Source organism: Choloepus didactylus, chromosome 14 (genome assembly GCF_015220235.1).
Source record: "Choloepus didactylus isolate mChoDid1 chromosome 14, mChoDid1.pri, whole genome shotgun sequence".
In the NCBI taxonomy this organism is placed as follows: domain Eukaryota; kingdom Metazoa; phylum Chordata; class Mammalia; order Pilosa; family Megalonychidae; genus Choloepus; species Choloepus didactylus.
The window spans coordinates 64,148,305-64,220,393 of record NC_051320.1 but is presented as its reverse complement, the minus strand read 5'-3'; the positions used below and the strand labels follow the sequence as shown (position 1 = coordinate 64,220,393).

General features: G+C 35.1%; 1 protein-coding gene across 1 annotated transcript; it reads left to right on the top strand.

Annotated features, from left to right (window-relative positions):
* Window positions 1-14,138: 14,138 nt before the first annotated feature.
* EIF3E (eukaryotic translation initiation factor 3 subunit E) lies at window positions 14,139-71,676 on the top strand. Its single transcript, XM_037802846.1, has 13 exons — window positions 14,139-14,287; window positions 19,531-19,645; window positions 21,486-21,603; window positions 24,070-24,112; window positions 25,160-25,264; window positions 31,191-31,316; window positions 32,029-32,153; window positions 54,503-54,629; window positions 55,487-55,588; window positions 56,902-57,011; window positions 69,910-70,012; window positions 70,316-70,450; window positions 71,555-71,676. The coding sequence occupies exons 1-13, from the start codon at window positions 14,198-14,200 to the stop codon at window positions 71,591-71,593; spliced, it is 1,338 nt and encodes a 445-aa protein (XP_037658774.1). The 5' UTR covers window positions 14,139-14,197; the 3' UTR covers window positions 71,594-71,676.
* Window positions 71,677-72,089: the final 413 nt, after the last annotated feature.

Genomic DNA, 72,089 nt, shown 5'->3' with positions numbered 1-72,089 from the left:
ATAGCTAGGAGCTAGCTTGTTACCTCTCTCCCCACATAGTTTTTCACTGTTCAGTAGTCTAGACCAAGCCTATTTACATGGCAGCTGGATCCCATGACAGCCAAAGTTGCTTCTTAAGTGCTAGGCATGAAAGTTAAACAAGTCACGCAGATTCAGGGGAAGAAAGATAGACTCCACTTCTTGATGGAGGAACTTCAAAGTCACATTGTAGAACAGCATGTGGGGTGCGAGGGATCGTTGTGGCCATCTTTGGAAACAATCTACCATATTCTGCCCGATTATTATTTTATTAAGCACCAATTTACAATGAAACAGGAATGCAGAACATTTCTCCATTAAATTGGCATGTATTAAAAAAGTGTTGTCAAGGATGTGTAGCAACAAGAACTCTCATACACTGCTGGTGGGAGTGTAAACTTGAATGTCCACTGCAGAAAACAATTTTGTATTAACCACCAAAGTTGATGGGTATATACCCAGAAGAAATGGGTGCACAGGTGGCCCAGGATATATGTGCAGGAAGGTTCATAGAAACATCATTCTTAGTTCATTACTACCCCGAAACAGAAAGCAACTCTAAAGTTCATCATCTCTAGAATATATATTAAGAAAATGTGGATTATTATAAAGCAATGAAAATGAGCAAACTACTACAGTTTGCAACATGGATGAATCCTTCAAACATAATCTTGAACATAAAATGCCAGTCACAAAAGCACACATACAGTGTGATTTCATTTAAATAAAGTTTCAAGACAAGCAAAACCAAACTATGTTGTTTAGGGATGCATACTTAATTAATATACATATAAAGAGAAGCAGAGAAATGTTTACCATAAAAGTCAGGAAGGAGGAAGACGTTTATGACTGTTTTAGTTTTAGCTGACAAAATGCAATATACCGTAAATGGGTTGGCTTTTAACAATGGGGATTTATTAACTTACAAGTTTACAATTCTGAAGATGTGGAAACGACCAGCTCAAGGCATCAACAGAAATCTAAAGACAGGCTGCCGCATCCTCAGCTCCTCTGCCACATGGGAAGGCACATGGCACATCTGCTGGAAACTCCCTTCTCTCCCTGGTTTCATTGCTTCCAGCTTCTGGTTCAGTGGCTTGCTCTCTGAGCTTATGCCTGTTTCTCTCTTTTAGCTTCTGTCTTTCTCAGCTTCTTTGGGGCCTTTTTCTGTGAGCTTCTCTGTCTTTTTTTTATATTCTTATAAAGGACTCCAGTAAGAGGATTAAGACCCACCCTGAAAGAGGTCTCAACTTAAGATCCTACTCATCGACCAAAAGGGGGAACATAAATGAAACAAAATAAAGATTCAGTGGCTGAGAGATTTGAAATAGAGTCGAGAGGTCATTCTGGAGGTTATTCTTATGCGTTACATAGAGATCCCTTTTTAGTTTTCAGTGTATTGGAATAGCTAGAAGAAAATACCTGAGACTGTTGAACTGCAACCCAGTAGCCTTGATTTTTGAAGATGATTGTATAACTATGTAGCTTACATGGCGTGACTGTGAGATTGTGAAAACCTTGTGGCTCACGCTCCCTTTATCCAGTGTGTGGATAAATGAGTGGAAAAATGGGAACAAAAATTAATTGAAGAATGGGGGGTGGGATGGGAGGATGGGATGTTTTGGGTGTTCTTCTTTACTTGTATTTTTATTCTTGTTTTTTTATTTTTTTAATTTTTATCTTATTATTTTGGAGTAATGAAAATGTTCAAAAATTGATTTCGGTGATGAATGCACAACTATATGATGGTATTGTGAATAATTGTTTGTATACTGTGGATGATTGTAGGGTATGTGAATATATCTCAATAAAACTGAATTAAAACAAAAAAGATCCTACTCATCAAAGATCCTATATACAATGGGCCACACCCACAAGAATGGATTAGCCTTAAGAACATGATTTTTTTTAGGGGTATATACAGCTCCAAACCATCACAATGACCATCTTTTTCTTGACCCAGATGGTAGCTTATCTGGGTATTAGTTTATAATTATTTGTTAAACACTACATATATGTTTTATGAACTTTTCGAAATGTGATATATCACAACAAAAATTGTTTTTTTTAAGTGTACATAAATAATGTCACGATATTCTCGAGGGCACTCAGTGCATTTGTCATTCTGGCTCCTGCCCACATCACTCCTTTGCTAAGGTCACTCACTACCAACCTGCATGCTGCCTATACAGTGGGAGACCTTTTAGCCTTTCTCTTATGCAACTGCGCAGCTTTGGCTACAGTTGACAACTCCCACCATTTTGAGAAATACTCTCTTCCCTTGCTTTCTAGAACACTACATTATCCTGGTTGTTTAAATCTCTAATATTTCAAATTTGAAAAGATAATTTTATTGAAACAGCTAACCCTAAACAAATAAAAACTAGCCATTATTTTAAAAGATAGCTTCAGGGAATTTTTAACAGAAATGTTTACCTTAGCTACAATTCATCCCTATAAAAATAGTCCTTAACTTTTCCTTTTACAATTCATCTTAAACTTTACTTTCCAATCAAAAAATTTTTCAGCAGTTTGCTTTCAGTCTACAAGCTGTCTGGGCAGTCAAAATGCCTGTTAGTTATCTATATCTCTGCAGTAATAAATAGGTTCCATTTTGGGCATGTTGGGGATACCAGTAATTGTATAACACCTGGGCCAAAATATCCGGAAGGCAGCCAAAAATATGAGTCTAGAGTTCAGGGTAAGGGTTAGTAAGGTCTGGGAGAAATAAACCCAAAAGGCATTCAATTTTTAGAATCATTTGTTAATTTTTTCATTTATTCAAAAAATATTTACTAAGAGTCTATTGTGTAATGTACAACATGCTAAGATACAGTAGTCAACAAAATGGATTCTGTCCTATTTCCATGGAACCTACCTCTAGCAAGGAAGGCAGTTGTAAGAAAGAAAATTACACATGGTTATTCAATTAGATGTGTGATAAGTACTTTGAAGAAGTAAAGAGTGTATTGTAGTAGGAGGGCATCATTGGTGAGCCATCCTAATCTAGGGCATCGGAAAGATTTCTCAGACCTTTCATCTGAGATTTGAAGCTAACGTATGCAGTTGACCAGGCAAATGGGGAGAAGAACCAGAAAGAGCGTCTGGGCGGAAGGAAGAGCATGATTGGATGATAGGAAGTAGCTGGCTGAATTTGAGGAACTTAAAGCCAGTGCCCAAAAGGAAGCACAGGAACTTATAGGCCAATTTAAAGAGTTTTGGAGATCATGCTAAAAGAAATGAAAAGCCATTGACAGGTTTTAAGCAGAGGATAAGATAATCAGGTTTTCATTTTCAAAAGACAATTTTTTTTCTGTCATATGTAAAACAGATTAGAGATGAGACCATCCAGAATGAACACAGGGATATAGTTAGAAGTCTGCTTTAAATGGCTTCAGGTGAGAGATGACATGGCTTCTGCTGGTGCAGTGACAGTGAATAAAGAAAGAAAAGAATGGATCTGAGACAGGCTTGGAACAAGACCTGCAGAGTTTAAAAAACAGAATGAGCTAGCATGACTCCCATTTTCTGGCATGATAAACAGGGTGCCACTGATTGATGGAGAAAGGGAACACTAATGGAGGGCCTGATCTTGATTTTGGATTACTGTAGGGCATTCAAATGCAGATGTTAGAGCAGTTGAAAAAAAAGACCTGGAGTTCAGATGAAGTGCCTGAGCCAGAAGGATAACTTTGAGACTCATCAACATTGATATTTTTTCTTTTAGTATACTGTGGGAATGATTGAAAGAGAACACAGCTGATATACCAAGAGCAGGTAAAATAGCTTAGAAAGGACTGGTAGAAGCAAAAAGCAAGGAAGATGTTAATATCTATGTGCAAGGCACTGTGCTGATGCTGAGGGTTCAAGGGTGAAAAAGATGTGATCCCTAGTTTACTGTCAAGTGGAGGAGATAGACACTTTAGCAGATCATATATATCTTACCTGGTAAATGACAAGAGAAAGATAAGTACAAGATGCTATGGGATCCCAGAGGAGTACAGTTAAATATGGAAAGATGAATAAGAATTTGCCAGAAGAAGAAAGGTGGGAAAGGCATTCCAGGCAGAAGCAATATCATATGTGTGTGTGCCCACAGGCAGTCCAGTGCTGTTAACACACTGAGTTTGAAGGCAGAGTGACGGAGGTCAAACCAAAGAGGGAAAAAGGCCCAAGTCATGGAGAGCCTTTCATGGTCTGCAAAAAGTTTAAGGTTTATTCATAGGAAAAGGGGAGTGACATGATCATATTTGCGTGTTGGAGGGATTACTTAAACCACATGTGGAAGGTAGAAAGAAACAAGCTGCTGAATAGGGAGTGATAAAAGGGATAAAAAGGAAACCACACATTTGATAAATACTTAGGACTGTTCTTTAAAGCAAAGGTTCTGTCTTGAAGGAAGCATCTGCAGCCCAAATTTTGTTCCCGCTTTAAAGGCAGTTGATGAGGATTCGGGAGAGATGGCAACAGCCCAGTTTTTCATTCTCTCCAAATCCCTCCAAACAACAACAGAGCAACGAGATGGCAAGGCCAAAAACCCCTGAACAACATTTACAACAAAACTAGGGGACCCCAAAATACAAGCCGATAGGGGTAAACCCCAACAGCCACCAATTCTCAGGGTCTGTGCGGAAGGAAGAAGGAAGCCAGTGGACTGCGGCAACGAGCAAGGCGAGGCCCAGCGATCGCCGCCGGCAGGTGAGGGCAGGTGCCCAGGGCCGGCGAGCCCCACCCGCCGCCGCTCGCAGCGCACGGCCCTGGCTCCGGTCTCGGCGACTCTCAGGCCCCCGGGCGAGACTGCAGGGACCGGCCGGAGCAGTCGAAACCCCTGTGACAACAAAACCTGTGACCCGCGACGCTCGGGTCTGGGGCAGGGCTCACGCTGAGGAGAAGTTGCTGCAAGTGGAATGAAATCGCAGCAGCACCGGGGCAACTGGGACAAAGGAAAGAAAAATTGCGGGATGGTGGGTTGGGGGTGGAACTCAGGGGACAAAGCCAGGGAATCCCAAAAAGCAAGCCGCTGAGGTTTGACCACTACACAAAAACAACAGAAGAGGGAGCTTTGTTGAAGTCAGAACCCTTTCCTGTGCCCTGCCTCACTGTAAAAGTTCAGGAAAGATAATTTCCCATAGAAATGAGTAACAGAAAAGTATCAGGAAAAATCCCTTACAATGTTATTAAAAGAAAAAAGAGAATACAGAGCAGACTAGCATCCCTACAACAATGAAAGCAGGCCAAGAAAATGCACCCACAGAACAACTCCAAATTGTATCTGTATTTCAAAAAAGGCATTAAGAAAATTATTCAAGATGTGAAAGAATATCATAAATCAGAACAAGAAAAACTCAGCAATGAGGTGACAGCCTCAGAAAAGAATTAGAAATAAAAGAAAAAGTCATTTCAGAAATGAAGATGACACCAAAAGTCTTATAAAAGCAAATAAACACAACAGATAAGGCCTTAAGAGAAATAGAAGGTGAAGAAGAGGAAAATTTTTAAAGAAACGATTTTTTTAATCAAAAGGAAATGAAGAAAGAGAGTGACACTAGTATACAGACCTTTTCCAACAGCTATGCCTGAGTTCTGCTTTGCACCTGGTTAGTTGCAACTTCTTCTTAGGCATGTTTATATCTTTGTGGCCTCACTCGGTTCTTGTCACATGTCAGGTACAGAACATTTTCATTAAATAAATGGTGCTTAACTCCTTGTGACATATTTGACTGATTGATACAACTTCCTCACCCCCTATCTCCAAACCTAGAAGAAGCTTTCAAAGATAAGAATACCACTAATCCTGCTCCCTTTCTCCTCTGGCATTGAGTTAATTTTCTGTTGCCACTTGGAAGAATAAAAAGGGTGAGATCATGCTTCCAGAGATCATATACCAGGATTCAAGGCCTTTTTTCCACATTCTTTTCTTTTTCAGTAGTTCTACTTCCCCTTCTGTTCACTGTATTCTGGTATGTCAATAACCCTTTTCTATCATGTGAGAAATTGTTAGGACACAAACTTATATTCACTTGACCTAAATCACACCTATAAATTCATTCAAAGACTCAATCAACAAGTAGTTATTGAGCAACAAATAGTTATTGGACAGTAATGAACAAGACCACAGATAAGGTTCCTAAATGGAATTACCGTGAAATAAGAAAAAAGATATAAACTAATGATGAAATAAGATAATTATAGACTGTCATAAGTTTTGGAAAGGAAACAAACAAGGTGATAAGAGAAAGAGAAATTGGGGAAAGAAAGCTATTCTAAATTAGAGCACCAGGGAAGACTTCTCTAACCATATATACAGTCTCATGTTATCAGGTGAGTTTGACACAATATTAAAACATTCACGTGCCTCCCCATGAATCCCATTTGCTGTTTCTCTTTGGGGTAACCTACAGGCCTTCTTTCCCTTTTCTTCATTTCCTCCCAAAAGTAAGGGATGTAGACATAAACATCACTCATTCCTGACCTTGTGGAACTCATAGTTTGGTGGAAGAGACAGACATGTAGACAGATAAGTAAATACGTGACAAGAGCTGTACCACAAGAATGAACAGGGTTACTGTGCTTGCCAGTTAACTTTTTTGCCCTGGGCTTATGTTTAAGAGTTTCTTTCAGGCTCTGAAGTCCCTGGAGAACCTAGGTCTTTTCCTGTTTTGGTTCGAGGCTGAAAATTCTGCCTGGCTTCCTACATCATCTCAATATTTACTTTTTATTTTTTGGCTAGATCAGAAATAATTTGCCTTGCATGCAATACTAGCTTAATTCCCTCATAGCCAGTTGATCCCAGCCTTGGCTTGAGATACATAACTTAAAGTACCCTGGAAACCTTATTTAAAAATTATTTTCTTAAAAGGCCCATATTTTTCACACCAAAAGTTTTTCAAACAAAAGTTAAATAAGATCTTTGGCCAGATAATTTAAACTGGCTGTTATCACATAAGGGAATGGGTTCAATAATCATTGTTAGAAACCTGTACTGCATTCTAGTATCACCGTATCTCTGTCAGTAAGTACTATAACCAACTAACTTGGTCTGGCAATCAGGCAGTCAGTGTTTGTTTGCACTGCAGGAATTTTTAAAGATAGATAACACTGACAATTTTTAAAGATAGATAACACTTTTTCTGTAAAAGACACCCAGAATTAGAAGCATTTGAACCATATATAGGTATTTTAATTATGTTCTGAAGTGGTTAGTGGTTTATATTAGCTTGGCAGCTGTTGCAGATTCATCACAATTCTTTCAGATTCCTCTGAGGTACTCCCAACCATGGGAATTGCTCTTTTCCCTCTGAAGAATGGGGTAGCCACATTCCAGACCCTAGCATAAGGGACAGAGGAGAAAGAGCAGAGATGGCTCCCTGTGCCCAGTATCTTTCACTTCATATAGTACAAGGTCTCAGAACTGGAGTAGAATCAGCTGTCAATTTGAGCTTTATATGAGGTGGTAAGTGAAGAAAAAAGGGGATTAAAGTCCTCTAAAGGCGCCTTCCCTCTGTGTGATTCTTTAATGAGGATGACAGCAAGGACGGAGGCTTCTGGAAATTCTCACAGAGGGATTAGGTACACAGGGAACTCCAATGAGGTGTCTCCAGAACAAGGAAATGAGGTCAGGGAAAAGTCATCTTCTGAAATATACACTCCAATAAACAATAAATGTTTTGCAAAAAGACTTTAGAAAACACTTAGATGTAAGATGTGTCTGTGTTTTCAATCTCATTAAACCACTCTGGTAATTCCTCATGCACATCCCTATCAGTGCACATACTACACTGCAGTATAATTGCTAGTTTATGTATCTGTCCCTTCTGCTTATCCATGAGCCCCTTTACATAGGGACAGAGTCTTAGTCATTTTTGTGCCCTCAGAATCTAGAACTGTGTCTGGTACAGAGTACGGTCTGAATACATGTTTAGTGAAAAGGTAAACTGGAACTATAACTATAGAAACAGATATATTAAAATGCAATAGGCATCTGCATGAATATAAAAAAGAGTAATTAGATTACAAAAGAACATGTGCTATTTAGAGATAACTAAGAGTGATATTAAATCAGCAGACATGAGCATTCCAATCACTAAAAATGTGTCCACTACAGTGGTGATAGGTATCCATTAGAGTGTTCCAAAATATGGATGAGTTTCTTTCAAGATCATGTACATCTGGATCCAGGCTCTATGCACATGCATTCATTTCTAGAGCATTTAATGAGTACTTGTTATGTGCCAGGTACTGAAACAGGAATTGGGACTACAGAAACAGATATTCATGGTCTTTGTATTAAAGATTGTACAGTCTAGTAGGAGGAAATGACATGTTAAAATAAAAAAAAGAAGCAGACTAATTAGGCTCTGAGATAGAAATTTGTTGCCAGCACATAGGGGCAGAAGGATGGAGAGATTACTTCAGATATGCTTTGTTAATGGAAAACACAGCAGAGGTCAGATGAGGCTTCATCTGAATCTTAAAAACTGAAGTGGTAGTCAATGGCAGGATGGGGGTAGGGGGTGCATTTTGGACTGTAAGGGCTGCTGGAGAGCAAGTGAGGAAACAGTAAACATGGTGGCTTATTTGAGCAGAGCTTAGTGTGGAAGGGACATAGGGTTCTAGAGAGATAAGATTCCAAAGACCCTTACATAGTGTGTTAAGAAGTTTTGACTTTACTCTATTTGAAATAGGAAGTATGAAGGATAGATCTGCATTCAGTAAAATCACCCAAACAGCAGAACTGAGGACAGGTTAGAAAGGTGCAGAACCAGGGTTAGGGAGACCCTTTGGAAGACTATTTTAGTGGTTTGGGTGAGAGCTGATTAGAGCTTGAATAGAAAGCCAGAGAAGGACATGGAAAAGGGAGATGTTAAGAGTCAACAGGAAACAGGTTAAGAATCACTGGCCTGCAGGATAGAATTCACATTCCTCAGCATAGTCCACAGAGCCCTTGGCAATTCAACCCTGACTCTCAATGAAGACATATGTTCTGCCACTCACCATCCCATATGCTACTCTCTAAGCAAAAAGACCTCAAAGTCTCCTGGCACACTATGCTTTTTCTCAAGGCTAAGGCTTTATTCATGTTCTTCCCTCTGCATAGAAAACTCTTTCCCTTTTTCTCAGCCAGCTATCGAGCTGCTCCAATGTTACGTTTTCCATGAAGCTCTAACTTTCTCTAGTAGAGTTACTTCCTTCTTTGATTCCCAGGAGCATCTTGTGCATAGACCCTACCACATTGTGCTATGATCATTTTACATTTTACATCATTGCAACTCCTACTAAACTGTAAGCCTTGTTTAGGGCTGGGATTGGTTTCATTTCTGTGTTTCCCCAGAGCTTTACATGATGACCAGCAAAGAGAAAGCCTTCAATATGTATTTGATAAATGTATGAGAATCAGAGTCTATCCCTGATACTAAGATATGCCAGGTGAGGCCTTGCCTGTCCTTCCTCTATGATTCTCTTTAAAACTAAAATACTGGGATGAGACTAAAGCAAGAAAATCAGATTTTCCATAGTTGGGGCTAAATCTCTCTTATGAAGAAACAAGATATTTTCACAAACCAGCAAGGAAAATTCCAGGGGAAAAGGCAGGCAAATCAACAGAGTTTCCAATCTGTCACCACTTTAATCCATCTTGTAAATCAATTCCAGTTTAATTTTAAAAGACAAAACACTACTTTCTTCATGTCTTTTTCAATATAAGGACTTAATATGTGGCTCCCATTGCCTATCTGAGCAAATTCAAATTTCCCAGTCTGGTTTTGAAGAACTACAACCTGGTTGCATTTCACTTATCCACTCCACTGTCCACACTACTGTCCAAATTATCTTCCTGAAACACAGATATGATGATTCACTCTCATGCTTAAAAACACTCGAAGTCTCCACAGGACCTAAGACAAATTTTAAATTCCTCACATAAGCTTTCTACTATTTGTCCTTGGTCTTTCTTTTCCAACCATCCTCTCCTTTAGTCTCCAACTTCGGCTACTTCCCAAGTTGTACTTCTCAAATATATCTTATAATTTATTGTTTTGGGTCTCTTTAGTGTTTACTTTGTTCCAGAACCACCTGAAATGCTCTCCTTCATATCTATTGTAAAAATTGGCAGTGTCAATACAAATGACATCCAACACACCAAGCTTTCTCCATCTGCTCTATCCCCACTGAGAATCAATCTCTGGGGCCAGTCTGATTGGGACCTAATGCTTTTCACGTATTCAAAACAGATTCTCTTAACCCTCTGTTGCTCCATTACAGTTATTTACATAAATATTGAATCCTGTCCATCAGCATACTTAATGTGTTTTAAAATACTTCCCTAGGCCCCACATCTACTGCCCATTTCTCTGCTTCCCTTTCAAGCAAAATTCCTTGAAAGATCTCAGTACATTTCGTCTCCTCCAATCTTTTAATTCCACACCAAGCAGACTTTCACCTACCACTCACTGAAAGAGCTCGTCAAAGATATCAATAACCTGCATATTTGCCAAAGCCAATGGGCAACTCTCAGTCATTATCTTACTTGAACTAAAAGAATATTTGACATAGTTGATCACTCCTTCCTCCTTGAAACATGTTTCTCCTCTGGCTCCCAGGATACCACTTTCTCTTGCCCTTTCCCCTCTCCTCCACCTACTGGCCAGTCTTTTTTGAACTTTGCTTGATCTGACTTGTTCAACCTCTATAAGTCGAACTGTCTAAGATTCAGCCCTCCTCATCTCTTCTCCAAGTTTACTCTTACCCTGATCTCCTCCAGTCCCATGGTTTTAAATTGCATCATAGGTTGACATTTACATCAGATTCATATATCCCACTGCCTACTCAACATTGCCACTTGGATGTCTAACAGGTATCCCACACATAAAATGTCCAAAACTAAACCCTTGATATCCTTGCTTCTGTCATACCCTTCCTCATCTCAGTAAATGGTCTCTCAATTCTTCCAGACCTTAGAAACATCATTGCCCCATCTATTTCCCATATAATCCATCTGCAGGTTTTGTTGGCTCTACACTCAAAATATATTCAGAATTGTAATACTGTTCTCACCTCTTTCACTGCTACCCACTGCTACTACTCTGGTCTAAATCAGCATCACTTCTTGCCTGAATTATTTCAATAGTCTTTTAAGCAGTCTCTTTGCTTATACACTTTTCCCCCAACCCCCATCCCAAACACATATAATCTTCAAAGTAGTCTTTTAAAAGCATAACTCGGATTATGTGGTTTCTTTGCTCAAAACCTTCCAATAGCTTCTTACCTCTATGAGAATACAACTTAAGTATTCACCATGACCTACAGAGCATTATGTCATCTGGCCCAGTGCTGCCTCTCTGAATTCATCTTCCACCACCATTTCCTCTTGCTCTATTGGCTCCAGCATTTCCAGGATCCACTTCAAACCTCCAGCCTGAGGAATAACATAAATATTCCTCAAGGATACCAAGCTGTCGTTTGCCTTGGTACCTTCATACCTAATGTTCCCTTGCCTGGAATGTACCTCCTCTAGATAGCCATGGGGCTCTCACTGCCTTCAGATCTCTTTTCAAATTTTACCTTTTCAGAGAGGCTTCCCCTGAACACTTATGTAAATTAGTAAACTTTTCCCCATCAATCTCTAACCTGTACTTTACGTCATTATTTTTCTTCATAGCATGTATCACCCCTGACAAAGTATATATTTGTTTACATTTATCTGTCTCCTTCTACTTGAGTATAGCTTTTTTTAGAGAAGGGAGTTTGTTTTATTATTGTTTTATTATTTAGAGAAGGGGGCTTATTAGACCAGTGTTTACCACGTAAGTGTTCAATTTATATTGAATGAATAATTGTCACCTATTAAATTGCTCCTTGTGGCCAGGGACTAGCTCTTATTAATTTTATATCCCCATTAACTAGCTCAGTATTTTCTATATGGTAAAATTTCAAAATATTTGTCAAATAGAATGTCACCTTATTTCTCTCTGCTTCCCAAAGATGGTCTCTTCCTTTTTGGCATGGTTCTATACTGCCACCTCCTTCCTCTGCTTCTGTTCCCTCTTGCTGGGAGGCTGGGTTCTTGCTATTTCTCTTTCTGAAAACTTCCTCTATTCCTGTCCATGTTCTATTACAACTATAGTTCTACAGGAAATTTCAAATTATAACTGTCATTTCTCTACTGTCACGAGGTCACACAGACAATGACCCACAATTTAGCGGCTAATACTATTGTGTATTCTCTGCTTCATGGGAATTCAGTCTTGTTTTCCAAACAATACTGTAAATGACATCATGACAGGGATCATATTATATTGCCAATCCACTGAAACCACACTGTACAAAGTTACATGCATGATTAATAACTATACCAACTGCCCCAGAATAGTATCTCCATTTGCTTACATCTCCACCTGGACGTCTGATAGGGATCTTATTCTGTCTGAAACAGAACTCCTGATTTTACAATTCATACCTGTTTCTTTGCCATTCCACTCCCCAACCCCCATCATATAACCACAAGTAGGTACCCAGTTGCTTAGGCCCAAAGTCTACAAGTATTTTTTTTTAATTAAACTTTTTGATTTTGAGATACTTGATTGACATGCAGTTGTAAGAAATAATACAGAGAGATCCTGTATACCCTTTGCCCAGTTCTCCCCAGTGGTAACATTTTGCAAAATTACAATATGATATAACAATTAGGATACTGACATTGATTTGGTCAAGATACAGAGTGTTTCTATCACAAGGATCCCTCCTTTTATAGCCACACCCACTTCCGTCCTGTTCCCACTCCCTCCTTAACCCCTGGCAACCACTAATCTGTTCTCCAATCAAGAATGTTTTATAAATGGAGTTATACAGTACAAAACTTTGTGGGGAGGGGATTGGCTTTAAAAAAAAATTATTTTTACAAATGAACACTTCCCCTTCTCCCAATACCCCCTTCCCTCTATTCTGCTCTCTATCCCTGAGAATTTGCTATTTCTAGTTATCTCTTATAAGTGAAATCATACAATTTCTGTCCTTATGTGTTATGCTTATTTCACTAAGTATAATGTTTTCAAGGTTCTTGTGGCAGCATGTCTCCTAACTTTTTTTTTCTCATGGCAGAATAATATTCCATTGTGTATATGTACCACATTTTGTTTATTCATTTGTTGATGGACACTTGGGTTGTTTCCAGTGTGGCTACTGTTGATAATGCTGCTATAATCATCGGTGTACAAGTGTCTGTTTGTGACCCTGTTTTCACTGTCTTTGGTTATATACCTGGAGGCGGGATTGCGGCATAAAATTGTGATTCTACATTTAACTTTTTGAGGAACCATGACATCACTTTCTACAATGGCTGTACCATTTTATATGCCCACTAACAAATGCACATAATTAGAGTTCCAATTTCTCCATATCCTCTCCAACACTTATTTTCCTTTTTTTTTTTTTATAATAATAGCTGGGATTGGCTTTTTTTCACTGAGCATAATTCTCTGGAGATTCATCCAGATTGTCATGTGTATAGTTTGCTCCTTTTTATTGCTGAGTAGAATTTCTGGGAGTCATTTTGATGTCTACTTCTTTTAGCCTCCACATCCAATCCAGGAGCAAGGTCTGTCAGTTTTAGCTCCACAAGCATATCTTAAGTCTTGTCTCTTACACGTACCTGCATTAATAAACTTGTCCAAACTGTCATCAACATTATTTCGCTTGTTTTCTGTCTATAAACCTACCCTCACCTTTATTTAACAAACGCTTACAAAAGGATTCTACATGCCAATATTAGCTCAGATATTCCTCCTTATGCATAACTTCTGGAGGGCAGAGTTCTCATTATCTTGTTCTTTACTGCATCCCAGAGCAATACATCACCTCTGCAATCAGTTCTGGGTTTTCAATATTTATAAACAGAAAGGATTACAGGCCACTAATTGGTAAATCTTAGGCCAATAAGAAGAAGATACCGACAAACCAGCAAACAGGAAAAACGACGCCCGCCGCTGGTGCCCCTTCCCGGAGTCAGCCAAAGGAAGCAAGGACCTATGCGCACGCGCTACCCTTCTCTGCGCGCGCCAGGCTTAACCACGCCCCCTTTCCGCCGAGAGTTTAATAACCGTACATGCGCAGTGCAGAATCTGTCCGCTTGTCGGCGTTTTCAATAAAGTTCTGGTGAACACAGACTCTTCTTTTCCTTGACAAGATGGCGGAGTACGACTTGACTACACGCATCGCTCACTTTTTGGATCGGCATCTGGTCTTTCCGCTGCTTGAGTTTCTTTCCGTAAAGGAGGTGAGGGGGGCTTTGGGCGGGAGGAAGGCTTGGGAGCGGTGGGGTGCCGCACAAGACCGAAAAGCGGTGGCTGTCGCCTTAGGCCTGACACACGTGTGAAGAGGCCGCGAGTTTGGCCCCTGGCGGGACAGTGAGGATCCACGGGTAGCTTAGCCTTATCCCAGTTGATTAGCACGGTCAAATTCGGCGGTGGGTAAGAGTGAGGGGTCAGTGTGAAATTCAGGGGGAGGAAGAGGTCTTTGCATCGCTTCCCGATCAGTTCCTCTCGGATGTTGACGCTTTGATAGCTAAACTATAACGTTAGAACTTTGCTCCAGGTTGGTGTCTGAAAGCAAATTAGAATGTTAGAGCTTTTATTTTCTTTCTGGAACCGTGGGAGGGGTGGTCTCGGTTTTGTGCTTTTGCTTGCCCGATCGTGTGGAATATTTTTCTTGACCTTAAATGAAGTGTCTAGCACTTTTCTTTCAGTGAAGTTGTGGGTTTTTTGCGTGGAGTTTTCCCTGGTCTTTCGATAAGTAGCCATTTCCTAGAAGCGTAACATATTTCGTCGGATGGGGGAAGAGCACCACCACCCCAATAACAAAAACTTTTACTAATAGTTTGTTTTCTCCTGTGTAGATGTATGGACTTCCTCAAGTGATCTGAATTGGTAGTTAACTTCCACTTAGCCATTCAAGGTATCATGAATAAATATGGAGTTCTGGTACCCCATGTTAAGACATCACAACCCTAAAAGTCTTGATTTAGTTATAACTTGAGTTTATTGGGAAGATGGTTGCATTTTAATAATTATAATGAAATAATAAGCTGTCATGAGGGGATTAGAAATTTGGCCGAAAAATAAATGAATTCTATTTTGGAAGCAGATTATGACATAAGTCTACTTAAGGGATTGAATTTGGGGGTTGTCCCAACAGCTATAAAACAGAAAATTTCTATAAATAAGCATTAAATTGTTTTAATAACTTTTCAAAGTTTCTGGGTAGTTGTGCTATAATCCTCAAATTCATATAAACCTTGTATAAACACATGTAGCCAACTCAAAAGTTGGGGATGTTAGAGAAGAGCAAAGTTAATTTCAATAATCATCCAAGAATGGCTTGCCATATAAAGCTTTGTCTTTAAAGATATATTTTTATGTTAGTTTTTCTTTACGTAGGATGTATTTAACTCCTATATTTTAGAGTTCCAATAAAAAAGACTAGTCTGCCTTTTACTTTCCTGGATAAGTGAGGATAATTCACTGAAGATCAAGGAAGAAAGAAATGCCCTATTTTGAAATTCTTTACCAGCTACTTGTAAAAATGCCCTTAAACCAGCTGAACTTCATATTTTTGAAATGTGCTCTTTACTCTTGTTTCAAGGTAGACAGAAGAAAAGGAGGCATATGTAAATGTAGATTAGTCTTTATAATAGGGAAAACCAAAACAGTGAACAGCAGCTGAAAATCAATGGGAAGTAACCTGCCTGCCTGAAGAGAATGTTGGTGAGATGACTGTAGTAGTACATCAATAAGAAGATAGATGCTGGAGTATTTATCTAGTGATTGATTGCTAAGTAGTGGGCCACCATGGAATTTTGAGAAATCAAACATAAAACCCAGACCTGTCACCACTAAGAATAATGCAAGGAGATGTCTATCATATTACCAGGCAGAAAGTAGCAAATGTATCAGAGAGGTTCTGGCAGAGTGCCATGAACATTGAGGCAATATCTTCACTGGGCAAAAAGGACTTTGAGAAGGAGAGACTTTGCATCTTAAAGCCTAGATACTTAGGACATAGTGACCCTGATCTTGATATATTGAGGGTATTGCAATGAGAAGAAAACAAATTTGATATATTTATAGTGTATTGGAGAATATAAGCTGCATGAAAGTAAAGACTTGTTTTGTTCTCTGCTGTGGTGAAAGTGTCTAGCACATAGCCTTTTTTTTTAATTAGAGAAGTTGTAGGTTTATAGAATAGTCATGCATAAAATGCATAAAATACAGAGTTCCCACATACCTATTATTACCACCTTGCATTAGTGTGGTATATTTGTTACAATTCATGAAAGAACATTTTTATAATTGTGCTATTAACTATAGTCCATCATTTACAATAGGGTTCACTGTGATGTACAGTCCTGTTTGTTTTTTAATTTTTAATCTAGTAACATATACAACCTAAAATTTCCTGTTTAAACAACATTCACATATATAATTTAGTGCTGTTAATTACTGGTGCAGACTTTTAATGACTATTTAATAAATAAGTGAATGAATACATATTGGTGTCTTACTGTAGTTGGTTCTCTTGTGAAGTGGAGGCCAAGCACAGTGTGGGTGCTAGATTCAGACCTCAGCATTCTGACTGCCACTTAATACCTCTGTACACTTAAAGGCAAGTTCCTTCCCTCAAAGCCTATTTCTAATGCATAAAATTTAATTTTTAGAAATATTTCATGGCCTAAAGCATATAAAGCTCTTCTGAGATAAGTATTCCCAAATGTTTGCTGTTAGGAGTCTAGACAATGCTGTATGAGAGAGGAGTGGGGCAGCTGATTGGGGTTTTGAGGAATGAGGTAAAGACTGGAAATAGTGGCTGAGGAAACTGACCAGAGACAAGTACAAGGATTGGTAAGTGTGGAGGGCCCAACTGAGATTGGAAACCATACATTTATAGAGACAATGCTGGTAGTCCTTAGAACCTTGATTAGGGGGAGCAGTCCTATAGAAATGCTTTTAGACTTGTAGAGAAACGTTATCTAGATGTTAATGAAAAGGATCAGCAGTGAAAAGCAGAAATGTGATTGAGTAACATAATTTGCTAAATTTGAAACATTTTCTTGTTGAAAATCAGTTACAGTGCTTAAGAGAAAAATCTTTGAAATGCTAAAAAAGATATCCAAACTAAAGTAGAAAGTGACACCGAATAGGGTGATAGAAAAATTGTAAAGGGTAGAGGGCATCTTGAGGGTGATAGAGCATTTTAGTGGTGCTGATGGAAGAGGTAATGAATTTAAATTGGAAGTCTTGGAGAAGAGGTACTGGATGCAAGTTGTTATAATTTGGGGGGGGGGGTAAAGGAATTTTAGGGTTTGAATTTTTAAAGAATGTAGGTATAGATGCTAGATTTCTTGAGGAGAGCAGCAGAAGAGATGGCAAAAGAAGATTCTTAATCTGTTAAAAAGTACAAACCATATTCAAGAAGTTTGACCAGAGTTTGTCAAACTAAAACCTGTGGGCCCTGCCCTTGGATGCCATGACAGCAAATAGTTTTTAACAGATGAATATTTGCCATCAATTTGATGATAGAGAGCACTAACTTTGCACCCTGCTGAAGTGAACTGTTAGACCCCCAAAAAAGAATTCTTTTCTCCTCATTAGCAGATTGGTATTATAAAAAATTGAATTCCGTTAATTGCTTTATTTTGCATTTCAAAAATAATATTATTGTGGAAATTCTTCTTTCTTGTGCTGTAAGTACCTACATATACCTCATTTTCACTTCTAAAATATTTACAGAATAAGTGGGCTGACCCCTGTGATAGACGAGGCAGCATTGAGAGATGCCAGTGTAGATTTAAGAGACCATGTCAAAGCTGCAGTGGAGAGAGACCAGACAGTTGCAAATTAAAAGCTATTAATAGGATGGTGAGGAAGGGTGACATGCTAGGAAAAGGATGTTCTCACCTAAGATTTTCGTTTTTATAGGGCAAACAAAAAGGAAGTTTCTGTATTTATAGGTAAACTTGTTTTATATCAAGTATAGCATACATATAGAAAAGTACACAAATGACTTTTCAAAATGAACACACTCAAAATGTGACCACCACACAGATAAATTAGTAAAACATTACTAACAGCCTAAACGCTTTCCTTCTGATCCTCTCGGTCATTACTCAGACCTCCCAAAGGTAAGCTCTAGGTCTCACTGTAGAGTTTTACTCACTTTGATTTTCTATAATGGAGATAAGCATGCTTCATCATATGCTATTTTGTATGACTTCTTTCACTCAGCATTGTGTAAGTGATCCAAATTGTGAGGATAGCAGTCCTTGGTTTTCAGTGCTGAATGTTATTCCATTGTATGAAAATACCAGTTTTTTATGCATTCTAACGATACACTTGACTATTACAAATAGTGTTGCTGTGAACACTTTTGGAAATGTCCTTTGATGATGTGTACTCATTTCTGTTAGGTATCTAGGAACAGAATTGCTGGCTCAAAAAGCATGTTTAGCTTTAGGAGATAAAAACAGTTTTTCTAAGTGACTGTACTGCCAGCAGAGGATGAGTGTTCCAGTTATTCTAAATCCATACCAACACTTGGTATAGTCAGGTTTTTTTTTTTTTTTCAGTTGTGTGGTTTTAATTTGTATTTCCTTGATAATTAATGAGGATATTTTCATATGTTTTTTTGTTTTTTAAATTAAAACTCGCCTTTAAATTTGGATTGTGTGTTTTTCCTTTTATTTGGAGCAATTCTTTATTTTGAAAGGTTCAGTTTTGATCTATGACTGTGCCGTTTGATCACCTTCATCTTTTTTTCTCATAGTTAGTGACATATTTTGGCATCTCCCTGGATTTTTCTTTCCTTGGCAAAGTCAATTTCAGTACAGAACTCTTTTCTTCTGCCTGTACTGTGATTCAAATTATGTTTCTTAAACTTTTTGCAAAGCAAAAACCTGGTATGACATAAGTGACTTACAAAATTGTTTCTAGTTTTGTATCAGGAGTGAAGATGAGGGGAAGCATTATGAGGGATTGTAACTATTTAATGAAAGGAAATTTGTGGGAGTAAAGAAGAGACAACTGGAGGAGAGATGGGCAGGCATCACATGGATATGAGAGATACTAAGATGGTAAACAATTTAAGAGTTGATTCCTAGTTTCTTGGATTGGAAAGGAAATAGCTGTATGTGCTGTGCAATGAAAACGGTGTTTTTGTTTTTTTTCCTTCCTTATTTGTTTGTTTATGTGTAGCCTTGTTCTAGAAAGCATAGAAGACGGTTTATAGGGACACAAAATAATATAAATAATATAATACAATTTAGATAATATAAAATAAGGATATAAATTAGAAGTAGGTGGGAATCGTTTTCGCTTTATAATGTGCAATTGCTTTCATTTTAAAATTTGTAAGTAAGTAATATATTATTCTTGTCATATTCTTATTTCAGGTGAACTTATCTTAGAATTAATAAGTTTATTTGGGAAACTTCAATATATTCATTAGAAAGTAATTTTTTTGTTGCAGATATATAATGAAAAAGAATTACTACAAGGGAAACTGGATCTTCTTAGTGATACCAACATGGTAGACTTTGCTATGGATGTATACAAAAACCTTTATTCTGATGATATTCCTCATGGTAAGTTTTGTCATTAGAATTGAAGATTATCTTATAAACTGAGGATGTGTATTAAAGTTTTATGATTTATTATAAAAGCTTTAGCCAGAGTGTTAATTATTACTTGAATGATTTAAAAGTTTTTTGGATGAAAGGAAATATGACAGCTATAGGTCTTGTAAAGTATATTTTCTCCCCATAAAAGACCTGAAGCTACTTTAAAACATTGTAATCAAATACCTTCAATTCTTATGATCATAGTTTGTATTCTCAATGTTGTGCGTACAATTTAGATAGTTTTTTTAGGATTATCTGAGAATGTTGCAAATTCTTGGTTGCTGACTTACTCATTTAGCAATTTGTTTGCCTTAGAAATTTTCTTCTTTATCTTGAAGCATCTAGTATAGCCATAGTTCTCAAAATGTGGTTCCCGGGACAAGCATCATCAGCTCACCTGGCAGAGCTTGTTAGAAATTCAACTTGGGCCACACCTCAGATCTATTTAATCAGAAACTATTTGGTGAGGCCCAGCACTCAGTTGTAGAACTACTGTGGTATATTTCCAAACTTTTGTTTTCTGTGGTAGTATATGGTCTTTAAAAAAATAATAATAATAAGTGGTCTCATAAGCTTGAGAAATACTATAGCACTTCTTATATGCACATAGCCTTTAAAAGGTTCTAAGAACTCCGGCAGTAGAGAAATTTTTACTTTTTTTAATGGACATTTCTCCAAGAGGATCATAGACCCCCTACTGTGTTTTCTTGTATATGCTTTATAATACATATAATTATACAGAAATAATTATGTTACCATAATGATCTTTGCTTACAATACAGTTCCCTGCAATAACAGTTGCTCTTCTTGAATGTATTTTTAAATCTTTAAATTTAGTTCATGATGAGAAAAGTAGATGCAAAAATAAACCATTATTAAAGTCATGAATATAAAGAAGTTCTTGGATGATCACTACAAATGTAAAAAAAAAATAATAGAGGGGTATATGGGAAAAAAACATAGCTGTTACAAACTGGACTAAAGGTAATGGTAATATTTTAATATTCTTTCATCAACAGTAACAAATATGCTACACCAATACTATGGGTCAACAATAGGGGGTGATGAGTGGGGGAGGATTTGGGTTTTATTATTTTATTATTTCTGTTCTGGAATAAAGAAAATGTTCTAAAATTGATCTTGGGGATGTATGTACAACTATGTGATGATACTGTGAGCCAGTGATTGTATACTTCGGATGCTTCGTGTGGTGTATGAATATATCTCAATAAAATTGGGGGGAAAAAAAAGTAAACTTAGTTTCTTGGTGAAACCTTAATCTAAAACATGTTAGCCGGGCCAGATTATGTGCAGGTTTTCTCTGAGTCTTCATGATATAGTAAAAAGAGATTGTAGAATTGGGTTTGAGAGATTCGTAGGGAAAAGAAGAGGTTACACACTGGGTTTAAATTCCACACAACCTAGCTGAATACCAGTTGTAATAATATGTACACCCCCTTGGCCCTCATTTCTCATCTTTTAACACTGAAATAATATTCATCTTCAAGATTTAAACCTGAAGTGTAGAATTAAATGATAATTTCCTACCCTCTTTCATCCCCCAACCTCCAGACTGTATATTTCCCATTTTTCCTTAAGAGTAGGAAAAGGATTTCCTCTTTGCAATTCTAGAAGGAAGAAATTGTGGATCTGGGGAAGTCACAGGTTCCTGGTACGAATATGTTGGGGTAAATAAATACATGTACAATCTAAATAAACTTAAAATTTCCAGAGATGTCGTCTTGGTGAACAGTATAATTTAACTTTCCTCAACATTATAGTACTGCTTTGCATTTTTATTTAGCTTTGAGAGAAAAAAGAACCACGGTTGTTGCACAGCTGAAACAGCTTCAGGCAGAAACAGAACCAATTGTGAAGATGTTTGAAGATCCAGAAACTACAAGGCAAATGCAGTCAACCAGGTAACCTCTCCTTGACTTGAATTCTAAAAATCCTCTTTCCTGGATTAATACAAATGTTAATTCAAACTTTAGTATTCTGTAGTAAAAGTTCATAGCTTAAATTATAGGTTTATCAGTTTCTCTGTTTTCATCTATGCTTATTGTGTAGTGGCCAGTATTCCTCAATACAAATGTTAATACTGAAATTTTTTTTTAACTTCTTCACCGGCTACTCACACCTGATTAACTTGATTGTGCTAGGGCAGTTGCCTGCCAGGGAACATTTGGCAGTCTCTGGAGATATTTTTAGTTGTCACAACTGGAGGGATACTGATGGCATCTAGTAAAGAGGCCAGGCATGCTGCCAAAACATTCTGCAGTGCACAGGACAACCCCTTCACCCTCCCAAAAAAGAACTGTCTGAACCAGTAGTGGTGAGGTTGAGAAACCCTGTGCTATGACAATAACGAGAGCTCTGTTGCTCACTCTAAGGGAAACCTCAGCTCACTTTATCACTTTGCTACATTCTTTCATATCCTTCCATCCTTGATACCCAGCCCAGGAAAGATAATGGGGAATTGTTAAGGTTGTTTTATTCGTAACTTCCCTTTAGGTAGAAATAGATTTGTTGTTTGGTTTCCAAAGAAAGCATGTTGCCTTAATCTGACTTAATACATATTTTCTAATCCAAACCCTTTGGGTTATTAGAAATGCTTAAAAATAAAATCTACTAAAATTGAATATTGCCATTATAATAAATCTTTTGCTACCGATACATTCTCTTCAGGAATTTCTGAAGATTTTGTCATGTAGTAGTTTTAGTTTCTATGATATGTACTTTTTAGAGATACCAGCTTTAAACTTTCATTTATGAATTGGGAAAGTGATACCAAATATTTTTAGAAAAGCAGCAAATACTGCATGATTACTATACCATACTGTCCTGTACTATACTAAACTACTCATATATATGTATATATATGCACACACACACATATGCATGTAAATGTACACATGTAAACACGTGTGTATGTGTTTGTGCCTGTATATATTGTACTGTACTACTTGTATACCCTTTTACCTCCCATGTAAGTGTCCACAAAGGACAGCTGAAGTAATCTAGGTGTTTGAGAACAACAGAGAGTTTAGAATGCTGTGGTCTAGATATTTACAGACTAACAAGTAATAGAATTAGAATAGGAATAAGATGAGTATAGATATGCTTGCCGAATATTAGAAAGGGAGGACTTGTGGCTTGATAGGCACTACATTGGGGATAAAGAAAAAGATGGAATTGTGGGTTATAAATTCGTGATTTAATTAAACTGATAAACTGTCTACAAAGTAATACCTCTGCCCACTTATTTGCCCATTTTTAAATTTTATTAAACATATGGTATTATACTTCTTATGCTTTCACAGATATGCCTAATCATCAGGACAGTGATTATATACCTAAGAGGTGTAAGGAAGTAACTAAAAGTGATTCACCATGATCCATAGCAAGTGTCAAGTTTCTTTGACATCTCTTTATGATTTAAATTTCATGCACATTTAGATTTAGTATTATAATATTCTCATGTTAATTTTAGTAATAATATTTCTCCTTATCCTTAAATCTTCAATAATTATGCTCCAGAAAGACATGCCATAGCATATTCCTTCTTGTGAGAAGCTTAAGAAAATGTTTTCATTTTTGAAAATGCCCAGAAGGTGGGCAGCTCTCCCCATCTATCACTTGTCACTTGGTATCTCTGTCATCACTTTGTCGTCTTCACCAGCCTATCCCCATCTAAAGATATGAAAAGCTAATTTAAGAAAGGTTAAATTGGGTTATTTGGCATTTTTGTATATATGATGATATATAGGGCATAGAGCATAGATATCATGTAAGCTAGTCGTGATTTATTAATCTTGTAAATTTGCCAAATCGCTCTCGTTGTGAAAAGTATTAACAGATTGGGGAGGAAGACAAGATTTGTATATATGATTAATTCCTGCTTATTTCTATCCTACATATATTTCGGTCTATAGTAAAAGTATAATCTGTCAGAAACAAAACCTCAGAGAGCAGATACTATTCCCAGTGGGTTACCACCTAAGTAGGCTACTGACCTCACCATAAAAATTGTCAGAAGCTTCTAACAGTTACTATTCTAGCTTTACTTCCCCCAAACTTCTCAAGTCCTTACTTTAGATGATATAGTGAAATAAAGCATATGATTTCCAATTAGGGTTAGGGAAATCTGGAAGTGTATTCTAAAGTTTGCATTTCCCCTTGTGTTCCTATTTTTTATGTTTAAATGCTCTGTTTATTTTATTCTGAAGGTCTTTATTTCTTTCTAATGTTTAAATATTAAGATATTTAAAGTGGCTTTAGGTGGGGAATAACTTAGAAGTTGGTGAGACTTATTAAAAGAAGTAAGCTTGTTTTGTTTTCTGTGCCTATAAAATATAATAATTTTTGTTTGTTTTTTTATTGTTAAGGGATGGTCGGATGCTGTTTGACTACCTGGCAGACAAGCATGGTGTAAGTGTTTTTTAAACTGTTCTAAAAGTTTTCATGTCATAAGGCTAATTTAGGACTAGTTCTCTGTAAGTAGGTTTATGGCTTGATAAAGTTATTACTACGTATAAAATATGGGGTATGTTCTTGAACCTTTAAAATTTTAAAATTCTTGCTGTTTCTGATTGGACAATATATATTTATACTCACCTTTAGATTACATAAATTCTCAAAGCTTTTTTTTATTTTTCTAGAAAAATCATATAATACCATTTTATATTGGTGCCACAGCAAGGTAGGTTTTGCAGTAAAGACAATAAATTTTACTTAGAAATGCTTTGAGCAATAGAATTAATACTCTGGCTACCTTGTAGAATACAGTGGCTCTTGGCATTATCAAGACCTTTTTAAATTCCCAGATTCATAATGATGGAAATGTAGTTACATGCTCTTTCCTAGCCATCTCCCAATCTCATTTCCCTTGTGTTAATTTACTTTGTGAGACTTTTCATTAAATTGCTTTTCTTTCAAGTTTTCTCTCATTTAATTACTGAAACAAGAGACTTGCTGACCACTGTGAATATTGCCCTTGCTTGTTTCCATATAGAAGGTTTGATAGATGTATTGATGTTCTAGTTCTGAGCCATTCTCTTAGTTTTCTTCACTTTGTTTGCTGTCATTGTTGGTGTTATTTTGGGACCAGTTTTCAGAGAGAACAGAGGTTGACTGTACATGTCATTTGTACAGAACCACCAAATCTTACAGGGATACATATGCTTGGTATTTGGTTAAGTTTAGTCACCAGCTAAGGGACTCACACAGCAGATCTTCAGCTGCAATTCAAATTTTATCACAGTAAATTAGCCGTCATTACAATTCATAACTCTTTTGAAGTTGAAACTGTAAATGCTAAATTCCTAATGGATGTTTTAAGGGTCAAGTGGTTAATTGGTCATGGTATTTATTTGGGTGGCAACTTTTGGGAGACAAAAAGAATTGACTTCTGGGGGTGATTTAAAGGATTAATTGGTTTTCATTTTAAAACTCAAACGTCTTAATTTTTCTCTTTAGTTTAGGCAGGAATATTTAGACACACTCTACAGGTATGCAAAATTCCAATATGAATGTGGGAATTACTCAGGAGCAGCAGAGTATCTTTACTTTTTTAGAGTGTTGGTAAGTACTTTTTTCTTTTTCCCTTTTGTAGGCTTCACTTGGTTCCCTTGGTCTATAGGATTGGGGTCTGTCCATTAAGTTTTCAACGTCTTTGGCAAAAGGAGGAAAAGATACCTCCTTAGCAAAAAAAGACAAATAGAAACCAGTCACTTTATATCAAGTCCTCAAAATTTGGAAGGAAATTTAACTCATCCTTGAAATTCAAAAGCAGGAGCCACTGATAGTGTTTTATGTATAACTGTATGATTTTAGTGTTAACAGAATTCTGTCAGGTAATAGATGTTAGTGTTATATAGCACAGTGAATGACACATTGAAGGTGCTCGATAAATATTTATTGAATAAATCCATTCCTAATTTTATTCAAGATTCTCTGATATATAAGAGATATATTAAGAGATTTTTATGCTTTTATATTAAAGTTTTCCCATTTACTTCTGCCCTCAGCTATTAGAATATGAAAGTCAGTGGTTTTTTTTTCATTTTGTAGGGGGTAGATTAATTTAAATAGTACTGTTATAGCAAAGGAAATAATTCCTAACTGTAAAGTAACCTGTATATCGCCTTCGTTTGTCTGTTTGTCAAATTTCTAGATTCTATGCTTTTGTTAAGGAAGAAGAGTTGTATGAATTCAGACAAAATATCAGGCCTTCAAATTGAAAGATTATTTTCTTTTTCTTTCTTTTTAGGTAATTATATTAGCAAGTGCCTTCTAAATTTATCAGAATGCCCTTGTTTTAACTAGACTCTCTTTGAGAAATTATAATTTGTTACTCACTTTGGATTAGTAAGCAAATATTTAAGTCTGATTTCTCTAGCTAATCATAGAAGTTCAGAAGAAAAGACTTCTTAAGACAGGGATTCTATATCTTATAACCTTGGAAGAGTTAGTTTCTTTGGCCTTTATTTTCTGGTGCTTATTTCTTCACTTTTAGCCCCACATGGCACAAAGAAAAGACTTATTTTATGGCTGCTGTCTTGATTGTTTTCTAGGAAATTACATTTTCCTTTTTGGGAGAAGGGAAGAGATTGGTTTATTGATTTAGATAATTTTTACCCCTAAAAAATTTCTCAGGCAACTTAATTTTTTAAACTATTTACCTTTCTTCTTTTGAAGAAATAAAAATTTTCAGTAAATTTCCAAATTTGATTTGAAAACATTTATTATTCTCTTGCTCCCATTTGTAAATGAGTTCTTAACTTACGGACTAGCTGTGGTTACCTTGCAAGTGCATTGAAGGTAATCAGTGATGCTAAACTTGTAGTGGCTTATCAGAAAATTCCATCAGTCTTACTTTGAATATTGTGAAGGATTTAGGGGAGCAAAAGTTGATTACTTTGGAAATGTAAACAGCTTAAACCAGGATTGTAAAATCAGAAGCCTGATATGATTACAGGTACATGAAAAGAGTTGGTTATTCATATCATTTGTTAATGCTGGGAGTGAATTTTGAGAATGAAGATTTAGTGTCATGTTAGAGTTTCAGCACAGTAAATTTATTGTTGCTGGTCAGTGAGTGAATGTGCCATTTTGCTAAGACTGGAAACTTAAGGTAACTGCTGGAAAGTCCAGATATTGAAACTCTTCTAGCATATCCAACCTTGAAAGCAAGTTGGTATGAAGAGCCAACTGTAATGACATGGAGCTGAGCCAGAGTAGTGTGCATGAACCTTTTGGGGATTAAAAAGCTTGCTGCACTGCTACAAAAAGCTTTTATCCTGACACGTATAACACATTCAACACATTCTAGTTTTAATAGCATCATTATGTTTATGTGGCTTGCTTTTATAATTAGTCTGAGAATTTCTGTGATAATTATATGTAAAGGCTTTAGGAGTTTTTAAGTTTACTTTTTTTTTTTTTTAAATAGGAAAATCAAAGTTAGTTCCTGGTTTTAAAACTGTCTGGGTTAGTTTTAACTTTCTGTTGCCCCTAACATAGTCTTGTGCTGAAACTCAAACCATAGTGTTATGACATTTTGGTTAAGTGATTTGAATATCATCTGAACGCAAAATTAATGTACAGTCAGTATATACTGATTGGGTAGTGCTTATAAGTTATGTGCATTTTTAATTCATTTTTATGTTTTTGTACCATTGTGTGCCACAAACATTTGAGGTAGGTGTTTTTTTTGCTTCCTATTAGCATATTGGCAGAGTTTAAGAAAGCTAAGTTTAAAAGAATATTTTACTTCTCTTTCTCTTGATTCACATAGGCACTACTGCAGAATCTAAATATTTACTTGAAATTTTGTTAATAGCAACGACAAAAATCCTGTTTTGGATTTGGGATGGAAACACGTCAATCTTTGACTTAGTACTTCTTTTCTTTTCCTTTTTTTTTTTTTTTTGCAGTAGGCTTTTTCATTTCTAAGTTCTTTTCTGGTGGTTGATTATTTTAAATCTATGGTTAGAGAAACATAAGCTATGAAAGAACTATTGTAACTATGATCCGAGATTAGAATTTGACTCTCCAAGTGACCTATTGTAGGTCAGTGTTGTATAAATTAAAGCTGTGTGACCCTAGAATCGACCTTTATTTTAAAAAGACTTGTGACTTTTAGAATACATTGAGAATTGTTTAGGTGCGCCCTGTTTGATTGTGAAACTTCTTCCTTTGATTTATGCTCTAAGAAATGAATTAATTTTTTTTGTACTTTCCAGTCTTGATAATCTTTTATTTCTTACTTAAACCTTACTGCACAGACCAGATCTTCCAGTATAATGTTGAATAGAAGTGGTGAGAGAAGATACCTTGTTCTTTTTTTGTTTGTTTTTGTTTTTCTTTGTTTTGTTTTGTTTTTATGCAATTTTATTGAGATATAATCACATAACATAACAATCCTTCAAAGTGTATAATCAAGTTGTTCATAGTTGTGCATTGATCACTGCAATCAATCTTTGAACATTTTCATTACTCCCAAAAAATGAAATAAAAATTAGAATAAAAAAGAATATCCAAAACATTCCATTCCCCTCCTCCCCCCATTGTTCATTTACTTCTTTTCCACACTCATTCATTTTTTTAAACTTTATCAAAAAATTAAAAAAAAAACAAATCATAAAAAAAACATTTCAAACAAGACCAAAACAAAGGAATAAGAAAAAACAACCTAAAATGACTACATTGCTTCCAACATGTTCCTACCCTACCTCAATAAAGTAGACAGACTATAACCCAACAAAGGAATACGGAAAACAAATAACTTAAAATAACTACAAGAAATGAATTAATTTAAAATTAAATGATAGAGCAGGTTCGTTGGGAATTTTAAAACATTTTTGAGAGACGTTAACAATGCTTGTTATTTTGATAAAATCTGCCCTCCGAGATACAACTCCTCACCTGTCCAGCAGCTGTTTGAAATAAAAGGAATGTTAAGATGTTAGGACTGTTGCTGATCACATTTTTCTAACTTTTTTACATTTAAGATTTAAAATGTCTCTACTGTGAAGTACATACTGTTGGTGTTAAAGGTAGTTTTCCTTGGGGCTTAAGCTAGCTTGAATAAAGATAACTTTTGGAGGGTTTAGGATCTTGACTGAAGTTTTAGGTCTAATGTACTCTGTTTGATGAAAGAGTGTAAAAGAAGTCTATTTCATATCAATTCTCAGATTCATAGTTTTCTACATTTTTATGTCTGAAATTGGAGTGTGTCTTAAAATTGTTGGCATCTTTGTAACAGTAACCTACTCTATTACATACTTGTAATTGGGTTCCTTCCCTTTCTTGTTTCACTTTTCCACCTCCCTACCAACGCCTCCTAGCGTCACCTCCCAAATAAACTACTTAATATTTTATATAAGATGGTGGCATCTTATGTTAATTGATTGTGATGTTTCTGTCTTTAAAAAGATAATAGGGTATCTAAAAATTGATGGCATCTTAGATTCAATAAAATATGTTTTTACTCAGATTTCCTCTCTTTGTAAAGATCAAACATTTTATCCTTTACAACAATAATTTTATGGATTTTTATAAATCAACTTTTAAATTTTGATGCGTTTTGGCAAATGTATTTATCTTTGTAACTACCACCTACTCAAAATAAAGAATATTTCTGCAAACCCAGAAAACCCCTTGTGCTCCTTTGTAGTTGTTCCCTTCCCCTGCTCCTGTGCTTCCCACTGATCTGCTTTCTGTCCCTATAGATGAATTTCACCTGATTTAGAATTTCATATAAATGGGATGATATAGAATGATTGCTTCTGTCTGGCTCATTTTGATTACCAGGTTTTTGAGATTCATTCACGTTGTGTTTATTAGAAGTTAGATTCTTTTTATAGCTGAGTAGTATTCCATTGTGTATATACTACAATTCGATGGGCATTTGATTGCTTCTAGTTTTGTCTGTTACAAATAAAGCTGTCAAGAGTATTCATAACAAGTTGTTTTGTAGACATATTTGCTGATAAAAATAAGAACCAGTGGTTGATTTGTTTCAAAACAGAATTCAGAAATTTAGTCTCTTTGTTAATTTGCCTTTTCTTAGAGTTTGCTAAATGTTATTCAGTTCATTTGATTTATTTTCTGCCATCAAAAGAATCTATAAATAGGCAGAGTCTGAATTAGATATAATTATGGTCCCATAAGTTTAGGGAACCTATAATATGCTATAAGCATTTTCATTTTTATCATCATTGTGATAATTTACATTATCAGATGAAGTTATAATCCCTTTATTATGTCATTCAATTCTTAAAACAACTGAGGTGGTTTATATAACTCTCCCCATTTGACAGATGAGGAAGCTAAAGCACAGATGGTTTACATTTTATATTGTATTTATATTAAGTGGTTATGCCAGAATATTTGGTGGTTGTATTTCCAATCCTGCCCATCCAGTTTTATTTAACTTTTAATTATAATATATACTGATTTATTTCAGGCATGCTACCTTGTAAGTGCTTCAGTGGAAATTAATTTCAACTTGGGTTGCAGAAGTATATTCTTCTCTCCAACACCTTCACTTGGCTTCTTCTGCTTTAGCACTTATGGTCAATACAGAATCATTCTACCTACTTCCATTGCCTTTTTCTGAAGAAGTCCTGCCTTACTCATTTTTGTTATTAGCTTGGTCCTTACAGGTGTTTTGGGTTTGTGACCTCCTTCCACCAGTGGAGAGAAGTGGGGATGGTCCTCAGTTCTCCTTTTTGTAGGTTAAGAGTATAGTATGAAATTTATAGCTCTCATAGCTCTGAAATCAAGTTGCCTGTGAAATCTGGATCTAGCAGTTACTTATTAGAAGTGTAATTTTGGGCAAGTTGCACTCTCCAGGCGTCATAGTTTCCCATCTATAAAATGAAGATAGAAAATTATATACCTTATAGGGTCTTTGTTAGAATTGTATGAGAAAACAAACTTTTATTGCTTGGTCTGTCATCCCTTGCCTAACTATTAATTGTTATTAACCAGTGGACCTGCTTTTTTCTCTCCTCACTCCATAACTTCTTCCATTTGTGTCATAGTTTGACATTTTTTTTTTTTAATTCTGAAAGTAATTTCTATTATATTTTAAAGGAAGTACAGTAGTCTTGATTTCCCTTAAGTCTCTGGTGGTTTTAGCAACAAATTTCCTTAGAATCTAATTCAGTTCCCAAAGTTTTAGACCTAAAATTTGTCTAGTTATGTATAAATTATCTGAACACTAAAATTAATTAGTGCTATTGTTGGCTGGTTTTAAGTTACCCTTATTTTTCTGACCTAGACTGGATATCAAAGACCTGAGTACTTTCAGTAAATTAAGTTAAATGATGTTTGAATCCGTTTAATCAAAGTGTGATCTAAAAAGGATTTATATAACTGGAGGAGGCAGAGAGCTACAGGTCTAGTAGGTTACATGGTTATGTAAGGTATAAAATGTATATTATCTTTTTTTTTTCATCCAGACTATTTAGTATGTAATTAATTGTTATTGCTTAAACAGGTTCCAGCAACGGATAGAAATGCTTTGAGTTCACTCTGGGGAAAACTGGCCTCTGAAATCTTAATGCAGAATTGGGATGCAGCCATGGAAGACCTTACACGCTTAAAAGAGACCATAGATAATAATGTAAGTTGTACATCTTCAGAGTGATTCTTGACTTTACTCTTTTTTTTCTTTTTTCTTTTTTACCAATTTTATGTATCTTTTATACTTCTGGATTAGGAAAATGCTACTTTAAAAATACACTAAACTAAAATGTTTAGATTAGCTTTTGGTGACCTCACATAAAAATTATAGTGGGTCAGTGGTTTGGCTAGTTTTTCTGAATCTCCTTAAAGGAAACCACCAAACTTCTTTTGGCTCTTAGAGAAAGAAACTCAGTTTTTATTTCTGTTACAGCTACTGTGTTGTGTTTTTTTTTTTTTAATGCCAATGAAAAATGAGACAATACTGTCAGTGCCAGATACTCAGAGTCACGTGCAGAAGATGACTGTTTTAATTTACAATTAATGTCTAATAAAACCACTTTCTATGGAATGTTTAGTTTAATTCTTATTTTTAAAGTGTTTTCTGAAATGAGTGTAATTTATAGCCTCTGAAGGAATGGTTTTAGGGAACATTATTGAATCTTTCTCTGGGAACAGGGCAATAATTTTGAACATTGGGGATCATGCAGAGAATAGATGGTGTAGGGAATCAGCCTTCAACCATAAAGACCCTAGTACATACCTTAAAAAGTGCTAGTTTTTATTTATAATCTTGAGACCAGCAATGTATGTTTCATTGCCTCTCTCTCATTTATTAATAGTTCTCCTGTGTACGTTTTTTAACCCTTTAGTCTGTGAGTTCTCCGCTCCAGTCTCTTCAGCAGCGAACATGGCTCATTCACTGGTCTCTGTTTGTTTTCTTCAACCACCCCAAAGGCCGCGATAATATTATTGATCTTTTCCTTTACCAGCCACAGTAAGTTATTTCATATATGATTTTAGCTTTATATGAAATTATATGGAATTTTTTAAGGCCTAAAATGTGCTCCTCTAGCATTTGAATTTATTGTCACCCATTTTTCTCATGTGGTAGAAGTGCTTATTAATTGAAATACCTCACTTAAAGTTATTTGATAAAAGTGTACTCTTGATCCTAGTTATTTAAAGCATGATCCCTAGGCCAGCAGCATAGGCATCATCCAGCAGCAGAATATAACCCTAGGGGAATTGAATCAGAATCTGCATTTTAACAAGATCCTGGGTAATGCATGTATGTGCAAGATAATTTAAGAAATATGGCTCTAGGCCACTTTTGTAAGTGGAAGAGTTTATCATTTTTGCTTGATCATCCACGCTTCAGTATAAACTTTCAATAAGAAATCCACTGCTTTATGAATTAGCCTATTCTAATGCTAACTGGAAAGCATTTTTTAAAAATTAATTTTATATTTGAGCTCAAGTGCTTCTGAAACTCCTTCTGTTTGTTTCTTTCTTTGGTTGGAACAACACAAAACAAAACTGCTTTATGAGAACACTTAAGATATTCGAAGATATTTGAAGATTCCTTACCTTTCCTTCCTTCAGGTTAAATATCCTTGGTTTTATCAAGTAACATAGTTTTTCATACTGTTTAGTATTTTAGTTGCCATCCTTAGATAATCTCCATTTTATCCATATCCTTAAAATGTGGATATTCAGAAATGAACATCTTATTTTAAGGTTATTATTTAAACTTTGTAGATTTCAATGGCAGTATTAGCTCCTGTGGCCTGTATATATATGTGTGTATATTAATATATCCCAAGATTGCAATGACATGTTTTATCAATTTCATCTTGGTATGTCTTATGTTAACTATGTGGTAAGATACATTTTATATAAACACTTTAGCCATTTGTTATTTGCTAGCCTAAATGAATGTTTTCTATTTCTATAGCAGTTTGTCTTGATATCTGCTTATTGCCATCTGTCAAATTGTGATTTTATACTTTGATTCTCTTATTTGTCATCATATTAGATATTACTCCCAATTTTGTGGGTTTTGATATTTGGAGAAAAATATTCTTATGACGTCAATTCAGATAACTTTATTAGAGTAGGTAGCAATGTAATAAATGAACGAACACATTTGGTGTCAGATCTAAATAATGACCTTTATTAAAAAGTATTTATTTGACTTCATTTGTAACTTTTACAGTTCATTCTGTTTTTTTTAAGTCTTAAATGAGAAGCTTTGGTACAATATGTCATAAATTTATAAATATTTATAATAGTGTTATTGGATGGATGTATTCATTTTTTAAACGGATTAGTTTATTGTAATGCTGACTATAGTTCCTTCATTTTTCTTATACTAGAATTTTATAAGCACAGTTGATGACAAGTGATTTAGTGAATAGAATGTAGTATGGCTAGTGCTAGTAATAGCACTGGACCCTTAGTATTTTTCTATATAAAATTAACAGGTATTACTGTGTATTGAACTTTAGCATTCAAGTGATAAGGTAGGTATTCATATTTATCTAAGAGGGTAAAAAGAATATGAAATAAAATTCAATTTCCCTAATGTATGAAGTGAATTCTTTTGCAGAGATGGTCTGGGAAGACTTGGAACATTTTTTCTGAAATACGTGTTTATTTTAATCTATGAAAGTACAGTTTAATGATAGAAATTCCTTTCTGATTTGAAACATCAATGAAGATTAAACATCCTGTTTTTAAATGGCTTCTGTAATTTTCAAAATCTTAAAAATAAGATGATCCTCTATAGTGATAATTCTGGTTAGGTGACTCCATAATAATCTAAGGTGAATCATGTTAATAAATACATTATTTAAATGATCCATTTTAGTAAGGTTTGTAATCTTACTAAATTTAGTAATTTGACCTCTTTCTTCAATGAAGTTAGCATGATCATCCAGCACTTTGAGTTTAAAAGAAACAAGTTATTTGTGGTAACTCAGATGAAAAATATTCAGCCAACGAGGAAGTGCCAGGTAATTTTTTCATGGAAAAACAGGGAACAGTTTCTTAATGACATGTATTTATTCTCTGCATTAAATGCTAAAGTGTTCCCCTGAGACAGATAAATAAAAGCAGTTTTATCAGAAATATGCTTGCTTTATTTTTCATATTAGCGTTGCAGCTTAAGTTCAGTGTCAATGCATTTAATCACTATTCACAGAACATGCTGGTCCAATATGTTAAAACTGAACTTGGACAGGGTATGTGCTATTGAAAGGATTTTTTGTAACGGGAAACTGTTTTTGTCTTTCTTTGTAAAAGAAAAATGAAACAGAAATCACATTTAGCATTAAGCAAGGTAAAAGTATATTTCCCTACATTCCACAGTTGTAATTTTAAATGTAAATAAGTGGAAGAGAAGTGCAATTTTATAATTAATGTAGCATTAGTTATTTCTTTATTAGCAATCTTTTATAGCATTCAAAAATACCTTTTATAGATTAATATAATTCACTGATCTATACATAACAGCCTAATTGAGTTGTATTCCTCAGAGAAATCCTATTTTTGGGAAATTCAGTAGTAAGACAGGTTTCGATACTAAATTATTACTCCAATCAATATTTTTGCTGTTTGTTTACAATTTAAAAAGTTATATAAATCACAGTTCCTATGTTGAAGGAAGTAAAAATGTAGTGGAAAAATTTTTTTCAATAGAAAGCCAACTGCTCACTAAAAAGTGGCATTACTTTCTTTTATCCTTTAGCATTCAACTTTTTTTTTTAATAAATTTTATTTTGAAATTAATTCAAAGTTACAGGAACAGTTACAAAAACAGTACAAACTCCATACATACAACTCCAGCATACCCCAACACCCCCTCCCCCGATACCCTGATCCACCGCCTTTAACATCCTGTCACACCATTTCTTTCTTTCCCTCCCTGTCTCCCTCCCACCCTATCATCCATCATCTATTGCTCTGTCTTCTGAACATATGAGAGCAAGCTGCACACATCTTTTAACAAATGATATAATTCACGTATACCTTTCCAATGGACAAGAACATTCTTTTATGTAATCCCGTTAAGTGCAGCTAAGAAGTTCAAGAAATTCAACATTGATACAAAGTTTGCATTCTATATTTCCTTTTTTTGTCTTATGTCCCATCTGTGTCCCTTTGAGCCTCCTCTCCTCCATCCTCAGATCCCATCCAGGATCATCCTTGGCATTTAATTGTTATCTATTTAGACTTTTTTTCCAATTGTGGAAACATATACAGCCTAAATCTTCCCATTCTACCCCCTCCCTAGCATTCCATTAGTGGGATTAATCACATTTAGAATGTTGCAATGCTATCACCTTCCCACCATCCATTTCTAGAAGTTTCCCTTCACCCCAAACAGAAACCCTACACTCATTTCTTAACTCCCCATTGCCCCTTCCCCCACTTCTCGAAACCCCTACTCTACTTTTCATCTCTATGGTCGTATTCTCTGATACTTTCTTTGTGTTAACCTTGGGGCTTAAATTTAATATCTTAAATCTATAACAATCTTGTTTTTCTTTGATACCAACTTAACTTCACTATGACACATAAGCTATGTTCCTATACTCCTCCATTCCCCCACCTTTATGTAGTTCTTGTCAAAAATTACATATTTTACATTGAGTCCAAAACCACTGATTTATCATTACAGTTTGTGTATTTTAGACCCTGTAGGAAGTGGAGTTACAAATCCAAAATACAGTAGTATTGGTATTTATATTTACCATGTGATCTTTACTGGAAATCTTTATTTCTTCATGTGGTTTCAGTCAATTGTTTAGTGTCCCTTCCTTTCAGCCTGCTCAACTCCCTTTAGCATTTCTTATAGGACTGATCTGCTGGTGATGAAGTCCTTCAGCTTTTGATTATCTGGGAATGTTTTCATCTCCCCCTCATTTTTACCCTCCAGTTGTTTGTGAATTCTCCAAGTCTCTGATGGCTATTGACTTCTATTTGTATTCCATTGTGGTCAGAGAATGTGCTTTGAACAAAATTTTTTTTTTTTTTTTAATTGAGACTTGTTTTTATATCCCAGCACATGGTCCATTCTGGAGAAAGATCTGTGATCACTAGAGAAGAATGTGTGCCCCGGTGACCTGGGATGTAATATTCTATATATGTCTGTTAAAATTCTCTCTCTCTCTCTCTCCTTTGTTTCTCTGTTGGTAGGGCTCCCTTTAGTATCTGATGTAGGGCAGGTCTTTTATTAGCAAAATCTCTCAGCATTTGTTTGTGAAAAATATAAGCTCTCCCTCAAATTTGAAGGAGAGTGTTGCTGGATAAAGTATTCTTGGTTGGAAATTTTTCTCTCTCAAGAGTTTTAAATATGTCATGCCACTGCCTTCTTGCCTCCATGGTGGCTGCTAAGTAGTCACTGCGTAGCTTTATGTTATTTCCTTTGTATGTGGTGAATTGCTTTTCCCTTGCTGCTTTCAGAACTTGCTCCTTTTCTTCAGTATTTGACAGTCTGATCAGAATATGTCTTGGCGTGAGTTTATTTGGATTTATTCTATTTGGAGTTCGCTGGGCATTTATGCTTTGTGTATTTGTATTGTGTAGAAGGTTTGGGAAGTTTTCCCCAACAATTTCTTTGAATACTCTTTCTAGACCTTTACCCTTCTCTTCCCTTTCTGGGACACCAATGAGTCTTATATGTGGACGTTTTATTTTATCTATCATATCCGTGAGATCCATTTCAATTTTTTCGATTTTTTCCCCATTCTTTCTTTTGTTCTTTCATTTTCTGTTCTGTGGTCCTCGAGGAGGCTGAGTCGTTGTTCATCTTCCTCTAATCTTGTATTATGAGTATCCAGAATCTTTTTCATTTGGCCTACAATTTCTTTTATTTCCATAAGATCTTCTATTTTTTTATTTACTCTTGCAATTTCTTCTTTATGCTCTTCTAGGGGTCTTCTTTATGTCCTTTATATCCTGTGCCATGCTCTTCTTCATGTCCTTTATATCCTGTGCCATGCTCTCTTTGCCTGTCTGTAGTTCTTTGATTAATTGCGCCAGGTACTGTGTCTCTTCTGATCTTTTGATTGGGGTGTTTGGGTTTGGGTTCTCCATATTGTCTGGTTTTATCATATGCTTTAAGATTTTCTGTTGTTTTTGGCCTGTTGGCATTTGCTTTACTTGATTTCTAATTTGTCAGAACTGCAGCTTGGTGGCATACACTTTCTCTACCTAACCAGCATATGGTGTCCGTGAGTCACCTATTCCCCTCAAGTCAGTTCTCTCCAGCGTTGTCTTTGTGGTATGTGGGAGTCTGGTTCTTGTGAGGTCCAACTGGTGCACCAAGTTTGGGTGTGTTGTTGATGCTGTCCGCCCTGAATGTGGGGTATGTGTCTGGATGGTTAGGGGGGCAGGGCAGTTTCAATGGTCAAACCTCCCAGGTGTTCCCGGAGATTTAAGGCTATTGCAAGAGTCTAAGCTTTCATTTCAGTCTTGCCACAGATCATCTCTGCCGCTGACCCAGAAGTCCTTGGTATTGGCATAGGGTCTCTGGGATTTCTCAGCAGGTCCCCCTTCCCAGCTGTGCTCTTCCAGGACCTCTGCTGAGGTAGGGCTGCGCCATGTCACAAGTACATGCTGGCCCGCCAGGGAAGCCCTGGGTCACCGGACCGTGCAGGGGCACTCCCAGCCCGCTTCAAAGATGGTTGAATGGGACACGTTAACTTCCCCTTTTTGCACAGCTCCGCCCTCCCAGCTCCGGGACAATCAGCTGTGGGTGCATTAAAGGCCACTGTCCATGGCCGATACTGTGGCGTGTGTGTGGTGCTGCAGGAAAGACTCCCCGTCACACTGGGTTTATTGGCGCAGCTCTGGGCTGTGGGTCCATCCCCGGGCAGGAGTGTCCCTGGCCCGCCAGGGAGATGGCTGCAAGAGGTGCGGTTTTTTTCTCCTTTTGGCTCCCCTCTGCTCCCCTGGTCTCGAGTCAATCAGCAGCGGGTGTGGGAAGGGCTATCTTCCACTCCAGACACCGAGGTGTTAGCCCAGCCCGCTCCCACCATGCTTCATTGCACAGCTCTCCCCGTTGTATCTGCAGCTGCTCCCGGGCTTTTTTTTTTTAAAGAGCTAGTCTGTCTCCAAACACCAGCCCACCGTTTCCCCACACCATAGTGCGGCCGCCGGACTTTCAGCTGGCTCACTCACTCCTTCCAGAATGCAGGCTCCTGGTTTCACCAAATGCACAGTCCCTGTGGATTTAGCAGACCTTGTCTGGCTGGTGCTACACTGGAACTGGTGTTCTGGGTCACTTTCTGATTTTTATCTAGTATTTTTCACAGAGGTGTTTTTTTGCCCTGTCTCACCTAGCCGCCATCTTAGGTTCTCCCTTAGCATTCAACTTTATTTGTTAGTATCCTAGAGTTAGATTCATGAAGAACAAAACTGAACCAAGCTCAGAAGGACTGATGTATGAAACCAGAATGCCATAGGTTATTTATAATGAAAAGTGTAGGTGGTGAGAGGACTAAGAACATGAAACACATGGCCATATTGTTCTCACTGTATAGGTTTAAAACATGAGAAGCAGTGTAATAAACTGAGTGTTGCTTTATGAGTACTGGGAATCAGAATAGAGAGGTAATTTATATGGCTGGAATGTCTCCTGTCAAGTTAAGCTTGCCCAACATGTCCATCTTCACAATTGGAATATTCCTGCCACTAAGACCAGTATCATGCATAGTTTTGGGGGTGTATCTCACCCTAAAATTGGAATAGGCATTTTCAAGATCTATTTTTTAATTATCTTCTAATGATGCATTTGAGATCAGTACCTCTCAGGTATCTCTCCTTCTCCCATTTTTATTTAAATATATTAATATTTTTTGTTAGGTTTTTTTCAGATCTTCCTGATCTGGTAATTTTCTCTGTGTGTTCATGGTCAGTGCACTATTTATGTGATTCTCTGAAAGATGTCTTATTCCCCCTTATATCCTGATCCTTGAGAAGTACTTTTTCCTGCACTGTTTGTGTAGTCTTTATATTTTAGAAGAAGCCTTTTTATTTGTGACACTGGCAATTACAATCTTATGCAGTAGTTGAGACATACCAATATTGGATGAATTTGGAGTATCCAGAAAGATTATTAGTATATATATCATTGCAAGAGATTTAAGAATTTGGTGATTGATTGAAATTAGCTATATATTTGTCTTTAATGTTAAACTAAATGTATCTTAGAAAAAAAATGTTTTATGAGAGTTTCAAGCTCATGCCAAGAGTTGAGGATATATTTCTCAATATTTACAGTTTAATCAAACATATATTAAAATAGGAAGCAATTAAAGATAACATTCAGTACTTAACCTACCACCTGAATAAAACCTGTAAGACTGTATTAAGTTTTAATTAACATCCTCAGTGGTGAGAAGATGTGCTTACCCTGAATGAGCAGAACCAGCCTTAACATTGGAACCTGTGGTGGCTGACTGCATTCTTGAGGAACGATAAGGAAAGCTCTTGCTGAATTCAACCGTAGAAATCACTAAGGAATGATTCTCCATGCTACTCACTGGTAGACCCACTCTCCAAATTCAACCTTCTGTTTATTGCACTTAATATCTGTATTAGCCAGGGTTCCCTAGGGAAACAGAACTGGCAGGAAATATCTTATATATATTGTGAGATCTTTATAAAAATTGTCTCACGTGTCTGTGGGGATACACAAGTGCAAATTCTGTAGGGCAAGCTGCAAACTGGAACTCTGATGAAGGCTTTCAGTGAATTCCCCAGAAGAAGCTGGCTGGCTGAAGTAGAGATGGAAGTTCTCTCTTCTGCCTGCTGAAATCATCACTTCTCCTTTTAAACCCTTCAACTGATTGGATGAGACATCTCTCATTGTTGAATGCAGTCAACATATTGATGATTTAAGTCCATGAAATACCCTCACAGTAATAATCAGACCAGTGCTTACTTAAGCAAACAACTGGACAGCATCCCTGGGCCAAGTTGACTCATGAATCTAACCATCACAGCGTTCCAGAAAGAAACAATTCAGTTAGCTCTTTGAAAATTTTCAGATAATGAAAGGAAACATGCAAATAAAATGAAAGTATTCAACTCCACTGTGAAAATTCTGTAATTTAAATAAGGGGATAACAGTATGGATTACTTCCTGACAACTTTATGGGTGAAGCAAAATTAAAACGGAATATATTTAAATCTTGGTAGAACCATTTGTTATAGGTAATAGATAGTAGTAAATAGTACAATAAAGATCCCAGAAATTTTTAAGATAGAAATTAAACTTTTAGAAAAGGAAAACAATATTAATACCAAAAAGTAGGTTTTTTAAAAAACTAAAATAAGATCAAGGTTTATTGTCATAGAATTATAACTAAAATAGCAAATTAGAATTGTAACATTAGGTTATCAAATAAATTTAATGATAAATAGTTATCATTAAACTATTCTAATAGGTTTAATACTTTCATTTGTATTTCCATGGTTCATATACAAAAACATTATCTTAGTCAAAAACCTGCAGTAAATTTTTTTTTTAATTGATATTTTGTTTTCTGGACAGTATACAGTAAAACTAGAAATTAGCAATGTTGGATTAAACAAAAAAAGTAAATTAAGGGAAACTTAAGTATCTTAAATTGTAAATAATGAATCAGAGAAATTATGTTTTGAATAATTATGAAATTTTAACTGTCTAAGCAGCCCTCAGAAATTAATTTGTAGCTTAAAATATTCTATTATTAAAGATAAGGTAGGTATTTATTCAACTTTTAAAACCTTTATTAAAGTACAGAAAAGCATAACAGGCAATGAAAATAAAATTAGCAATACATTATGAAAACTTGAAATTATCAGTATTGAAGCTGGTCATTTACAGTGACCAATAATAAGTGAAAAAAGATGAAAACAGAATTAGAAATGAAAATAACTTTATATGACAAATGATAAAAGTTAAAAATCATGAAGAAATACTATGTATATTTCAAAACCTGAAATGCCCCAGTGGATACAAGTGTAACTTCCTTATTAAATTAGTCAACTAAGAAATTGTATAGGTTTTTTGTTAGTTCTTAAGTTATTCTGCTGAAAGGACTCAGTCTGATGGATATACAGGTCATTTTGGAGCATTAAAAAAGGTGTGTATGTGGGGAAGATATTCTCCAGCTTTGTGAGACAAATAGGACCCTTTTTCCAATGGGTCCACATCCAGTAAAAGCCTTTCGCCACCCCCCAAAAAACTCACTTAAATATATACACAGTGAGGAGCCCTTGGATGTTTTGGAAGAAAAAAAATTGACGTCAGATTTATTTTGGGGAATATTATTGTTACAAGCCAATGGTTCTTAAACTTTTTGGTCTTGGAATCTTATATTATTAAAAATTGTGTGCAATTTTGTTTGTATTGGCTATATTTATTGATATATATTGTATTAGAAATTAAAACTAAAAAACAAATATTTGTATGACAGGGGTAAATAGATTAATTTGACAAATAATAGATTTTTATGAAAAGTAGCTTTTTAAAACAAAAGAATTTGATGACAAGAGTGACATTGTTTTACAGTTTTACAGTCTCTTCAGTTACTGGTTGACAGATGGATTTTCATACCTGTTTTCATACCTGATTTTATTCAGTCTGTTGTGATGTTGGTTTTTGGTTGAAGTGTATGAAGAAAATTTAGCCTAACACATACATGTAGTTGGAAAAGGGAGGTGTACTTTAATAGCCTCCTCATATAAATATGAATATTCTTCTTTAATAATGTCCCAAAACTCGACAAGTAGTAGTAGTTTAAATTTTAAAGGTTATTTGTAATGTGAAATATGAAACCATATTGATGAACTTTTTTGCATTCTAATACATTAAACTATATTGGTTTGTCTTGTACTTTGAATGGATCCTTTTCCCATTCATAGTTCTGTAGCATCATGCATTGGTTCAGTGAGTTATGCAGATCTTCCAAATGTTTCCAGATGTGTTGGTACCTTGTATTATACAGTATCAAAAAAAATCACAATCATTAATACCACTACCAAACCCATTAGAAAAGAGTTAAGTATTGGAAGGCTGTCAAGCTCTGGGTAGCAGATAAAAATTTTCCAAATTCCTTTTTTTTTTCTTGAAAGCTCTAATTTTATCATTGACAACAACCATCAGTTGTTTTTTTTTGAAGTGACAGATTCACTTCTTTAGAAAATGTCTGCTGCATACCCAAGTCTGAATAGCCATGGTTTTTCTGTGATTCTTCTTTTTTTTGCATGGCAGGGAATTTTTATTTTAACAATGGCACTGAAATTCTAGAGTTGTGATGTCAAATTTGAAGAGTGCCTGGGAAAATGAGTAATTCAGTCTTTTCAGGGCAGCTGAGAGCTGCTCCATCCTGTATTAAAGCCAGAAGCCAGTTGGTCAGTATAGATGTTTCCCTATACTGATGTCCTTCAGTTCCAATGATTGTCGCAGTTTATTTAGTCAACTAAGTGTTGGTCTTCATGTCTGGACATGGCATTCCTAGCATTAATCCCCAGTGCTACCTGGGGTTTTAGCTTATGCTTGCTTACCATCAGGATTTTTTCCCATTCCTGGACTCCTTGGATATATCCCACCTTAAATCTGTCATTTGTGTACTAAATAAACACTAGTTTTGTCCTCATTGGCTGACATCATGATACAGCCCATCTCCTTTTCTTTTAGGTCTGGTTCCTTCACAAATGGGTTACCTAATCACACATGTTCCTTCTCTCCAAGCTTCTGTAATGAATTTCTAAAATGAATCTCTGATCATGTGCTTTTAATAGTTTTCACTAAGACTCAAATCTATACCATGATGTATCATGTTCTTCCTGAGTACGCCCTGCACACTTCTTTGTCCTGTTACGTTCTAGTCCCACAAGGGGCATCAGAGGGAGATTAAATTCTAAGGGTATTGGAGGTTGTTTTGTTTATAAAATCTCTTTGAATATTTTTATTTCTGAGTTAGAGTAGGAGCTAGGTAATGACTGACTTCTAGGTTGTATAAAATGCCATTGCCTACAAAATCTAATGTTTCTAGCAAAAAGGTTGTTTCCTCATCCTGTAGTCTTTTAAGTTGCTATCATCACTCCAAGACTTGTGGCTTCTCAAGGCATTTGCAGATTTATCTATGTTGATGTGAAATATTGAAGTTTGCATGTCTGATAATGTTTAGCATTTTCCTGCTCATTTATCACAAAAATCGAAGTTCATGAGATTCTAATTACTTTCTCTTATTTACAGGTCATTTTTTTTTTATGAATTAGATTGAGGGTAGTATGCTGTATTTGCTTTTTATATGCAAAATGAGATGATTAAAGTCAGTCTGATTTTGTTAAACTTCGTTTCCATTTTCTTGCCCCGTGCACTTTTTTTTTTTAAATTTAATTTTATTGAGATTATTCACATACCATACAGTATCCAAAGCCAAAATGTACTATCAGTTGCCCACAGGACCATCATACAGCTGTGCATCCATTACCACATTTTTTTTTTTTTTCAATTTTTAGAACATTTTCATTACTCCGGAAAAGAAATAAAGACAAAAAAAGAAAACTAAAATCCTCCCATATCCCTAACCACCCCCCCTCCATTATTGACTGTCATAGCATTGGTATAGTACATTTGTTACTGTTGATGAAAGAATGTTAAAATACTACTCACTGTATTACATAGTTTGCAATAGGTATATTTTTCCCTATATGCCCCGCTATAATTAACTTCTAGCAGTAGTGTCACACATTTGTTCTAGTTCATGAAAGAGATTTCTAATATTTGTACAGTTAATCATGGACATTGTCCACCACAAGATTCACTGTGTTATACGTTCCCATCTTTTAACCTCCAGCTTTCCTTCTGGTGACATATGTGACTCTAAGCTTCCCCTTTCCACCACATTCACACACCATTCAGCACTGTTAGTTATTCTCACACTGTGCTACCATCACCTCTGTCCATTTCCAAACACTTAAGTTCAAGCTAGTTGACCATTCTGCTCATAATAAGAAACCACTCCCCATTCTTTATCCTCGTTCTGTATCCTGGTAACTTACATTTCATGTCTATAAGTTTACATATTATAATTAGTTCATATCAGTGAGACCATGCAATATTTGTCCTTATGTGTCTGACTTATTTCACTCAATATAGTAAGTACCCTCAACGTTTCTTCATTAACCGTAGTGTTTTTTTTTAAGACAATTTTGTTCACCCACCATATGTTCCATCCTAAGTAAACAATCGATGGTTCCCTGTATAATCACATATTTATGTATTCACCACCATCACCAGTATCTATATAAGGATATCTCCATTTCTTCAACAGAGATGGAGGAAGAGTCAAAGGAGGTACAGAGACAAAAGAAAAAGAAAGGAAAAAAAATGACAGCTAAAAAGCAACAAAAGGAAAGATAGAATTAAACTAAAGTAGAATAAAAGTCAGACAACGTCACCAATGCCAAGAGTGAGTCCTGTACCCCTCCATTATGTCCCCCTCTTTTAAGCTTTTAGCTTTGGTATATTGCCTTTGTTACATTAAAGGAAGCATAATACAATTTTTCTGTTAACTGTAGCCTCTAGTTTGCATTGATTATATTTTTTCTCCAATACCACCCTATTTTTAACACCTTACAAGGTTGAAATTCATTTATTCTACCTCATGTAAAACATATTTGTACATTTTATCACAGTTGTTGAGTGCTCTAGGTTTCACTGAGTTATACGGTCCCAGTCTTGATCTTTCCTCTTTCCTCCTGGTGTCCCACATGCTCCTAACCTTCCTCTTTCAACCATACTGACAGTCATGTTTGTTCAGTGTACTTACATTGCTGTGCTACCATAACCCAAAATTGTGTTCCAAACCTCTCACTCCTGTCTCTTCCTATCTGTCTGTAGTGCTCCCTTTAGTATTTTCTTTAGAGCAGGTATCTTGTTCACAAACTCTCTCATTGTTTGTTTATTGGAGAATATTTTAAGCTCTTCCTCATATTTGAAGGACAGTTTTGCCGCATATAGGATTCTTGGTTGGCAGTTTTTCAGTATCTTAAATATATCACACCACTTCCTTCTTGCTTCCATGGTGTCTACTGAGACGACTGAATTTCAGGCTGCTGCTGCTGCTGCTTTTTTTTTTTTTTTTTTTGATGTAGAAGTACTTTAGAAATAATACACATTTGTCCTTGAAGTGAAAATGTAGTTGCTAATGTGAATTAAAGTCTCTTACATCATATATATTACCATTTCTGCCATAATTTATTCTGAATCTAAAATGGAGATGATTTACAAGTTTTAAAAATGTTGAACTTTTAAATATAATATGTAAGGTAAGATATCAGGTGTAACATAGAACCTTATTCTTAGGCTTTAAGAGATGAGGCTTTGCCACTAGATGTAGGTGCTGTTAGGGAAAAGAATGCATTGTAATACAATGCCCTGGTTATGCTCTAGTTGTAAAAAGAAAGATTTAAAATTCAGTTAGCAAATGAGTGTTTAATTTGTTTTCTAAATAAAAATAAAAATTTCCCAAGGAACTTCACGTTTTACCATTAGCAGTTCATCTAGATGGTATCTGTATTTGTTCGGGACTGACCTTTTCTGCCATTTTTCCCCCATCTTCTCTGATTAGTTTTTGATAAGAAAACTCTTTCATACAGGTATTTTACCTGCTCTAGCTCAGGATGACCTCTAAGATTTCCATCCAGAAATCCTCTGAAATTCCACTTCCTTTCCTGTTGTTTTAGCTTCTCCTTCAAATGCCCCTCTTTTTTCTACCTATCCAAAGTTTACCTATTTTTCAAGATCTAGTTCAGGTTTATTTTCTTCATGAAGTCATTCCTATACATTGTGTCTACTATTTATTATTTAATTATTTAGTTCCATTAAAATAAACCAAAAACTTACCATTGACTTATCTCCCTGACCAGATTTAAGCATTCTTGGCAGGTTTACATTTTTTATATTCTCTTAACATCCTGAATATACTAGATCCTTAATTAGTTTCTTTATTTGGAGGCAGATTTTGATTATCTTTTGATTACTAGATTTTCTGACTTCCATGTAATTGTACCCTTGGAGCAGAGTTGTGCTAGAGTAAAAAAACATACAAAAACTGTCATGAAATTACACTTCAGAGCAAAATAAATATTAAGACATAATAAAGTTTGATTTTAAAAATAGAGGTGTAGCCTCTCTTAAATAGGTTACAATCCAAAGTAATGACACAAGAACTAGTACAAGAGCATATTTAACTAAGTACACCTGTATTCATGCTAAACCCACTGTAGATGCAACAGTTTTTAATAGCACTTGGAGAGGTTAGAAGGGTCCAATGAAGTTGGAAATTTAATTAACCCTTAAATATGGATTGACAGAGAAGTGATGATAAACCAGGGACAAAAGAACATAGTAGTCAAAGGTTTTGGTTAGGCTACACCATTCTCTTAATTTCACTTCCCATTCATTTATATAGGACTATAATCTTCAAATCAACTTCCCCTTGCTGAAGTTTTGATATCTTCAATTGGATATCCTATAGGGACCATGAAACATTTTAATGAAAACTGTATCTATAACCCCTTTTAAAACCTGTCCTTTGTTCTTATGGCAAAATCCAAGCTAGAAACAGAGTCTTGATGCCCTTCCTCTGTGATACCTAATTAATTAATCAGAGTGTTGTGTAAATTCTTCCCATAAGCTTTTCTCTATTTGTCTCTTTTTATCCTATAATCTCTTCTCTTGAGCATTACATTCATTTCCATGCTTCCAGTTTCTGCCTTCTTTCTAGTCGTCTTTTATACAATTATATTTTTAAAACAGATTTTATCTCTCTGCTTAAAATGAACCTTTTATTATTCTCTGTTGAGTAGAAAAAACTATAAATACCCTTAGCATACAAAGACTTGCAGTCTCATTTAAATGACCTTTCTAGCTTTATCTTCTGTACCCTTTATCCCTCCCCTCAATCACTGACACTTAGCATTGGTGTATTACCTTTGTTATAATTGATGAAAGAATATTAAAACATTACTGTTAACTATAGTCTGTAGTCTGCATTAGGTATATTTTTTGCCATATGCTACCCTATTATTAACACTTTGAAATAGTGATGTACATTTGTTCTAGTTCATGGAAGAACATTCTTGTTTTTGTACAATCAACCATATTCATTGTCCACAACAGGGTTCACTATGTTATACAGTCCCATATTCCATCCTCTAGCTTTCCTTCCAGTGACGTACAGGACCCTAAACTTCTCCTTTCAACCACAATCACACACACAATTAAGCACTGTTAATTTCATTCATAATGTGTTACCATCCCCTCCATTCCCTCCATCCCTTTCCAAACATTTACAATCAGCCTTATTATACATTCTGCACAAATGAAGCACCACCTCCCCATTCTTCACCCTTGGTCTATAATGAGTTCGCTCATTATAATTAGTTCATATTAGTGTGATCATACAATATTTGTCCTGTTGTGCCTGGCTTGTTTCACTCAACATAATGTCCTCAAGGTTCATCCATGTTGTCACATACATGAGGACTTCTTTCTTTCTTACAGCTGAATAATATTTCATCATATGTATATAACACATTTTGTTTATTCATTCATTGATTGTTGGACATTTAGGTTGTTTCCATCTTTTGGCAATTGGTGCTGTGAACATCGGTATGCAAATGTCTGTTCACATCCTGGTTTCAATTCTTCTGAGTTTATATCTAGTAGCGAGATTGCCAGATCATATGACAATTCTATACTTAGCTTTTTGAGGAACCACCCAACTGTCTTCCATAGTGGCTGTACCATTCTACATTCCCACTACCAGTGATTAAGTGTTCCTGTTCCTCCACATTTTCTCCATCACTTGTAGTTTCCTATTTTTTAAAATAGTGGCCATTTTAGTAGGTGTGAAATGATAATCTCCTTGTGGTTTTGATTTGCATTTCCCTAAATAGCTAGTGAAGCTGAGTGTCTTTTCCTGTGCTTTTTAGTCAAGTTTGTATTTCCTCTTTGGAAAATTGTCTATTCAGGTCTTTTGCCCATTTTTAAATTGGGTTATTTGTCTTTTTATTGTTGAGTTGCAGTATTTCTTTTTATTTTCTGGATATTAAGCCCTTACCAAATATGTAGTTTCCAGATATTTTCTCTCATTAAGTAAGCTGCCTTTTCGCCTTCTTGACAAATTCCTTTGAGCACACAGGTATTCAATTTTGAGGATGTCCCATTGGTCTGTTTTTTCTTTTGTTGCTAGTGCCTAAGAAACTGCTGCCTACCACAAGATCTCGACGATCTTTCCTACATTTTATTTTAGGAGTTTTATGGTCTTGGTTCTTATATTTAGGTCCTTGATCCATTTTGAGTTAATTTTTGTTAGGGTGTGACATAGGGGTCTGTTTTCATTCTTTTGAATATGGATATCCAGTTCTCCCCAGCGCCATTTGTTGAAAAGACTGTTCTGTCCCAGGTGAGTGAACTTGGCAGCCTTGTCAAAAATTAATTGCCCATTCATGTGAGGGTGTATTTCTGAACTATCGGTTTAAGTCCACTGATCAGTATTTCTATCTTTATGCCAGTTTTGACCTCTGAAGCTCTGTAATATGCTTTAAAGTCAGGAAGTGGGAGTCCTCCAGCTTCCTTCTTCTTTTTCAAGATTTTTTGGCCATTGGGGGCCCCTTTGCCTTCCAAGTATATTTGATAATTGGCTTTTCTATTCCTGTAAAGTAGGCTGTTGGAATTTTGATTGGGATTGCCTTGAACCTATAAATCAATTTGGATAGAATTGACATCTTAACAATATTTAGTCTTCCAATCCATGAACATGGATGGAATTCCCCTCCATTTATTTAAGTTGTTTTTGATTGCTTTTAGCAATGTTTTGTAGTTTTCTGTGTACGGGTCCTTTATATCTTTGGTTAAATTTATTCCAGAATATTTGATTCTTTTCATTGCCATTGTAAGTGGAATTCTTTTTCTTGATTTTCCTCATCAGATTGCTCGTTACTACTATATAGGAACCCTGCTAATTTTTGCATGTTGATCTTATATCCCACCACTTTGCTAAACTCATTTGTTAGCTCTAGTGGCTTTGTTGTAGATGTTTCAGGACTTTGTAAATGTAGGACCATGTCATCTGTAAATAATGAAAGTTTTACTTCTTCTTTTCCAATTTAGATGCCTTTTATTTCTTTTCTTGCCTAATTGCTGTAGCTACAACTTCTGTAGCACAATGTTGAACAGCAGTGGTGACAGCGGGCATCCTTGTCTTGTTTCTGATCTTAGAAGGAAAGCTTTCAGTCTTTCACCATTGAGTACAATGTTGACTGTGGGTTTTTCATATATGCTCTTTATCATATTGAAGAAATATCCTTCTATTCTTATCTTTCAAAGTGTTTTCGACAAGAAAGGATGCTCGATTTTGTCATGCTGTTTCTGCGTCAATCAAGATCATCATGGTTTTTCCCCTTCGATTTATTAATGTGATGTATTGCATTAATTGATTTTCTTGTGTTGAATCACCCTCGTATAACTGGGATAAAACTCACTTAATCATGGTGGATAATTCTTTTCATGTGCTGTTGGATTCAATTGGCAAATATTTTGTTGAGGATTTTTGCATCTATTTTCATTAGAGAGATGGGACTGTAATTTTTTTTTCTTGTAATATCTATCTGGCTTTGGTATTAGGGTGATGTTGGATTCATAGAATGACTTAGGTAATGTTCCCTCTCGTTCGAATTTTTGGAGGAGTTTGTGCAGTTTCAGTATTAATTCTTCTTGGAATGATTAGTAGAATGAACCTATGAAGCCATCTGGTCCTGGCCTTTTTTTTGTTGGGAAGTTTTTGATGACTAATTGAATCTTTTTACTTTTGATTGGTCTGTTGAGGTCTTATTTCTTCTAGATTCATTGTAGGTTACTCATGTGTCTGTAGGAATTTAACCATTTCATCTAAGTTGTTTAATTTGTTGGCATACAGATGGTCATATATCCTCTTATGATCTTTTTTATTTCTTTTGGGTGAATGGAATGTCTCCTCTCTCATTTCTGATATATATACACCTTCTCTCTTTTTTTCTTTGTCAGTTTTATTGATCTTCTCAAATAACCAGCTTTTGGTTCTGGTAATTCTCTCTAGCTTTTTAATTTTTATTTTCATTTATTTCTGCTCTGATCTTTGTTATTTCTTTCCTTCTGCTTGCTTTGGGTTAGTTTGTTGTTCTTTTTCTAGTTCCTCCAGGTGTACAGTTAGGTCTTTGATCTTATCTCCTTCTTCCTTTTTAATTAGGCATTTAGGGCTATAAATTTCCCTCTCAGCGCTGCCTTCACTGAATCCCATGAATTTTGATATGTTGTGTTCTTGTTTTGATTCCTCTTGAGATATTTACTGATATCTCTTGCAATTTCTTTGACCCACTGATTGTTTATGAAGTGTGCTATTTACCACCATATTTTCCAGTTCTCTGCCTGTTATTGATTTTCAGCTTCATTCCTTTATGATGAGAGAAAATGCTTTGTGTACTTTAAGTCTTTTAAAATTCATTTAGGCTCTGTTTGTGACCCATCATGAATGACCCATGAGTACTTGAAAAGAATGTAAGTTCTTTTGTTTTGGGATACAGTGTTCTGTATACGTCTGTTAGGTCTAGTTCACTTATCATGTTATTCAAGTTGTCTGTTTCCTTACTGATTTTCTGTTTAAATATTTTTTTTTCCATAGATGAAAGAGGTGTATTGAAGCTTCCTACTATTATTGTAGAGACATCTATCTCTCCCTTCAGTTTTGCCAGTGTTTTCCTCATGTGTTTTGGGATACCATGGTTAGGTGCTTCAATATTTATGATTGTTATTTCTTGGTGGATTGCCCCTTTCTTTAATATGTAATGTCTTTATTTGTCTATTTTAACAGTTTGCCTTCATTCTGTTTTGTCTCTTTTTTGTTTACTGTTTTCTTGGAATATCTTTTTCCAACCTTTCACTTTCAGTCTATTTGTATCCTTAGATCTAAGGTGAGTCTCTTGCAGACAGCCTATAGATGGCTCATATATTTTTATCCATTCTGTCAATGTGCCCTTTGATTTGGGAGTTTAATCCATTATCATTAAATGCTATTACTGTAAAGGCAGTACTTACTTCAACCATTTTATCCTTTGGCTTTCATATGTCATATCTTTTTTTCCTCTTTCTCTTTACCCTTTGTGTTACCCTCACTAATAGTCATCGTTGTACACTGTCTTCCAAGGCTCTCTCCTATCTTCTCCTTTCAGCCTGCTGAACTTCCTTTAATATTTCTTGTAGGATAGAGCTCTTGTTAACGAACTCTCTGTTTCTGTTTGTCTGAATATTTTAAATTCTCCCTCATTTTTGAAGAACAGTTTTTCCGGATAAAGAATTCTTGGTTGGCAGTTTTTCTCTTTCATTATCATAAATATATCATACCTCTGCCTTCTTGCCTCCATCGTTTCTGATGAGAAATCAGGACTTAATCTAGTAGAGCATGCCTTATATTGACAAATCACCTTTCTTTTGCTGCTTTCAGATTTCTCTGTCTTTAGCATTTGACATTCTGATTAGTTTGTGTCTTGGAGTAGGTCTATTCAGATTTGTTCTGTTTGGAGTATGTTTACTTTCTTAGGCATGGATATTTATGTATTTCATAAAATTTGGGAAGTTTTTGGCCATTATTTCTTCAAATATTCGTTCTGCCTCTTTTCCCTTCTCTTCTTCTGGGACACCCATGACACATACATTTATACATTTGTGCACTTCATGTTGTCATTTAAATCCCTGAGACCCTGCTCGTTATCTGTTCTTTTATTGGTTATGTTTCGAATGTCATGTCTTCTAGGTTGCTGATACTTTCTTTGGCCAGTTCAAATCTGTTGTATGTATTTTTAATCTCATCTAGTGTGCCTTTAATTCCCATAAGATCTGTCATTTTTCTTCGCATGCTTTCACATTTCTTTATGTTCCAGTGTCTTCTAAATGTCTTTTATCTCATTAGCCATATTTGCCTTTATCTGCTTGAATTGATTTAGATTTGTTTGAACATCTTTCATTGATTGTTCCAAATTCTGTAACTCCTCCCACTTTTTATTTGTTCCTTTGGCTGGACCATATCTTCCCATTTTTTTAGTATGACTTGTAATTTTTTGCTGATGTCTAGACATCTGATTTTCTTAATGAGTTTACTTTGATCAGTTTCTTTCTCTTGCCTAGGGTTATTGTTGATTGGCTTTGTCTTAAGGCTCTTCTTTGATTCTTGATTCAATTAATTCTAGGCTTTTAGAATTTCTTGTGTTTAACTGATCAAAATAGGGCCGGGTACCCATGAATGGGGCGTAGACCACCTTCAAAGGTCCAGTTTTTGCTGCAGTTTATCCGTCTTTTGGTCCTGCTCTTTCCTGGATGCTCCACGGTACTTCCCTGGTCTCCAGAGCCCCAGAACAGTTTCTGACAGTTTATGCCTGACCACTTGCTGTTTTTGAAAGAGGGATGAGCCCTATGCCCCATTCTCCTCCAACTTTCTGAAAGTCCTCCCACAATCAGTGTTAATGATAGGAGAGTTTACCTTTTAACTCAATTAAGGAAAGCTGTTCCCAGTAACAGAATTCCATTCTTCTCATTAGTAGACCTGTATTGGAAGCAGTTATACTCGTTACTGTTTTTAAAATTTTAGTCAATAAAATATTTGAGGAAATTTGTTTTCTTTCTTGTTATATAAGTACTTGCATTATATTCTAGATTTTGCATCTTGGTCCTCAAAATCTAAAATGTTTACTATCTGGTCCTTTACAAAAATCTTGCCAATCCCTGTCATATGCTGACAGATACAGAGAGGCCATTTCCCTAGGCTCATCCTCCAGTAAAGATAATGGAGATATATATGGTATAGTGATATAAAGTTAGGATAAATAAAAAGAAATATCAGTTTAAAATCATAAAGCATAGTATGTATTATTCTGGAATAATGATATTGGATAAATTTATGAATGAGTCCCATAAATGCCTACTGTAATTACTGATTTCAAAACTGACATTAAGAAAAACTATCATGCGCTCCTCTATTCATACATGAGGTCTCTGACGAGAACATTGGTACAATCCATTATTCTAAAAGAGTATCGCAATTTAAAATTTTCTGCTTGAAACTCAGGCTTAATTTTTCAGATGATGTAGTTTTTAGCTGATGTATTTTTGGTGTCTTTTCTTAGAAATTGTTTTATTTTTGTGTTGATGTTGATTCTTTTTATATCGCTTCTTATGTAGAGGGCATTTAAAGAGACTGTCAGCCTATATGGTATTTAGGTTTTAAATTATTATCAGACTTCAAACAACAGTTTATTTGAAATCTACAATATAACAAAACATAAAAATCTATTAATATTATAGTCTAGAAGAACTTGATATCTGAGTTGGAGCTTAAAGAATGGCTAGGATTTAGGCTTTCAGCTATAGGTTTGGGAGAGCAATCCATGTAGAGCTTAAAAAATGAGGAAAGCAGGAAGCAGTCAGTGGTGGTGATGGGAAATGAAGCTGGAAAGATAGTTGGGGGCTTGGCTCTTTGGCTAAGAGAAATGGTTTTTATTAGCAAATAATCCTGATATTGGCATAGTGCCTGGCACCATTAGGTATTCAGTTAATACTTACTAGTTAAATAAATTAAGCAGGAAAAATACAGATAAACATCAAATGGCAGAGTATTGCCAGCTGCTGACCATCAGGAGAGTAAGATTTGCTGAGTATTAGCTTATGCCCTGTTGACATCTGTCTGACATCTCTTCTTTTCTAATTCTCACCACTATTGATCTTGTCCAGGTTCTGTAGTACCATTACAGGTATTCTCCCTATTGTTTCCAGTCTTTTATTCCCTGAATTCTTAATCTTTTAAGTGCCTGATTTTTCTGATTATGATGAGTGCTTTGTACAAAGACATTTTTCATATGTTTATTCTAATAGGTTAATGACTGAAAGCCATATAGCTTAGCAATCTTTTGGAACATGCTAACAGCAAGGCCTTCCAAAATTCTTTTACTTAACATTGATAATAGGATTCTGAGCCTCATAAATGAGTCTTCCTTCTCATTCCCAATTGCAGAATACCAGCTGGCATTCTCATCAGTTTAAGATTCTTGGTGTTGGATCCTATTTTCTTATTTCCTTGGAGGAGATGCCCTTATAATATTCATACTTTTAGTGTTTGAAATATTAGGTTTCTGAAACAGTATAGTCTAATTGGCTGTTCAAGTGCTTTTTTTTAAATTACATGTGATTATAGATGTAGAAAAACCCGGTATGTTTTAAATAATAATAAACTTTCATATTTTTTCACTTAGGTATCTTAATGCAATCCAGACAATGTGTCCTCATATTCTCCGCTACTTAACTACAGCTGTCATAACAAACAAAGATGTTCGAAAACGCCGGCAGGTGCTAAAAGATCTAGTCAAAGTTATTCAGCAGGTATATGCTAAAATCTTTACTGTTTTTTTGAAAAATGTATAAGCTTTTGGTTTAACCCTTTTTTTGAAAAGCAAGACTTTTAGTTCTTGAGGTAAAGTGTAATAAAAATAGGTAGAGAGTATACGTGAAATTTAGAGAAGAGCCTCAAGTGGACATTTGCTTATCTTTAAGTCTAAAATATATGTAGGATGAGTGTGTGGTGTGAATGATTATTGCTGTCTGCTAGGTTGATATTTAATATGCATTATCTGTCTGTGTTACTCTTGTCACAAAAAGTGAAGATTTCTGGAGCCTTGGTAGGTACTACCTGCGTATTTCCAGAGAAGTGACCTTTGCATAACACACAATGTTAATATTCTCCAAATTGTGCAAAAGGTGCCGTCCCACTCATTGATTTTCTGTGAGCTTCTTAGAAATACGTACGGATTTTAAAAAGAACCTAAATATTTATTTGATGTAACCACGAATTAAATCCAAAGAGATGATTCTCCTTCATTTGGCTGTCAGTATCCTTATACCTGCAGAAGTTCATCACTGTCCTTTATTGATTAAGAGAGACTTGATAATTGGAGAATTTGAAAAGCTTTTGGAATGATTCGAGGATGAGAATTTAGAAAACTTGGTCTAGAAGACATTCTAAGTTTATGGTGTGGTGTGGAATGAGGTTGGGAGCAAATGCTTTGAGATGATGAAACTAGATACTTTGTTAGAAATCAATGGTAAGGGAGGAGAAAACAGGAACATTGGAATATTTTAGAGGCAATCTTCCTGTTTTCTCCTCCCTTACCATTAATTAGAGGCAACCTGCTAAACCATATTGAATAGGATCTAACATGAACTTGACTTAACTTTTACAGGAGTCTTACACATATAAGGATCCAATTACAGAGTTTGTTGAATGCTTATACGTTAACTTTGACTTTGATGGGGCTCAGAAAAAGCTAAGAGAATGTGAATCAGTAAGTATGAATGTTTACTTAACAATTAATAACATTGCTACATTTTTGTGTATTCTTATAGTGAATTAATTAAAGTAATGAAGTAATTAAAACTGTAATGTCTTTATTAATCTTAAGTTGGAGGAATGTGCTGGGGTAGAGACATTTTGAATTTTCTTGACATATGTGTGCCCTTTTGTTAGGGAAGGTTGTTAAAACATTAGGTTATTTTAAACCCATACATATACTCCTAATTCCATGCCTACCCCTGATTGAATAAATAGGTAAAATATTTCATATGTACAAGCATTGAATCACACATCACAATAGAGATAGTAGTGGACCTGTCTTTAGATTTTCCATATGATTTTATTTAACATTTGCTATAAATCAGTCAAACTGAGAGTAGGAATTTTACAACTACAATGTTTTCTGTTGTTTAGTAGAAGTTGAAGTACCTTCAGAACAACTGAAATACTTAGATTTATGTTCTTTTAAAAAATAAGTTAGTTTGCAAGTTTTAAGAAGTTCAACCAAGAACTTACACTAAATTTAGCTGTGTTTACCAAATTCACAGGTTACTAATTGTCAATTTCATCTTTTGAACCTAAGTTTTGGCACAAAATCAAAAGAATTTATTGAAGGACTGAGATTTTATTTCTCTATGGAAAAAAAAATGCATCATGCAAATGCTAGTTCAGAGGTGATAGTCAAACATTAGACAAAATATAAAATTAGAACCCCAATCTGATAATTTGTGTTTATTTAGTGCAGACATTATTAAAGTAAATATTGGTATGTATTTACACTAACTATCTAGACCTGGATGTGAATCCAGAAGAGACAGAGGGCACTTGGTTTCTATTCTTGAAATTAAAAATTCTTTTATTTATAACACCATCTGTCGAATAGGAGCCACCCATTGTATCTTTTGCTTTGTATATTTCCAAGTCTACTTACTGTCACTGAAATACTAGTATCTTTAGTCCATTAATAACTATTTATTTTAAATAGCTGAAGAAGATAAGTTTTATCTATAGAGCATTTATGTAGGATAATGGACAGGACAAAGCTACTTTGACAGAAGGTTTTTCTGTTACTTAAAGTCTTCAGTGAAATACGGAAGTGTTCCAATTCTTATGGCTTTTCCCTGCAGCATTCTTTTGCTGCTTGTTCAACTTGTTAAGAGGTTTGGCCATAAAATTCTAGAAAGTGCCATGTATGGAACTCATATTAGTAACAATAAGTAAAGCAGACAAAATATTTGAGTCAAGTTTTTGAAAATTGCTTGTCATTGTCATTAATTTTTTCCCTTTTGTATTTTATATGCATAGGTTCTTGTGAATGACTTCTTCTTGGTGGCTTGTCTTGAGGATTTCATTGAAAATGCTCGCCTCTTTATATTTGAGACTTTTTGTCGCATCCACCAATGTATCAGCATTAAGTAAGAACACCCTAACATGATTTATATTTTCTACTTTTAAATTCCTGGAAGTTTCCATTTACAGTAAAGTTATACTTAATAGGATTCCAGTTAATTTAAAAAAATGTATATTATTTTCCTTTTAGGAGCAAAAGGAACAATCTGATAGTGATTTATTAAATATCCTAACTTCTGTTTGAATTCTGGGATGCTACAAATTCTGAACTATCTTCTTTAGATTCCATGTGTGTAACATAGCATGATAGTTTTACAAAATGATAATCTTGAAGCAGTACATAATTGTTAGTTACTCTTTTTAAGAGCAAATACTATTTCACCATTACTTAGGGAGAAGAGTGAACCAGTTGTAGAATGGTTTTCAACAAGAGTTCAAATAGGGAGTGAACCCTTAGTAAATCAGAAATTCTGTTGAAAGATTGCTACATTTGGTAATCATTTCAGTTAATTGAGTTTCTTTTATTTAATTACAAATTTGAATTCCCATATATGACATCCTAAAATTTTGAAACATGGAAAAATTATGATGAATTATTCTTAAAATTTTCTCTGTTATATGAGAAAATTACTGGGAAAAATTGAGAAACTTACATAACCTATTAGAAACTAATTTTATATATTACAGTTTGAAAAATAACAAGTGCTCTTTGGCCACAGATGAAGTCAAATAGTAAATAGTCCAATAATGTTTAAACTTACTACTTTAATGTTTACCTCTGAGGAATTGCATGTAGGCCACATGCCTTTTCTTTGATGCCATTTGTTTTGCTGGGGCATTCTTGCTTGCCTTAATTTACCTAATTTTAGTGAGTTGTCATTGAAGTGGTTGTCCGCAGTTGGAAGTGTATTGTGATCACGGGACTTCTCCTATGGGAATTGAATCCTTGACTTCAGTTTTGTTAACACTTTGCTATAGCTGGCAGACATACAGTTTTTAAAATCTGATTTTCTTAAAGAATACATGCAGATTCCTAATATGTGGCTGGTTTTAAAATAGAGAGATAGGGATGTCATATGTGGAACTCTAGCGGGCAATAGATAACTGAATTCTTGCATTCTCGTTTTTAAGATTTATAATTAGGGACTGTGAAAGAGGGTGGTTAGTAATTTGGTTTCTCTTGTGGATTCTATTTTTCATTAAAATCTGTTCACTTGAGTGTTTTCTTGTCTTAAACTTATTTAATCATCCCTGTTTTGAGCCATTTGAAAGTAGAATTTCCATTCTATTTTCTTTAGCACCTGGTATAGTAGTATACTAACTTTGTATAATATAAATGCTTAATATATGTTTGTTAAATTAATAAATTTCTTCTGTTTTTTGCGTTAGTGAATTTTCATTTTTGTCCATGTTAATGCCTTTTTACTTTGGTGATTAATTCTGAGGTACCATGAGTAAGAAGGTTTGTAATAGTTTTGGCTCTTTCCCTTTATTAACTCTGAGAAGTTGGATTCATTATTTTGCTTCTTGAGATTCAGTTAACTATCCTTAGCAGTAAAATAGATGAAAGTATTTGTGCTACCTACTCGAGAGACGTGCATCTCTTTGAGATGCTTCTATAAACTGTTGTATGACATTATCATTGTCTGAGATCTTTTTTAAACTTGTCTCATTGTAGTTGGTTGGTTTTGACTTTCTTTCTTTGATCCCTGTAGTTTTCTGCTGGGCAAAGTCTTTCAAACATCTTTAGACTGAAGTTTTAGAGGCTTTCCAAAGTCCAAAAAATCATATTCTCTCTTCTGGTGATAGCATTTCCTTTTCACTTACATTATTTCAAATGCTAAACTTTTTGGCTATCTGTGGTAAGTTTTACTAACTTAGATGGTTTAAAAGAGACAGACTAATACATTTTCTTTGAATTTTAAGAAAGAACTTTAAAGGTGGAAGGAGTCTAATCCAGCAGTACCCAGTGTTATTGAATCTTTTAGAATAAGACTTTCTGGTAGAACTCTGCAGGGATGCAATTTTTTTTCTGTTGTCCGTTATGGTAGGCAATAGCTACATGTGGCTATTGAGCACTTAAAATGTATCTACTACAACCGAATTTGAAATTTTAATTCTAATTAATTAAAATTTTTATACCATCATGTGGCTAGTGGCTACTGTGTTGGGAACCATGGTTTCAAATCCTGTGTGTGTATATGTAAGCAAGCAAACAACAGAACTTATTTTCAAGTGCAGTATTATATGGATGAGTGTATGTATTGAGATACACGTGTAAACAGACACTTTCCCCTTGCCGCCTGCTTATCTTGTTCCATTCAGCTTTCTTCCTGATTCCTAAGGCATGTCTGTTGAATTCCAATACTTCTGGTAGCCCGGTTTTACAAAACACAGACTCAGTACAAGCCTGTTTTATTTTGTTTGGTTGGTTGGTTTATATATATATATATAAATAGACCTTTTAGAGCAGTGTTAGGGTTACAGAAAAATTGCACAGAAAGTATGGAATTCCCATATCTACCCCCACCCCCAAGTTTCTGTGTTATTAACATCTTGTATTAGTGTGGTACATTTGTTACAGTTAAGGAACCACTAATGATACATTATTGTCTAAAGTTCATAGTTTATATTAGGGTTTACTCTTTGTTTTATAAATAAAGTTCTATGGATTTTGACAGATGCATAATATGCATTTTATGATTAATTCATATCAGGGAGTTCATACAATATTTTTCCCATTATGTCTGTCTTATTTCTCAATGTGATGTCTTCAGGGTTTATCCATGTTGTTGCATGTTTCAGAACTTCATTTTTAAGGCTGAATAATAATCCATTGCATGTATATACCACATTTTGTTTATCCGTTTATCTGATATAGACACTTTGGTTGCTCTTGTTTTTAGAAATTGTGGAAAATGCCGCTATGAACATTGATTTGCAAATATTTGAGTCTCTGCTTTTGGGGTGTATACCTAGAAGTGGGATTGCTGGGCCATATGATAATTCTTTACTTAACTTTCTGAGGAACCTCCAAATTTTTCCAGTGTCTACACATTTTACATTCTATATAACCAAAGAGTGTTCCTGTTTCTCCATATCCTCTCCAACACTTCTTAATTTCCTTTTTTTTTTCAGTTGTAGCCGTTCTAGGGAGTATGAAATAGTATATCGTTGTGGGTTTTTTTTAATATGGTTTTACTGAGATATATTCACACACCATATAATCCATCTAAAGTATATAATCAGTGGCTCACAGTATCATCATATACTGGTGCATTCATTGCCACAATCAATTTTAGAACATGTTCATTACTCCAAAAATAAAGAAAAACATAAAGAACACTCAAACATCCCATACCCATAGCCCCCCCCCCATTATTTGTATACTTTTTTGTATTTGTTTTATTACTCATCTGCCTATACACTAGATAAAGGGACTGTCAGTCACAAGTATTCATTAATCACACGATCCCATGGTAGAAGCTATACAGTCATCATCAGCAATCAAGTCTACTGGATTACAGTTCAATAGATTCAGGTATTACCTTCTAGCTAGTCTAATACACTAGAAACTAAAAAGGGTATCCATATAATGCATAAGAATAGCCTCCAGAATGACCTCTTGACTCTATTTGAAATCTCTTAGCCACTGAAGCTTTATTTTGTTTCATTTCTTTTCCCCTTTTTGGTCAAGAAGGCATTGTCAGTCCCATGATGCCAGGTTCAGGCTCATCCCTAGGAGTCTTGTCCCACATTGCCAGGGAGACTTACACCCCTGGGAGTCCTCTCCCATGTAGGGGTGAGGGTAATAAGTTTATCTACAAAGCTGCTGAATGAGAGGCCACATCTGAGCAACAAAAGAGGTTCCCTGTGGGTGCCTCTGGCATAATTATAAGTAGGCTTAGCTTCTCCTTTGCAGGGATAAGTTTCGTCAGGGCATATCATTGTGGTTTTGATTTGCATTTCTCTAATGGATTTATCCCAGGTATGCAAGGGTGGCTCAACTTAAGAAAATCAATTAATGTAATATACCACATTAGTAGAATGAAGGCAGAAATACTACATGATCATCTCAGTTGACACAGAAAAGGCATTTGGCAAAACCCATTACCCTTCTTGATAACAACACTCAGAAAACTAGGAATTTATGGAAAGTTCCTCAACATTGTAAAGGGCATATATGAAAAACCCACAAGTAACATCATACTTAATGGTGAGACTGAAAGCTTTACCCCTAAGATCAAGACAGACATGCCCACTGTCACCACTCTTATTCAACTTTTTGCTGGAAGTTCTAGCCAGAGCAGTTAAGCAAGAAAAAGAAAGTTTAAAACATCTAAATTGGAAAGGATAAGGAAAACTTCCTCTATTTGCGGATGACATGATCCTGTGTATAGAAAATCTAGAGCAGAGTAGTGGGGTGCAAGATCAACACGCAGAAATTAGTAGTGTTTTTATATACTAGTAAGGAAAAATCCAAAGTGGAAATTTAAAAAAAAATCCATTTATAATAGCACCTAAAAGAATCAAATATATAGGGATGAATTTGACCAAGGATATAAAGGACTTGTGCCTGGAAAACTACAAAACATTGCTGAAGGAAACCAAAGACCTAAAGAAGTGAAATGACACTCTGTGTTCATGGATTGGAAGACTAAATATTGTAAAGATGTCAATTCTGTCCAAATTGGTTTACAGAATCAAAACAATCCCAATCAAAATTCTAACAACCTTCTTTGCAGAAATGGAAAAGCCAGTCATCAAATTTGTATGGAAGGGAAAGGAGCCCCAAATAGCCAGAACTATCTTGAAAAAGAAGAGTGGAGTTGGAGGACTCATACTTGGCTGATTTTAAAACTTACTGTGAAGCCACAGTAATCAAATGGCATGATGCTGGTACAAGGACAAACATATATAGACCAATGGAATTCAGAGTTTAGAAGTAAACCCTCACATCTATGGCCAGCTGATTTTTGACAAGGGTGCCAAGTCCACCCAATGTGGAAAATAGTCTCTTCTACAGATGGTGCTGAGAAAGAATGAAGGTGGACCCCTATCTCACACCATACACAAAAATTAACTCAAAATGGTTGAAAGACCTAAAAATAAGAACTTGAACTATTAAAACTCCTATAAGAAAACATATGGAAGCATCTTCTGGACCTTGTGTTAGGCATTGGTTTCTTAGACTTTATATCAAAAGCACAAGCAACAAAAGAAAAAGTAGAAAAATGGGACTTCATCAAAATTTATTACAAAAGCAAAACAACACACAAGCACAAGTAGCAAAGCACAAGTAACAAAAGAAAAAATAGAAAAATGGGACTTCATCAAAGGACTTTATTACAAAAGCAAAACAACTTACAAAGTGGGAGAAAATATTTGGAAACCACATATCTGATAAGGGTTTAATATCTAATATCCAGAATATATAAAGAATACAACTCAACAGCAAAAAGACAAACTAATTAAAAATGGGCAAAGAACTTGAATAGACATTTCTGCAAAGCAGATATATAAATGGCCAATAAGTCTATGAAAAGATGGTCAACATCATTAGCCATTAGGAAAATGCAAATCATTGTTTTTTTAATTTGCAATTCCCAAATGACACATGACATTGAACATCTTTTTATATGCTTAAATGGATTGTTTGTTTTATTATTGAGTTTGAAGAGCTCTTTGAATATATTGGTTACAAGTCCTTTGTCAGATACTTGTTTTGCGGATATTTTCTTTCAGTCTGTGGCTTGTATTTTCGTCCTTTTAACAGTGTCTTTCAAAGCAAAAGTTTTTCATTTTAATGGTGTCCAACTTTTTTCTTTCTTGTATACTCCTTTGTTTTTTAGCTGGGAGATATTAGGGTGCTTAAGTATTATTAAGTGACAGAACCTGGACTAATGGGGCTCTAACATTCATTGTATTGTATCTCACAGTAAATTTAAATTATTTTTCATTGTGAACAATTTGTGATACAGCCATTCAAAGAAAAAATAACATTACAAATGTTAGTGAGCACATTTTCTGGCCAGACCCTAGGTAGAAAGTAGAGAACACACCCTCATAGAGCTTAATATACAGAGGAAGGAACATTATATAAATGTACAATTAAAATTACAAATGGCGGTAGGTGTTTTGATGAGAAATACATAGTGACTAGAGAGAATGTCGTGAACATAATTTGTATACTTGAAAATCAGGGAAGTAATTCAGATTGAATTTTCAGTGAACCCTCATCTCTCTGAATGGAATATCTTTAAGTCCAAAACTAAACTTTTTCCACTGGTATACTAATTATAACAAATTTCTCCTCTCCTTAGCTTATACTTGACCTATCCCTGCATCTAATTAGGCTAAAAATTATTTGATACTCAGTCATTTTGGTGGGAGTGGTGTGGATTTTTCTCTGGCCTTCTTCTCCCAATGGACACATTTCAAATGCTTCAGTAAAATAGTATTATAAAACCCGTGGTTGTATATTAAACAATTCTTTCCATTTGTGTTTTGGAGCATCCTGTTAATCTGTTGCTTGACTTTAATGATTGTAAGCACATGTGATAGCCATATCTTTATAAAAAGTATGTGAAGAATGTTTTTATCAGTTTATATACAACTCGATCGATTTGTAGGTTAAGTTAGAAATCTGTTTACCGTAAAGTATGCAGCATCTGTCATAAAAGATTACTGTGGGAAGATTTAATTTAGTATAGCTGAACAGTTTATTAGATATGGTGTGTGTCTGAAATTTAAAAGCTGTTCTAAAATAATTGGACCAGTTTTCAATTGTAGATAAAAACAAATATGAAAATAATATTTTGAATGTGTATGATAAACATATTGGAACATACATTAATATAGTTTTCCTATAGTGGGTTAGTTTTGGCTTTTCACAGCCAGTCTTGCATTTCTTTAAGCTATATTTATTCTACTTTGCCTATTTTATTAAGATTTTGGATCTTAACATTTTTCTTAAAGTTCTTGTTATCACATTATATTATATACAATTTATATTCAGTTATACTGATATTAAAGAGAAATTAAAAGGTGCATTTCCAGAAAGAGATAAAATGGTATCTTTATTGCATTTTATATTAAATGTAAGATAATGTACTCTTATTTTTGACTACTGAAATGTTGGAAAATTTTAATGAGAATTTTCTTTTGTCGTACATAGACTATATATTTAGCATTTCTCAGTTTTCTCCTGTTTTCTTTGCTTCCTCTTAATTTCGCATTTAAACACATTTTACGCTTAACACATACTCTAATTAGTTGTTGTAACATATTCTTACAAAAGAATGGAATATTTTTCTTTGGATAGGTTGAATAGTTGACCATAGTCTGCAGAGAGGTTCCCATGTTGCAACGCTTAAGGCTGTAGCATTTGAAATAAATGATGCTTACAAATAATTTGGAAGCTCAGTTTATTTAAAGAAGTAATTAATGAGAATTATGAAATGCTGGACCCCAGATCCTAATTTGTCAGGATGCGTGTTGGGGCTATGGTATTTGGGAGGGTTCAGGGAAGGAAACCATCTAAAAGATGAGGTATTGAAAATCTGGTAGAGACTCAGCCTAGAGTTGGTGAAACCCTGTTTAGATTTATTATATCTTATGTTCAAAAGTGGTACGTTTGGTATTAATTACTGCCCAGAAACAAGTAAAATAATCAGGTTTTATGCTGAAAGTATAAACATGATAAATCAGAGAAATTAAACTGAGGCTGAAATACTTATTTTTTTGTTATGTCTTTAGAAATAGCACTTAAGGATTCTGTGTATATTTTATTTAACGTATTCAATATTATGCTTTTCTGTCATTTGAGCAGAACTATTCAACCTTAAGATGTATATAAGGAATTTTCGTAGAATATTGAAATGTCTACTTTGAGTTGCCTTACATACTTTGAGATTTTAATGCAATCTAAGTAATCTGAAATTATTTTTCAAATCTGGATTGAATTAGATATTTTTCTTAGAAATTCTGCATTTGGTAGCAGTTTGTCTTATATTTAAGTTTGTTGATACATTGAATTCTTTAACATGAGACAAGAATAATCTAGAATAGCTTAAGCCAACTTTTTGTTTTTAAGCTTTGATTCTGTCACCTTTATTTTTAAATGTTTACCCTTTTATATGAAATCATGAGAATGGAAGAGAATTGTAGACTTTTATGACTTCTTTCTGTTGATCTAGTTAATCTAATTAATTTGTTTATTTTACTGTGTGTGTTTTTTTATTACTTAAAAAGAAACTAGATTTGCCACATTCTTTAATTCACCCTCGGAGTTATTGGTAGCTTAGATAGCTTGATATGCCATAATTTACTAATTCTTCTTGGACCTTATTTCAGGTTTTTTTGTGACTTGGTTTATACAACAAGTACAATGCAAACAAATCTCCAAAGAGGGATTATGGAGTCAGATCGTGCAGTCATTCATGGGTCTTGAATGCCCTAGTCATGTTAGAATATGAGATTTAGGTTATGGCTGTAGCTCTTCTCTCACTTTGGCACCTCAGACCCTGGCTTCAGGTGTTCAATGATGTGTGCTCACTGAGCAGGCCGCGCTGGTGCTGCTGTGGCTATGGCTTTCTGACTCCAGCACTGCCTGTAGCCTGCCAAGCTCCAGCCAAAGGAGAGGAGTGTTAACATGGCAAATACAAAGCAGACTGCCAGCATTTGGCCAGTGGTAAAGCACCCGGGAAGCAACTGGCTACAAAAGCCACTGACAAAATTATACCCTCTACTGGGGAGGTGAAGAAACCTCATTGTTACAGGCTTAGTACAGTGGCACTCTGAAATTAGATGTTATCGGAAGTCCACTGAACTTCTGATTTGCACACTTCCCTTCCAGTTCTGATGCAAGAAATTGCTCAGGACTTCACAACTGATCTGTACTTCCAGAGCACACTTATTGGTGCTTTGCAGGAGGTAAGTGAGGTTATCTGGTTGGTTTCTTTGAAGACACCAGCCTGTGTGCTCTCGGTACCAAACAGGTAACAGTTATGCCGAAAGACATCTAGCTAGCATGCTATTACATTGAGAATGTGCCTAAGAATCCACTATGATGAGAAATGTTTCATTAACAAAAAAAATTTTTTTTTTCCTTCTTCCTGATATTAGTAGTTCTGATGTTAGATATTATTTCCCATGGGGTCAAAAGGTACCTAAATATATGATTGTGAATGGAAAAATAGGGGACAGAAATCAGGTATTGGCAGTTTTTCCATCTTCATTTGTGTGTGAATTTTTAATATAAATGTGGGGGCATAAAGCAATAATGCAAGTCAAAATGTTACAGTAAACAAGTTTCAACTGCTCAACTTTATAATAATTATAAATAAACTTAAATTTTTCTGGACTTAATGAAAATATGGATGTAAAGAAAGGACAGAGAACAGGTAGAGTTATTGTACAGGATAGAATTTCCTTTCTTTTATCTTAAAATCTTAGATTAAATATCATTTCTTTAGATAAGCTATCTTCTAACTTCCAGGCTAGAACTGGTTAAAACTTTTTGCATCCCACACAGCTCCTTCCATTTTCTTTATTACGCTTTCAACAGTTTATTTATTTTGGTGAGTGTGTGAGTGGTTGCCCCCTACCCCTTGACACCACCCCCACCCCAAGCTGGCTTAAAGCCCAAAATCAAGGAATGGACTCTATTTTGTCACCAGCATCAAATACATTTTCAAGCACATAGAAAGTGCCCCCCTTTGTATTTTGTTGAATGAATGACAAGGAAGGGAGTTGGTTAATGGGAAAAAATGTTTGGAAGTTAGACTGTGGCTGAATTGTAGGGAGCCAGGAAAGAAAAATTTTTAAGTTTGAATTTTATTATTATGGTAGAAGGCACTGTTAAAGTTTTAAAAGGAACTTTGGAGTAATCTAGTTAGTTGGATTTTAGGACTAACCTGCCAACTATGTAAAATGGATTAAGGTAAGGAGAAATTCCAGGTAGAATAGTTAGAAATGTGAGAAATACTAACAGAACCTGGTAACTAGGATAAGAATCAATCAGACAGTAAATATGTACTAATTACCTCCTATGTTCTAGGGCTCTGTGCTAATTGCTAGATACATAGCAGTTAACAAGGAAGTCATGGTGCACACTCTGGGGTTACATATGTACATTCTATCATGAAAGCAGATATTCAACAAAATAAGTACAACTGTTAAGAGTGCTCTGAAAAATATAGGGGGCTAGGAAAGCATCAAACAGAGAGTATCTCAGTTGGGAGAGGTTCTTCTAGGCTCATGAGAGTGCTGTTTCACCTGAGACCCATGTCGCAGATAGCTAGGTGAAGAAAAGGATAAATAAGCCTTCTAAGCAGAAAGCATGGCATGTGCAAAGACCCTAAAGAGGTTGAAAACATGGCATGTTTGACTAGAGAGGCTTAATATGGATGATGGGTAGTCGAGTCTTTCAAGATGAGGGTGGATTGGTAAAAAAAACTTAGATGAGAGGCAATGATTACAGAGACAATTGATAGGACTTCTCCCTTGAATCTGGGCAGCAAGAGAGAGGAATCAGATAACCTCGAGGTTTCAAGACTTGGTGTTTCACTGTAGTTTTAGTTACTTAAATAGCCTTCAAAAACAGATTTTATATATATTTTTAAAAATCTTAAAATATAATCACTGGATGCCAACTGTACATAATTAATAGCTATCTGGGTTAAATGTTTCTGCTTAGAATAATATATAGATCCTGAAGACTCGAGTTTTAGTTATTTTATACAAATTGTTTCATTTGTGCTAATCAGAGAAATGGCCTTACTTTAAAAAGTTGTCCTTTTGGGGACGTAGGAGGCATATAAAAGATAAACTGCTATAGGAAGCGATAAAATAATATTGAGTATGTTTTGGAAGATCTTTTCTTTAACTGTAGGTTAGAAGCTTCAGTTAAACCGGTCATAGGTCTGCTTACTTTGGTAGTGCTGAAGAGAATGTAGCTTACATGTCTCTAAAGTAAGTCAAGCATCAGCAGAAAATACAAGGAATTTATTAGGAAGCCGTAGGAAATACCACTTGCAGGAATTTTGCCTCATCGAAAAATGCCTGCTTGTTTCAGTAAAATGACATACTTCCCTACTTTCAGTGGCATTAAAAAAAAAAAACATAGGGTTTAGATTGTGATAAAGAGAATTAAGTGAAATATATCCGTGAAGCTACAGTGGTAGTCATGGATTGATTGTTCTTTCTGTTTACTGAATGTATGCTTACAGCAAAGTTGATCATAAAAACACAACAAAATTTTGACACATAAATCAAGGGAATTTTATGATTGCATTTTCTACATTTCATGCTCATCCCAAGGCTTTTAACTCCAAGCGTCTTCTATGGAAAATTGAAAAATTATGTCCTCATAGATTTAGTTTGTGCAATTCTGGTAACATAACCTAATTTTTACATTTTGAATGAAATCCCACTAACTACTTGTCAGTGAATGTATACAAAAGGGATAGCATAGAGATCATATTCTTTCCATAAAAGTATTTTTATTAACAAGATGGTTACATTTGGATGGGAGCTCTAGAACCACATAATTACATAATACAATTGCCAAATATCCAAAATACTTAACTTTTTAAGTTGGGAATATTGTCAAATCAGGAATTTTAGTTTTTATTATTTCAAGGAATGATTGTTGTTAATATTCTAGTTCTTATAATCAATGAGTAATTACATGGAAAAGCCAGAGAGTGTGTAATATTCTTAATGAAAGCTGAAAAGTGACAATTAATGTTTGTGTATAAATACCCATATATGTATGCATGTATACTAGTACTCTTAAATACAATTCATGCATACATAGATACTTTTTAATCAGACATTTGATTGACTAACCTATTACCAAAGCTTGTGTTTGCTTTGGTCCTGATAAATTTAGCCCCGCCATGCCTAATTTGATCTAATCATAAATTAGTGTTTTAGTTGGCTAAAGTTGCCGAAATGCAGTATACCGGAAATGGGCTGGCTTTTAACAATGGGGATCTGTTAGTTTACAAGCTTACAATTCTGAGGCTGTGAACCTGTCCAAATCAAGGCATCAATAGGAGATCCAGCGATCCTGAACGCCTCTGTCAAATAGTGCCCAGAAGCTGAAAACATTGAAATCTGGGAGAGAGGGCAGCATCTGCTGGTCCTTCTTCCCTGGATTTCATTGTTTCCAGCTTCTGGGTGCTCCTTTTGTGACTTTTTTTCTGAGCTTCTGTTTGTGTCCTCTCCCAGCTTCTGTGCTTTCTCTTTACTTCATGCTCTAACAAAGGACTACAGTAAGTGGATTAAGACCCCCCAGGGGCACACCTCAACTGAAATACCCTAATCAAAAGGTCCCACCACAGTTATCTTTAAGAACATGGTCTTTTCGGGGTACATACAGCTTTAAACCGTCACAATTGGAAAGATGTAAAATGTAAATTGGCTGACGTCAAAAAATATTTTAAAGTGTCTCTCTCTCTCTCTCTCTCTCTCTCTCTCTCTCAAGTTCAGTGACCATGTAGGTTATATACTGAAAAATTTCAGGGAGTACCCCCAGACTTTTGCAACACAAATATACACAGAGAGTCTGAGTGATGTTCCTTGAAGTAAATTTAATTTGTATAATTAATTATGCACCATAGAAACCTTTTTTCCTTTTAGATCATTACTTGTTGAACATCTGCTAAACATAAGGTTCTGTTGTAGAAGACATTGGAATTTCTGTAAGTACAGAATATGGTGCCCTTCCCTCAGGGGTCTTACAGACTGCTTTGTGAAATGGAATAGATTGTGTACAGTGCAAGGCAATAGGCAGAAACCTATGAGCAATTCAGATAGAAAGAGTTATAGTATTTCAGAGAATGTGGTCCAGAAATGCCTAAAAGTCTCTATGCATAGTAGAGGTCAAACACATTAGGCACATAAAACTAAATTTTTAGATCCAATTAACATTGCCTTTTTTACTTTTCTGATTAGCATGTTGGCAGATAAACTGAACATGACTCCAGAAGAAGCTGAAAGGTGGATTGTGAATTTGATTAGAAATGCAAGACTGGATGCCAAAATTGATTCTAAATTAGTGAGTATTATATTAGTTATGCTTCATACTAGATAATAGTTGCTATTTTATCCTTTTTGGGGGGAGTTTTTAATTCAGATGTTTTATTCTGTTCTATTGAGTATAACTTTGGGGTTTTTTAAAAAAATTATACTTCTTTGTAGGCAACATACTGTTTTTTCTTGCTGTGTAAATATTGTAATTTCTATGCAGTGTATAAAAGATGGACAGCAGTCATATCATATAATTATGTCATGCTCTTGACTTACTTGTGAAACTCAGTCATTAACATTACAAGGTCATTTTCCCTTTGTTTCATTTCAGGGGCATGTGGTTATGGGTAACAATGCAGTCTCACCCTATCAACAAGTGATTGAAAAGACCAAAAGCCTTTCCTTTAGAAGCCAGATGTTGGCCATGAATATTGAGAAGAAACTTAATCAGAATAGTAGATCAGAGGTAAGAACCACAAATTTTATATTTTGCCTGGGATTTAGTAACAGTGATACATAATTATTACATAATTTTCATTTCAGAACATATTAATTACTATTATCTATTATACGACAGTATCTGGTTTTATATTTCCATTTGTTAGGAAACATTTGTTTAAGAAATTACCAAACTGAGAAGAATTTTTTCTTAGATGTATTATATGCATCAGTCAAGAAAACTGAAAAAAATTAAGTGCTCCTAGTTTATTATTACTATTTTTCTTTCCTTTTACTCTTCCTGTGTTGACTTCATTAACTCATTTCCTTAAAGTTTTCTTTAACACCTCATTCTGATACTGACAGATGATAACTTACATGTGTAACCCTTGTTCAAGTACTTGAAATGTGTGTGCTTTCTAACTCAAAAGAAATATTTCTGTAAAAATGTTGATCTTACTGCATTGGTTAGTCCTGATCTTAGACAAATTTGATTTTATCTTTATCTCATATTCATAAGTAACTGTCAAAAATAGATCCCCCTTTCTGGTAAAAATCCTATATATTAGATACTGAAGGAATTTGAATGGCCTTGAAGTTAGGGAATCTGAAGCCACCTTTGATGCTCTTTGGCTGTTATAATTACTTGTAATTGGAGGGTAGGAGTCATTAGGAAGCAGTTGTGGGACATTCAAGGACTCCATTTGATTGAAGTTTTAGGAATGGACTAACGTCCTTAGAACAATCATTCAGTGTTGAAAGAGAAGAATAAATTAGGAAATTTCCTGCCTATTCTAACCAAGTTTAGAATAACTGAATCTGAAAAATAACTTTTATAATGTTTTTTTCTGCATACTTCAGAGTCAATTTATATTAAGATAATTGTTTCAGTGTTGGTGATGTCATTGCTCTACTTTATAAATTTCCATAAACTATATCAGATGATATTTCAATGTGGTTGCTTTGTCTAAGTGGGGGAGCTGATGTTTAGTCATTGTAGAAATTATTAAAATCTTAAATAACCGTTTGTCAGGAATAGTACTAAACTAATGCTAGTATCACTTTTTTCCATGTTAGCTTTTTCAGAAAGTATTTTCTTTTCACTCTGTTGATTTCTGTTTGTATATTTTAGGCTCCTAACTGGGCAACTCAGGACTCTGGCTTCTACTGAAGAAATGTTAAAAAAAAAAAAAAAAAGAACGAAAGAGAACTGTAAAAGAAAGATGAAATAATAAAATCATTATACATACATTTTAGAAACAATTAACATATTGAGTATAAATTTTGGAGAATTTCAATAAAATTGACTTTCATTTTATCTTACTGTGGATTTCCTTGTGTATGCAAGTGTGGCTTTTTAACTTTTAATTTTAGAATAGTTATAGATGCACAGGAAGTTGCAAAAATATTACAAAGTAATCCACATACCTTATACTCAATTTCCCCCAATAGTTACATCTTATGTTACTGTAGTACAATATCAAAACCAGGAAATTGACATTTGTACAATGTATATATATATATAGCTCTGTGCCATTTTATCACGTGTAAATTTGTATAACCGTCACTGCAGTCCAAATACAGAGTTATCACCACAAATATCTCCCTTGTACTTAAATCCTCACCATCTTCTTCAGCCCTAACCCCTGGCAACCAGTACTAATCTG

Excerpts from the sequence above, each read along its gene's own strand:
- EIF3E (XM_037802846.1), top strand. The coding sequence starts at position 14,198 with ATGGCGGAGTACGACTTGACTACACGCATCGCTCACTTTTTGGATCGG. Across the intron at positions 19,646-21,485 it reads TTCTGATGATATTCCTCATG|CTTTGAGAGAAAAAAGAACC; the intron begins GTAAGTTTTGTC and ends ATTTTTATTTAG. Across the intron at positions 57,012-69,909 it reads CACCAATGTATCAGCATTAA|CATGTTGGCAGATAAACTGA; the intron begins GTAAGAACACCC and ends TTTTCTGATTAG.